General features: G+C 39.1%; 1 protein-coding gene across 2 annotated transcripts; it reads right to left on the minus strand.

Annotated features, from left to right (window-relative positions):
• Window positions 1-23,947: 23,947 nt before the first annotated feature.
• ETNK1 (ethanolamine kinase 1) lies at window positions 23,948-57,942 on the minus strand. 2 transcript variants are annotated; one of them, XM_074826391.1, is made up of 8 exons: window positions 57,669-57,942; window positions 45,771-45,883; window positions 44,787-44,927; window positions 43,112-43,254; window positions 36,518-36,601; window positions 34,687-34,847; window positions 32,041-32,114; window positions 23,948-30,867 (listed from the first exon to the last, which is right to left on the minus strand). In XM_074826391.1, exons 1-8 carry the CDS (start codon window positions 57,822-57,824, stop codon window positions 30,795-30,797), a joined length of 945 nt encoding a protein of 314 aa, XP_074682492.1. In that variant the 5' UTR covers window positions 57,825-57,942; the 3' UTR covers window positions 23,948-30,794. The 2 variants fall into 2 exon arrangements, with proteins under 2 accessions (XP_074682492.1, XP_074682491.1); XM_074826390.1 differs by having other exon boundaries at window positions 45,771-46,030.
• Between the last annotated feature and the right edge of the window lie 2,347 nt (window positions 57,943-60,289).

Consider the following 60,289-nt stretch of genomic DNA (forward strand, 5'->3'; position numbering starts at 1 on the left):
AATTAAGAGAAAGAAAGCCGTAAGAAGTACATTCAAAATATAAGCTAATTTATGGTGCTGTTTCTGACTGTGACCCTTTTGTACAACTAACAACTCCCAGAATAGCCTCATCCCCCACTATTTCAACAGCTCACATCATGACCACATGTTACTTCATATGGGGGGAGGTGGGGGAAGTGACAGTGAAGCATCTGAATGATGTAGAGATACATGTTATAATGGAGTTAACATACAGTAATGTCCTTTTTCATCTCTTCCTATTACATAAAGTGCTTCCTTATTCCAAAGATTTATTTTAGGTAAACGCTAGGACCAAATTTTCACCTGAGAACTTCAGTTTAAAGCACAAATTAGACTGGATAAGAAAATTACCCTTGTCCCATGATAGCTTTTTGGATTTACTCACTGTCTGCTTAATGAAAAGCACTGCAGGAGAGAAGGTGGGGCCTCAGGGCCAGGAGCAGCGGTTGGGGCAGAGGGAAGGAGAATGAGGCGCCTGTCTGCCTCTGTGGCAGCAGGTGCAGGTTTAGTTTCAGCCAGTCAGTTAGGCCACCATACACCCTTTCAGCCCTGTACAAAGCAGCAGGCTGTCCTAGCTGGGGCACAGAGCTGCCCAGACCCTGCTCCTTCCAGCGAGAGGGGACATTCGTGTCAGACTGACATGACTGAGGAGCACCACTGGTAATGGTGCTTTGCCACAGGGTAAGTTGCTATCAACTTGGCAACACAAAGACCAACCTGAGATTTCTCTCACACATGTTTAGTCGGCTGCAGGCTCATACTGCTATCAGGATGAGACTCAGCCCCAGGGCCCCCCAGCCAAGCCTTTCTCCGTGACATACCAATATGCAACATGAGAGGCGCAACCTCAGACCTGTCAGTATTTGGCTAAGAAGGTACCCACATGCCTCAGGTGAAAGCACCTGAGCACAGTGCGCATGGACACCAAGCAAGCAGAAGGACACCATTTGCCTCCCTCAGAGCAGCTCCACTCAGCCACTGCTCATGGCAGACATGATGTCATGCTCCAAGAGGTAGAAGTTGCTTGCTGCTCCTCACACCTCCATTGTGACATTTAGCAGGACCACAGTAGCTCCCATGAGCCACACCACAGGGGACAGACAGACATCGACTCCCTGAGAGAGCTCAGGCTCATGGATGTTGACAACCCCCACACCCTGCTGGCACTGGGCTACACGGTGCCTTCTTCCTCTCCAGCATTCTGGTAGTTAATGATTTAAAAAAAATCCTTACCTAGAGGGTGGGAATAGCATCTCTTTCCTTCCTCTGCCATCTGGTTGATATTTCCGCTCACTAGATTGCAAAATCCTATTTTTAACCTCTTCTGCCTAATGATACTGTGATGCCAGCCGCTGATTGACACACGCCTGCCTCCCGCTGCTGCTGCTTCTCCCTGGAGCCTCACTCGGGCCAGCCCAGCCTTGCACATGGCCATCTCTGGGAGCAGAACAACAGCCAGGCCCTCACATGTACCAAGGATCACCCCAAGCAGCCATGCACAGGCTTTTCAGAGGAAGGGTCCAGGTAGAAACTTTGAGAGAGCTGATTCGGGGGGTAGTGCCTGGGAGGCCACACTATAACCTATATAAAACCTCTCCTTCCTCACTGCTTCCTGACATGGCCACTAACTGCCCTCACCTGCTTTACCTCACACACACAGCCCCTCTGGGCATGAATACCTAAAGCCCTCCCAGGAAGTGTAGCCCCCTGCCCTGCTGCCTATGTGTCAAGCTCTGTGTCTGTGGTGTGGGGGCATTTAACTTCTAATTTATGTGTTACTTCTATTTTTTGTCCTCTTCTCTGGAAAAGTGAGGAGGTGGTTTTTTAGAAAAAAACTTGTCTTCCTCGAGTTGGAGCCAAGATGGTGGCACTGCCATCCAACAGCTTTGACTCATTTTTTTCCTGCTTACTGAATCACCTTGCTGGTTACAGATTCCCATGATGATGAATTTGCTAAGAAACAAGGGAAGGAGGCACGCTCATCGTTCCTAAATGCTCCGCTTCTTATCCCTGCAGCACTCCTTCTCGGCTGTAGGCAGGGTACTGCACCTATGTGCGAGTGTGAGAGGCTGAAATGTCATATGACTCTCTCAAAGCTCGCTTGTGTCTGCGCAAACGTCAATAACAAGCCTGTGGACTGGTCTGGGGAGTGTTGCCCAGGGAAAAGGGAATGTATTGAAGGATGCACCCCCCACTTCTTTGCGGTTGCATTGTCAGACTCTTTAGATAAGCCTCAAAGGGGCAGAGGTATACTGAGCTGGCCCAGTCGTGTAGCCATTTGTGGGTCTATTGTGTAGGCCAGACACCATGCAGGCATTGCTAATGAACTGATGAGAGGTGAGTTTCTGCTTCCAGAAGCCGGATGCAGCAAAAACCTGTGGGACCAGGGAAAAAAACCCTAAAGGTGGGCAGGTATGCTAATCAGCAGATACGATGAACTTAGAAAGGGCAACAGAAAACTTTGCTCAGTGTGCATCTACCACCGAAGCCAGATCTGTGTGCACCACCACCGAAGAACTGAAGACTGAGGACCAACGGGATGCCGCTGGATCCATGGTGGTCACTATTCTTGCAGGCCTATCCCACATCCTTGCTTTATTCCTGTCTTTTCCTTCCATTCTGTCCTATCGTTACCCCTCTTCACTTTTTTTAATAATAAAAACCTGGTTTGGGTATACAGCATTTGACCTTGTTTGTGTCTTAATCTCACGCTTGGGATCATATCGAAACCTCCCCCAACATTGGATCGGGACAGCAAGCTCACCTGCTGCCTTACAACTGTACTGTGCTAACTGCAGGGCACAAAATTCACCTCACCTACAGGGTAAATCTACCTGCATCTCTTTTAGTGCTTGAACAAGAAAGTATACAGTGTAAAAAGTTACTTAAAACTGTAAAAGACAGAAGTTTCATATGACTGCACACTCAGTTTCTCAGACAGGCATGCTGGTCTCAAATGCAGAGCTCCAGTTTCCTCACAATCCAGAGAGGGGCGTGAAAGAACAAACTTTAGGTACACTACTCTGATCTGCACTGACTTGACTAGGCATGCTAAGTATTTCTTTATTGATGCAGTTGGTTCACGCACCCCTGGGTTGTCAAAGGCTCCCTTAACTGCATAGCTCTTAAAAGCAAAGCATGTGATTTCTGAGCTGCTACGTGCTACTGAAGCAACTCTAGTGATTTATTTATGAAAGGTTTATTGACCTACCCAAGTTGTAGATGCTTATTCACTTTTATTGACACGTACCCATAATTCCTGTTGTGAGGACATTGGTTAAGTGAGCCAAATTAAAGCAGGCTACCCAAGCAATTTCTAAAATCCCTTTCTCTCACAGTTGTGCCACAAAGGTGGTTCCCTTTCTCTTTCGATGCATTCCTGTTGGCTGAGTGTGCTCCAAGGTTGTCCAAATGGTCCTACTCCACAGAACATGGGCAGCAGCTCTAGTGCTGCTTAGACATACTCATTCATCTCTCAGCCTGCTGCTACTAACACTGTAGGCATTGCATGGGTGTTGTTCCTTGGACTCCTTCAGCCGCATCGCTCTAGCTGCTGATCCAAGGCACAGTCTAGTATATAGGGACTGCTGGATTTTTTTGGGTTCTTCCCTTCCCTACATGTGGTCTATGACCATTCTCTCAGCTGTGATGTGCCCTCAAAGGTCTGCCAGGATACAGAGCTGTTTAGACAGGGGGTTTGCAGATGAACTCTCATTTTGTTTAGGACATATGAGATCTGATTGATTGCTTCTTTTTTTTAAAAAGTAATTTTTGTATTAGTAGAACTACAAACATCTTTGCTGCCAAAGACTGACCTCTGCTCTAGCAGTGTAGGCAAAATTATTCTTAGTTCCCCTCTTTTTTGCTGATAATAGGGCCCAAGGGTAGCTTAAGAAATACTGAGAGACTTAAAATATTGGATGAGTAAATGAAACACGCAAGTGACAAAATGCAAGAAAAAAGGAATAATAAGCTCATGAGGTCACTGATCATGTCCAGACCATGTCGGGAAGCAGGGAGCTGGCAGTCATTCGCATGGCAGCTATCACCCCCCATGGAGAAAGGAGGGTGGAGTCCAGATCTCATCAGTGAGGTCATCTCCTTTCTAATCCTACACTCTTCGTACTTTTGGAGCACAACCACTATGGTTTTAGCAGGAACTGAGCTCAGCCCTGCCAGCCAAGGGGCGCAGAGTGTCAGAAATTTCCAGACCACTCATCAGTCCAGCCCGCCCCCCAGCTGACGTTGTTTATAAGTCCCTGAACCCTCTTTGCTTAAAGAGAAATCTAGATCCACCTACTCTCTGCACATTTTGTGCAGGGCTGAAATTGGCCGGCCCAGGAACCTGACCCACAAACACCAGTGCATGCACTTGTAGCGCCAGGTTGGCATGGGTTAGGCGTCTCTGGGAACCTAAACCACCGGGCAAGTAAATCCAACATGCTTCTCAGGCCCAAAGTGTATTAACATGAAATGGAGAAATACTTGTGCAGTGTTCTGGGAGGTCCCCAGTTCATTGCCCTACTATTGGACAAAGTAGCAGGTATTATTCTTACTATGCATCATGCATTGCATTCAATCTGGCTTGGACAGCAGAGATCAGAGGGAGCTATTTTTCCTGCCTGCTCTACATAAGCAGCTGGAAGAGTTTGTCCCCAGCCATAGATGAAGAAGACTAGCTTTTTAATATAAGCACCAGAGCTGAGTGTACAAAGGTGGGCAGAAGGAATATCATCCTCTACCCATGCAGTTTTTTGGTTTTGTTTGGGTTTTGTTTTTTTTTTTTTTTCTTTTTTTCCCTCCAGCAGTATTCCAGCCATGCTCCAGAGCTTGTCAGATTTGTGAAAAGCACAACCTGGATCTCCTCAAAACTGTTCTTGCACTTTTCAGAGCCCCCCGCCTATTGTGCTGCTGCAGCTATGGGTGAGAGAGCATGGGCACAAAACCAGGCTTGTCTGCTGTGTGTTTCCTTTGGCTAATTTTTTTTAACAAATCTGATTCAAGCTTTGCAATTCTTGATGTAGGTTTTTCTTCCTGAAAGAATAAAATAGAAAAGTCACTGATGATTTGTTCTTTCACTGTATTTCAGTGCCAATGCATCATTTAGCACCGCAGCAGCCATCAATACCCACTCAGCCACTATCATGCAGCTTTTCTCTGTCATTCACTGTGTCATTTAGAAAGTGATAAAAATCCCAGCTTAGAGCAGTATATTCGCTTTTGTGGTCCCCTACCTCCAGCAACCTTTTAAAGCACTGAACAAAATTAGCAACAAATTACTCTATGAATACTGAGCCCTTTTGTTACAGTGTTCTGAGAGTTTGCAATACTGTCAGATTTCAATTAAAGTTTAAGAAAAATTAAGCTGCTCTGTGTGGCTGCTTGCTTAGACAGTGAGGTATTCATATATAATAAGGAGATCTGTTTAACAATTGCTCCTAGTCATGGCAACGTTGTACCGCTATTGTGCGTAACATGAAGACAGGCTGTTACATTGTTTTTGGAATGTGGGAAATCAGCAATAGTCGGGACACACCATGAGCTTAATGCATAGAGTAGGATTTTTAACATTACCAGCTGCAGTGAATTAATTGTTATGAATTGTTTGTTCTTTCAGGGAGTCTGGTTTTGCACATAGGTTAAAAAGTGTAAGATCCCCAGTAACTTGTACGCTGTGCCTTCAGTAGTAGGCACACAGCAAAAGTACCATTAAGTCTAAGTTTTTGTTGATCAAAACAAAACCAAATCTTTGGGTGCTGTTTTTTTCTTTTTTTAAAAGAAAAGGAGGCCACAGCATAAAACAGTCATTGTCCTATCTGTATGTCCCCAAGGGATGTGATGGCAGGTAGTACGAGCAAACATCCTGGAAGAGACCTCTTCATCACTGAGTCCAGCCCCAGCACTGCCCCAGTGCCTTCCTTTCAGCCATCACACCATGGGGTAACATAACTAGAGTATATGCTACTGTGATTTTACAGTGCAAGTGATTCTGTGTATTTGGGAAGACTAATGGGTATGGAGAGTTCAGACATAACCTTTCACACGTGGACTCAATGACTTTTGCCTCCTCTGACTGAGCAGCCCTAAGTTTGCCTGGCAGCCTAGCCCTGCACTGAGCAGAGAGGTCTGCGGAGCATTTTACCCTAGAGGAATGAAAGGGGAAATTTACAAATAGTGCAGTTTTTTCCTGGGTTTGTAAAGTGTCTTTTTCAGGGTTAGAAGAGAGCAGCTCTATTCTGGGACTCTTCTCCACGTTAGCGTGGCATTTTGAACTCAGAGAAGCAGCTGGAAAAGAAAATGTCAAAGTTCAGTTCCGTTCAAGACTGAGTTTTGAATCTTGGCTAAGCTTAACTAGCCAATCAAGGAATGTAAGTCAGCTTGCTGATTTGTGCTGTGAAAAGGAAACAGCTCAGGCCTAAGCAAATACAAAACAAACAGCCATGCTTGTTTGAAGGGGACAATACGAACTCTATGTGAAAGTCTTCTTACCAGAGCAGGAGGAGATCTGGGAGGGAGAAAGGAGTGGGGGAGCACACACAAGAACTCATTTGGTACCGAGGGGTTTTAAAAAACATTTGAGAATCATTACAAAACTAAGAGTGAAAACAGAGTGGAAACTTCTTGTAGGGCAGCAGTAGCCAAGTTGAACTCTCAAACATCTCAAGTGCAGCTCCCACGCTGGGACTGTGACACAAGCCAGCAGCACAACTATTTGGCACAGGCAAGCATCTCAGAAATACAAAGGTCCATCTGTGGGAGAAAGTTATTGGGTGAACAGGTGATAAGGCAGCCAGGAAAAGCACATAAACACCAAGAAAAGCAAAGAACTGTGCTCGAGCATGGAGTCACTAATTATCACTCAGCAAAGAGCTTGGCATCACTGTGGATAGTGCCATAGGAATGTTGAGCCCATGCTTCATGATGATCAAAAAGGTGAATAGGACATTGGGAACTGTGAGGGAAGGAAGAGTGAACACAACAGAAAGGAGAATCTCACACCATGCCCGCATCTACTTCAAGTTCATGTCGTTCCTCTCAAAAATGACACAAAGGATATAGAATCAACAGCCACGGTCACAGTTACAGAGCAGCATCTATGCAGGGAACAGAGAGGTACCCTGGGACTCTCCAGCCTGGAGAAGAGAGAACATCGTCTTCAAAGCGCTTGTGGCTGCAGCAAAGGGCAGGAGGGGAAGATCTGTGGCTGCTTCTTAGCATCTAAGATCTAAGGACATGAAATGAATTATCTTGCAACAGAATTGGAATGAGAGAGGAAGCACTTTTCCATGTGGCACATAATTAAGCTCAAGTACAGATAACTCTGGAAGCCAAAAGTATAAATTGGTTTAAAATGCACTTGACAACTTTATGGAGGAAAATCTGTCAAACATAAAGCCACAACTCTCCAGGTCAGAAATCCCCTGAGCAACAGGGGAGGGGAAAGTTTCACAACACATTAGACCCTTTCCCGCACTCTTTTTTTAAAAAGCAGAAAGCATCATCTGGTCTGACACTATCCTGCTATCCCAGTGTTCCTAAATTAGCCTGCCCAGGCTGCCGTCGCTGGACTGTCCTAAGACCCAGCTGTATGGCTGGCTGTACCCTGTGGGACCTGTTGGGGAAAACTTCGTAGCTCCTATTTGCAACTCACTCCCAGAACTACCTCTCCTCATTGCTTTTTAGGGTATGCTGTGTGTATTTTATATCTCAGCTATACAAAGATTTTTGTAAGTTATTTCACGAGGAAGGTTGCTCACACTGTTACAGAGAATAGCAAACAAGAAATTACTGTGAGAAAAAGAGGTGCTTTGCAGTAAAAACAAATTAAAATCCCTATTGAAAACTCTGACTCATGGTCTGAAGCAACACAAGGGAAAACACAGGAAAAATCATGTCTATCAAACCCATGAAAGTAGTTACATGAAGTTCAAGAATAAAGGCTACTGGGAACGTGTCTGTCAGAGCAAAGGAATTGGGGAGATTGATCAAACAACACTGAGTTGCACTTCTTAGGACCTGAGTCCAAAGAAAATGCATCAGAGCAGAGCTGATGGTTACACAGAATGAATACACCCAAGAAAATTCCAGTGTTTTATATGTCTTCAGAAACAAATCATAGTTGTTCTGCTAATCTCCAAATGAATTGTTTCATTTCAGTGTGTTAAGCTGATCTGTAACGTCATTCTGAAACAGATCGGGGTATTCAGTACTTGCCTTCTTTGGCACAGTGTCTTCATGAGAGTTGTTCAGGAGCCCAGTGCCTCCATTTTTCTTGTGGGATTTACCTGTTTGTCATGCACCAGCTGGCTTGGTCACAGGAAAGTATTCGTTATGTTGTGGGATATGTCGTCCTCGAGGGAGCCTTGCTCATAGAATAGAAGAGTCCAAATATCTCAATAAAACGATGTGCTGAAAGAGAAATGTAGTTTAGTGTTTGATTGCAGGATGAAAAATTAAATGTCCTTTGTAACATTATGCATTAACTATTTCCACTTGGATCAAATCAGATAAAACTATATTTTGATTTTTTCAAACTCTTTTGCAATATTAATATTTTCTTAATTTTAAGGGGTTTTTAATCAGAAAATAATTTTTCAGAAAATATGTAATAAATTTTAAAAATCAGACTTATATTTTAATTTTTAATTTGACAGTCTTAATAAATAGATTTTTGCCATAGCTATCTAAAGGACTTTTTTTAAAAAAAAAAAGAAAATTAGCCCCACTCTGAAGCAATCTAGCAGAGAGCTTGATAACTCAGAAGAAGAATAAAATCTTTTAAAAAGCACAGTAATCAAAGAGGAGGGGCTACACATATGATGCCTGTGTCATGAGCAAATCTACTATCAGTATTGTGACACTGATCAAAAAGCCACCGAGGTGGCTGCAGTCAAACTCACAGAGGAAATGGACTTACCAAAAAAAAGCATCCATGACAACAGCAATTAGTTAACACCTAGCACAAGCTACCACAGAAAGACATTGGACGATTATATTACTGGTTGTGTTTGCATCTAACTTTCAACCACAACAACTAAGATGCAAAGGAATAATTGGGAAGGGATCTTACTGTGCAGCTTGCTATAGATACATAAGCTCAGCCCACCCTGGAGGCTTCCGGTTAAAAGACATGTGGATGATAGGTAAGAAATGCAAATAAGCCACATGAGCAAATGAATACAGTGGACTATTAGCCCAGCACAGTCCTCTTACATGCCGTTCAAGATATTGCAGGGCACAAACCATTATTAGGTTATATGTAGAGTAGAATAAAAGATTAGTTTGGAAAGCCCATTCAGAGTAACATCCTAAATTAGGTAGAAAGAAAGATTCCTGTCTAAATGTTGCAGAAGTTTGGGGGTGGCAGCCAGTCTGCCTCAGGTTTTAGGCCTATTTTCTCCTAGAGCACGTTCATCATCTCATTGAACAAGCTTTAGCAGTGAGTAACTGTGAAAAACCTAACTCAGAAAAGTCTGCATGGAGAGGAGGAAAAACGCAGTGTTCTCTTCCAGAGAGCAGAGCTATCCACTCAAAAAGTAAAAGTAATCTAGTCTCTCTTAAAAAAACAAAACCCAACCAAACAAACAGAAAAACCTCCTCCTTTCTTTGATTGTAACAATCTTTAAAAATATATAATCACTTTTGGATGCAGAGCTGGCATGGAAAATTCCAGTCCAAATGGTGAAAGTTTAAGAAAGTTAGAGACGTTTGAAACAAGGGGATTATAGATGAAACCAGGTTTTCAACCCTACCTCAGGCAGATACAACCAGTCTTCTCATTCAAGGGTGTCAAACCCATTTTCTCTGGTGGACACCAACCAATACATTGGCAAGTCATATTCAGTGAAGGCTAACAAGAGAGGTGGACATACTGTACAGTAAATGAATATTTCCTTTGTTGAGACTGCTGATACTGATCTCTCTTACACCTGGTCAGTATTGCTGGAATGAGGTGAGGTCAGCACAACATTAGTAATGCAGTACAAAACACACCATGCCCAAACCAAAAAGCCCCAGTTCCTGCATGCAGCCCTTGGCATATGCAAACACACTCTTTCTGAAATGAGCTGCTATGCCCACCCAGCTCTCCATATGTATTCATGTCTTGCACAGTCACAGGATCCTATATACAGGTGTCGTCAACATTTCAGAGTGATTGAACTGAAAATCTTCTCTGATTTGTAACTCCTCTCTTCTGTGTCCATCTGAAAATACCAGTTCTGCTCTTAAACTGCCCAGAGACCTAAGGGAGCATCTGGCAGAGTTTCTGTTTAGAATTAATTTTATATTAGTTTCACACTTTTTTGCTCTCCTAGGACAGGCTCAACAGGCTTAAAGGCAGCAGAAGCACTTTTCCCAAAAATACAACTGATAGATAACAGTGGTCACCAGAGGCTGCCTGTTGGGTCTTCTCTGATGCAGTAATGAACTGAATGGTATTATGGCCACCTGTGAAGGCCTCACTATAGAACAGCATCCTCTTCAGATGCTTTTCCTGAGTAAAAGAAGAAAATGGTATCTATGTGCTCATGTTACAGTGAGGATAAAGCACAAACTGAATAATGCACATTCATACATGTAATGCTTCCAGAAGTTATGCCTTGCTGTTTGCATTTCTTTTCTTATATATTTCTTCAGTATCTATTGTTACCTGAGCAGCTTGTTTTGTTTAGGTTGGATTTTTTTTTAATTCTCTTTCAGTCTTTACTTTTTTTCTAAGCATTGCTTTATGAAACAAAAATTAAGCAGGAAATAATGTGAGGTATCTTTTTATCTATTTCTGTAAAATGTAGTTTGAAAAGTAGAGCTTGTGCCCTCTTCAGATATAGGAGCTACTTTTTAAAAAACTCCAAGATCTGGGTTCAAACTTCGTTTGATCAAAGGAATGAAAAACTTTCAGTGAACATTTTATTGAACCTGAATACAAACCAGAAAATACTTCCAGACAGGACATAAAATATCTACCAGAAAAACAAAAAATAACCAAAGATAAGTTGTGAAGATTTTATAGAGACTAATCATCCTATGGTTATACATACAAATTAGGGATGAGAAGCTGGAGAGCAGCCCCGCAGAAAGAGATCTGGGGGTTTGGGTTGATGGCAAGTTGAATACAAGTCAACAGTGTGCCCTGGCAGCCAAAAGGGCCAACTGTGTCCTGGGGTGCATCAAGCACAGCATAGCTGGCCAGTCAAGGGAGGTGACTGTTCCACTCTACCCTGCACTGGTGCAGCCCCACCTTGAGTACTGTGTGCAGTTGTGGTCACCTCAGTAAAGAAGGACATCAAACTATTAGACTGTGTCCATAGGAGAACGACCAAGATGGTGAAAGGCCTCAAGGGCAAGACTTACTAGGAGCAGCTGAGGTGACTTGGTTTGTTCAGCCTGGAGAATAGAAGGCTGAGGGGTGACCTCATCACAGTCTACAACTTCCCCATGGCAGGGGGAGGGCAGCAGAGGGAGAGGTGCTGGTCTCTTCTCTCTGGTGACCAAAAACAGGACATGAGGAAATGGAATGAAACTGCATCAGGGGAAATTCAGACTGGACATTAGGAAAAGATTCTTCACTAAGAGAGTGTTCGGTCACTGGAGCAGGTTCCCCAGGGAAGTGGTCATGGCACCAAGCCTGTCAGAGTTCAAGGAGCATCTGGACAACACTCTTAGTCATATGGCTTAGTTTTAGGTAGTCCTGAAAGGAGCATGGAGTTGGACTCAATGATCCTTATGCATCCCTTTCAATTTGAGGTACTCTATGGTTCTGTTTGCATAAAACCTGTGCTATGCATACTATAGTATACATACATAAAAGTATATGTATACAACTTTTTCCATATATCCATACTATATCTTTTTCCACATATGTACCCCACATGCAAAACCTTTGTCTTTTTTATAATTTGTACTAAAAGTATATTTCTCTTCTGTAAAGCAATCAAAGAAAGAAATAGTATTGTGTATTTATAAACTGCACTGAGTTTGTCAGTAAGCTCATGCATACTGCTACGAGCCCTAAAGATATTATCTTGAACACAAAGGACCAAGAATTCAGGCAACCTGAATCAAAATCTAACCACTTATCCTGTCCTATCAGTGTTCTTTACTGTCTGAGTGCTGTAAGCAAAGCATTTTCCTTATGCATCACTAGCATTAAAGGTTCTTCAAGCAAAATTAGTTTCTCTATTAAAGATGTGCTGTACTGAATTTTCATGGGAGAAATAGAATAAAGTTTAGTAAAATTTTCTTCCTGATGCAAAAAAGCATCTAGGTCAGCCATTGCTACTATTTCTCTGCAGTGTTAATGAGGGAAAAAGCAATAAATTTTTGTCACTCGGAATATGACTCAGAATAAGAGACAAAAGATCTACTGATGAGGAAAGGGGGGGTTTGCTCATTTAATTAAGTAATTAATGAAGTAAAATGGCACTTACATCTAAGTATCTAAGCCTGCAAAGAGTTTAGGAATACTGTAAATGTTTATTTCAAAAGTAGTCTGGATTAAGATTATTTCTCCTTAAGAGGTGACATCTGTTTTATAGATGGAGAAAGGACTTTGAGTTCTAGTGAGATTAGTCATTGCCAGCAACATCACCACTGTACAGTAAGGAAAGTATATTTTTGGGTATGTTTCTTCCTGCTACACAGGGTCTGCAGTTGCATAGATGCGTTTTTTCTTTTTTTTTTTTCTTTTTTTTTTTTTTTTTTTTTATTAAAAATGTTGACAGGGAAGACATCTTGTTTCATCATTTTTTCTTAAATTTTCTTTTGTCCAGAAGCTCAAACCATAAAGGTTTGGACATGTACAAACTGAAACATTGAAGCCAAAAATAGCATGTGCAATTTTTAGCCAAATATTTCACCAGCTTGGATACTTAATGGCTATTATTAAGAAGTTTTAAAGTTTAGCTGTACTTTGGAAAGAAATTGGTTTTTTAAAAAAGGCACTTTCTTAAAAAAATATTTTTTCTTGAGAAAACCAAAACAGTATCAGATTTAAGTCTTTGTGTGTGATGCAGAATTGAAAACAGACATTTCCCCTAGGAATGTCCATTTCATCAAATTTTCCATTTTGACCAAGCAGTTGTTTTTCAACACACAAGGTGGGGAAGGAATTTTATGACCATTTTTCTGTTAGCTCTATTATCATTTCTTACTCCTTATATTATGCCCACCTTGGGCTGGGGTTACAGCACTCCTGGCTGCCCCCACCCCATTGGGTTTAGGCACCTGCCAGCTAGTTGCTGGGAACAAAAGACTTCACTCAAAGGTTATTTATGACTTACTGGTTTTAAAGTGAGCTCTCTTCCACCACAGCTCGATAAAAGCGATTGTTTCCTTCACACAATTTTTAGAGAGCAGACACCTTCAGCTCCTCTGCATGAGCAAAATCTTCACTCAATTCCTAATGCCACTCAGTCATTTAAAATGCCATTTACTCTAGAAAGGCAGGTACTGGACTGGCTCTCCTCTCTTCTCTGTGCTTTTCTGCAGCTGTGGGACCTTACGTGGGAAGTCAGCTATCTGCAAGAGGCTTAATGTGATTTTTGACAGCCATCCCTTGCAATGTTATGTAGCGGTAGGAGAAGAGGCAGCTTGGGCTCCTTGAGCACCGACTGCACCAGGGAGGCTGGGGGGTGGCTGCCTGCCAGCGCCAGCTGTGCAGGGACGGGTTCAGGTTCGGATGCTGCCATCCTATGCAGACTGAACAATGGGATTATTCACTTGCACACGGGCAGATATTCAGCCATGCTGCAGCAGGAACAGGAGAAGGGGAGCAAAAGAGAAAAGGGAAGAGAGAGGTTGAAATAAAGAACCTACATTGCAAGCCAGAAACTGCAGGAAAAGGCAGGATTGTGCCTGTTGGTCTATTTTTAAATTGGCTGACAAAAGCCCGATGTGTTGTTTGGTAAGGATACTGTGCCGACTTATAAGCAGAGCCAGTCGTGGGATGGGAAGAACAGTGCAAATCCCCATATTTTGCTTCTATTCATCTATTCTGCTCAGACTCCCAACCAGCAACGCTGGTCTCCAGCTGCTGCGAGAAGCCTGGAGCACTGGGCCTGAAATGACAGATATTGGAGTTTCAGCTGGTATAAAGTCTGCCAATCTCCAGTGATTTCCCTGCAGCTCAGTGGCTGAACACAAGCTGAAGACCTGGCCCTTCATTATAAAAATTACTGTGCTCTGTTAGTTCTAACGGGAGGGAAGACATGCAAAGAGGAGGGAGGGTTGCGAGGGGATGTCAGGCAAGCCAGGCTATCTAACGTCATCTGGAGTCTTGCCACAGGCACACATGCCATTGTGCCATAATTTGTCTTTTAATTTGTACTCCATCATGGAGTGAGCTTTAGCTAACCACCTACCTTTTGTGCTCGCTTTACCCATATATGAACTGCAAAATTATAAACATCATCTAACCTCCAGGTCAAGGGAAGCCTGTAGCTTTTAGTATCCCTATTGATTTGGAAAACTTTCATTTGTTCCTTTGACACATACACAGATATTTAGATAGGTGAGGTACTTCGGGATGTCAGCGACACTTCGGTATTTCTGTATCCTGCCCATGATGGCTGTGCAATGGACCAGCCATAGCTATAGATCTGGATTGATGGACCAAGAGACAGCAACAGCTTGGTTCTAGCTACTGCTATTTACTATGCAAACAGAGACTTTACTTAGAATATTTAGATATTTTCCAAAATAAGCCTCAGTAGTTCCTAGGAATATTGACAACTTAGATAAATTAGTATCTCCACTCCTTCTCACAGGACTTTCACTGAAAATTAAATTCCTCTTCCTGACCTGAGCAACATGGTGTGAATTGCAATGGGAATTTCTGCCAGGGTCGTCTTTGGCCCACAATTTCACTACCCATGTCCTACTCAGAAATTGCCATCTATTTTTGAAGTCTGTAAAAATTAAAGATCTTCAGCTTTTTTGGAACATTTCTACCAGTTTCATCCAGACCAGCTTCATTTTCTAGGCCCAAGATGGAGATACACTGTGGAATTGCTGACAGATGGACAGAAGAAGAGCATAATACACAACTTTATCATGGCCCTTGCCACACAAGCACCTCCCCAGAAGTCCAAAGGCTGCACCTTCACTTACATAACCATACCTGATGGTCAGGTTCACTGAAGATCTCTCCCCTGATTTTATGATAAGTCTCAAATTAATTATTTAGCTGCAAAGGAAAACACTAGCGCTTTCTTGTCTTTTTCTTCATATATGACTATTTTTTTCTGTCAGGTTTTTCAGTGTTTTTTTTTTCTTTTTCTTCGTGCTTCCATCTTTCATTTCTTTATTGTTATTCCTCCCACTCACAATCTTATTTCAAACTCCATTTCCCAGGCATTCAATTTATTATCTCTTTTTTCTTCTCTTCCACTCCAGCCATGGGCAACTTGGAAAAGTCATTCTTGGACAAATCATTCTCTTATTGCCCAGCTACCCATCAGGGCAAAAGTCTGCAACAGGCCAGGCCTCACTCAGCTGGGTAGCAGTGTGGATATCTGCCCTTGCCACCCTGCAGTGTTTGGTGGCCAGAAAGCTGCTGCAGTGCAGCGGCCACCACCAAGACATACAGCCCAAGCTAGCTATGGGCTGCTGCCCGAAAGCATAGTCTTGGTCTCATTTTGGATGCCAGTCTCACACTGTGCCCTTCCTGTGTGTTGGGTCCCACAGCCACACCATAAGCTGAATCAAGAAAATGCCCTGGCTGAAAATTGAGTGCTTCCAAAAGTTGACTTTGGAGCTTTTGGGGGTCAAGCTGCTCCTGCCCAGGATCCTTCCTCAGGCATCCAGCTGCACGCTTGGGGCTGCATCAAGACTGGGGTCTCCCCCCTTTTGTCTGCAAACAGATTTTTGCTGCTGGGCTCCTGCTGGTGGGGAAACTGTGAGCAGCAAAGCTTTAGCTTTTGCTGCACGTTCATATATTTGCCAGGAGATCTGGAAGAGAACTGCCCAGTCTTATTACTCTGTTTCATTTAAACAGTTCCAATTTTGCAACACTTGGTCTGTAGTACTAATGTGTGAGGCCCCAGATCCAGCATCTTAAACCATGACCCTTCTAGACCAAGAACTGTAAGAAGACAGCTTGCATAGCTAAAACTCAAAGAAAACCCCTTTAAAATATATATTTAGATAGTGACAAAATGGGATCTACTTTAGTAGGTGACGCAGTGATACTACCATTATAATTAAAGCACTGTTACTGTTTATCATTTATAGAGGGTATGTTAAATGGATCCAGAATGCAAACTTACCTTGCAGAAAATTCAGAGCTATGGAGAGGGGCTGAAAAGGTTTCCAAATCACAGCAAAATTTTGTGATCTCAAAATTGGCAGTGGATTAAAAATTGCCTCCAATTTGATTTAGAACAACCAACATATTTCCAATAATTCATTTGGATAATGTTTATCCATTTCATTTGAGCTTCTCTTTATGTTAAATATGATGTGTTAGCTGGTATATTTAATATGAAGCATGTTAAAGATATTTTAGTACAGAAAGAAAATGAAATGAAAACATGATAAAGTCAAAACAATTTTATCTTAAATCAAAACAAAATGTTTTGATATTATTAAAATAAGTCAAGAATGTAAAAATGAAATGTTTTGACTTTTTCTTGTTAAAAATATTTGTCAGAATTGACACATTCTTGCAAAACATTTGGATTTTGACAAACAGAATTCTTTTTTACAGAATAATTGTTTCACTGAGCTCTAATTAAAAACTGGCTAACTCACAGATCTCAAAAAATAATTGTCAGTGGTGAATTATTACTGTGCATCAGATATATGCTGAAAGGAATCAGTTCACAGCCCAGTGCTATTTAATATTACCATCTGTGATCCTGAAATGAATATAAAAACACTTCTGAAAAATTTCTAGGTAATAAGGAGTTTGGCAGAGTGGCCAGGACCATCGTAGGGTGGTGGGGATCACCTTGGGAGACTGGTCACTCAAACATCATGCATTTTAAATCAGGAGAATCTAGACCTTGCCCCCACAAACTAAGATGCCGACTCTGCTGCCTGATGGCAACTGCCTTGGCAGGAAGGGATCAATGAGTTTTAATCAATAAATAACTAAGCAGTAAATGAAAGCAGGGGAGAAACAAGTAAGGTACCGAGAAGGGACCAATAGTGGAATATGGCATCCCACTCTGGTATCAGCAGTGTGTAAAACTGTAAGCATGGGAAAGAGTGATGACAAAAGTATTAATAAGCTGAGTTAGTGTGCTTCATTGTTTTGCCTGTCACAAAGAATTAGGTAAAATTATGTAAAAAGGTCACTTTTTTTTTAAGCAGAGAGTTATAAAAAGGAATTTAAGGCAGACAAATTCAGAGGAAAAATAAAGAAACTTTTTACTGGTGAGTCTGACTGACCATGTCAAACCAGCAAACTTGCCATTTCAGGCTCTCTTTAAAAAGTCAAGACTGGCTGGTTCACTGAAGGCATGAGTTATTTTGGTTCAGCCTAGCAGGTGGAGGGAAAAATTTATATGATCTGAGTTACAGAAAATATCAGAGTAAGTATTCTATTAATATCCACTACATTTAGAAATCCATGTGAATCTACACACTGATTATTTGCATGTGGTAGATAATCTGAAGATAGCCAAGATAAATTATGCTCAAAATCATGAATTTATCATCAACATTGTAAACAGTTGTTGAAGGTGGATGTTTGGATTTAAAATACTGTCCTGGACATTATTTCACAAAAGCATTTCCAACTTAAAAAATTTTGGTACTAACTCTAACAAGAGTGAGTTTTTAACCTTCATTTTAGGTGAGGAAGAAGAGAGCCAATCTAGAATCACTGCTCTGATGACAGGGAGGCTCACACAGATGCAAGAGAGATACCCGCTTTCCTTCCCAATTCAAAGCTTCATGGATGCCTCATACGTTGCCCAAGATCTCAGGAAATTTTCAGCAAACAGAACATAATTGTAGAAACATTTCATTCTCAGCGAGCCCCATTTTCTCAGGAAAAAGAAGATGTATTTGCAAAGCTTGATCAATTTAATATCTGTGTTTAATTCCTGTTCATGCTACAAAGCTCATTGTGTGAAGCTAGGTTTGTAATTTAGATTTCTATTATGTTCTTCTCTACTTGTAAAATGGGAATATGACCTTCTTCTAACTTTATTTCTATTGTAAGATCCTTGGGCAGAAGACTGTCTCTTTCCTTGTTTGTGTATATTTACAAAGTAAAAAGCAAAAGAGCTTCAGGTGTCTAAGCTCATTTGTAGCACAGATAATGTTTGTTCTTCTACTGCTCTATTTAAAAAATGTAGTCAACAGTTAGAAAGTGCAACTCAGAGATATTATCTGCCATCCATTACTTGAATATTATATATTTAAATAAAATATTGAATTATTTGAAGGAATGGGATTATTTTATGCCATGTGTTTCTTTGCAGAACAATATGACAGTAAGATAACATTCTGCAATTTCAGATCATTTCCCATGGCAAGGAAATTATATTTGCAGCCAGCTGGGTTTTTTTGCTCCATTTAGTGTATACATGATAAATACTGGTTAGGACTGATGTTTTTAGTAGATCATTGTTCACAACTAAGTCTAATAACTGATACAATCATAGAAAATCATGTATCAGCTTCTGGTATTTTCAGCTCTCAAAATCTAATCATGCTTTTCAATTTTAAAAGTCTTTGTTTTGCTTTTAGAGTAGGATGGCTTTTAATGAATTTAATTTTATTATAACACATTATACAATATATAGAAAGTAATGCATAGCAATGCAGCTATTCTCTATGCACATGGTGTGGCATACAGAATAATATATTCTATGACATATATTAATAGGTTTACTAATATTTAATATATTTATAGCTATATTAAATTTACATTGGTTATATTAATTTTGTTATACAGAATTATATATTAAGAAAGGAATTTGTTTGTTTTAACTGCTAACAGTAGTAGCTGTCTGTATCTCTGACACAGGAGACTCCTGCCATTGTTTATCAGTATCTAGGACAAATCTAGGACTTTGGCAATCTAAATATGCAAAACATGGCAGGAAAAGAGAAATAGAGAAAACAAGATTGGCCCAGATCAGGTTAATTAACAGGTTAGTAGCAAAGCAAGGTATTAAACTGAATCAGTTGCTCAGACAGATACACATTCCTGCTAGTGAACCCAGCTGTTAATACCTATACTTGTTCACAGCCCAAAGGAAGATTTGAAGCACCAGTAATACCCTCTTCGGTCCAGCATTATGAAATGTAACATAGCAACAATAATATTACTCAGTGGCAAAGTTTAAAATACCACTTATTTTTGCCACTGCACGTGCAATATCCTAACACAAGCATGTACTTCCCAAGTGAAGCATCCATAAATCAGGATACTGAATGATACAACTTAACAAAACCTTGGCACGAAGAAGTGATCTCAGTAGCCTCCATCATTGATGCAATCCATATATTATTTCTTATAAGCTGAATTTCTCAGCTATCTCCCCCTGCCTGTTTTCTTTAGCCTCACTTGCCGAGGAGCAGGTTATACAAAGTAAGAGGCAATATTTACAGCTCTGAGATAAACCCTTTTATCCCAAATATTCTTGTTTTATTTGAGGTGACCTATGAGGTTACTTTTTGCCTTTTTATTTCCTCCTCAAAATTTTGTATAATCAGCTGGGCTAGGTAAAGGTTGGGTACAGATCTTCAGATTCATGTTAGCACAACATAAATAGCAGCAGTTGAGTTTTATTCAAAGAGTTTTGGGACTAAATGTGCGCTCACACTGGAGAATTGTCTCCTGCATGCATTTGTATTTTATCCTCTCAATTTTTTTGCCTATAGAATCCTAAGCAGTTGAAATGAACCCTACATCTAACGAATAAATACACTTCCAAAACATGAAGCTCAGAACTTGCAAGTAGACCTGGTTTTGGGACACTGTAGTGAGCTGCCCTGAACACTGCTGGATCTCCAATTAGACATTCAAACAAAAATATCCAAAATCACTACTGCTTTTGATAATATATGCCAGAGAAACAATAAAGTAAATTAACTATGACACCTTCATAAGGAGGTCTCCATTTTTTCTCAGCTGCAAAGTGATCATTTGCAGCAAACCTCTGATTTATTCTTGCCACTCTCTTCAACATCTTCTCCCCCTCATCTTGGGTGCTCCCTTTAATTCATGTCCCCATTTGTTAGCCCTCCACTGTCCCCCATGTCAGTACACCTTTCAATTAATCACTCTTTTTTTCCATTCTCTTTTCCCATAACCTTTCCTTATCTTTCTCCTCCATGGTGCTACCTCCTCCTCCTCTTCTTTCTGATCCCTGCAAATGAAGATCCCTTCTTTTACTCCTCCCCCTATACACCACTACGTTAGACAATTCCTCCATTTTAACCACAAACATCAGTAATCACTTAAGTTAAGTTTAGGGTAAAACATTCTCTCAGTCTAGTGCATAAGATACGGAAAATACTTTTTCATTGTTGTGCAGTATTATTAGACACAATTTGATTAGTTTTGTTTGTTTTAACCTGCTTCTGAAATCTTGGTATTAATCAGCATCTGCAGTGAGAGACTGCACTATTTGGGTTGAAGTTATGAGTAGTCATGCATCTCTAGTGCACACAACAGGGAAAAGCTTTTGTTTCTTGTGAAGCTCTACCGGTCTGACGCCTGCATAACAACTTAATTTGCCCATCTTTGCAAGTTAGTCAGCTCCACTTACATAAAGGAAGTATGAATGAGCTGCAAGACAGTTTGGTGCAGATAAAACATCACCACTGACTAGTTACCAGAGTTGCTAAATCTGAACAAGTGCACCAGGACAGCCAGGAATCTGACTCTCCTTCTCCAGCTTTTAGATACATCCAGTTGCACAATCCAAAGGAGTAAAGATGAGTGGTAAATCACTAGTCATTTTTCCAAGCCTGAAAATAAGTTTTTCCTTAAAAGCTTAACTGAATTTTGTAACAAGAGCCAGAGGAAGCCCAGTGAGTCCATCTTAAGAGGCCAGATTAACACTGTAGCTTGGAGCAACTCAAGTTTGGTAGGTGAGACCCATTTCAGTCCTCACCAGCTCTCAAAAGAGCTCTCACAGTATTACCACAGCCCAGAGAACAGTGGGGCAGCAGCTGCTCACAAGCTGAAGCTTCAGACCAACTTCCAGAGAGCATCTTAAGTATTTAAAAGGTCAAATAAATGAGGTTTTTTAGTATTGCTCCCTCCATGGTCTTTTCTTGTTGTTATTTTACAGATAAAATCTGGGGAAAATATGCTGCTGTTTTTATAGTGCAACACGATTGGCAAACCCCCACTTTAGAGAAGTGTAGGTTGTAGCATGCATGACTAACAATTAATGATGCTCATTAAAAAATGAAGTCTGATGAAATTCATTAATGCTTGGCTTGAGTCTTGCTAACAGTTACGCAACATTAAGAGCAAGGCAATTACAGATCTTGGCTGCAACTCATTGAGAGATAAAAGAATACCCTTTTTCCTGTTTAACTCAATGTATGACATGCTGTACTACAAAAATAATCTGTCTTGAAAAGCTTCTTCAACAATGAGGCACAGCCTGCAGCTCCATTGCCACCTGCGGGTAAGTGCTGGAGCCTGTCATCCCGCTCTATTTCCCAGGGCACAGAGAACTAAAGGTATCAACAGAAATTAACTGCAATAGAGACCCGTGCTTCCGACTTGCCCCAATCAGTCATAAAGTCATTTGAAGTAGATACCACCTTTGGCCTCTCAGGTGACTGCTATTATTTGAACAATTTTATGTATTGCTCCTTTCACAATCCTAAAAGATGAGCAGCTTTATTCTAAATAGCACAGCAAGAGACGGGGATGAAGATGAACTGCAGATTAATTGTAGGGAATATTAACAGGGAACGGGAAGGAAGCAAGTCATGGTTAGCAGCTTAAGTCTGAAGTCTCAAGGAAGACTTCCAAAAGGAAAAGAATGTGCAACGAGGTTCGCACTTCTGCCTCAAAGCCAGCTCCTGATGAAAGAAATGTTTTTGTCACTACATGTCAGCAATAAACCATACTGGAGGGCTTTGAAAAAAAGCCTTCTCTACCTGTTCAGTACCAACTGCCAATTCTGAAAGGGGACTGTCAGCAGTGCACACCCATAGATGTGCATAAGAGATTCCAGTGCACTTGCATGCAGCTTGACTCTGCAGTGCTAATGGGAATAAAGCCTTCTATTTAATACAGCTATTAACCTATAAGCCTACGTACATCCTATACAACACAAATCAGCTTTCCATTGTTATTAAGGATAAACATGCTATTTTGAATTCACTCAGGGAAACTCCTACCACAAGTTGACATTTAAATACATTACATATGAGTCCACTACATATGCCATTGTTTTCTCCTATTTTATGTTAGTAGTTTGCTCTTTATCTTGAGGAAAATAAATAACCTATTCAGGACTGTATTTTCTGACGTGGCCTCAAAAAAACCCTTCATTACTTCCCATGGACAACTTCTAGCTCAGAAAGAGCTTGCTCTGCATTTTCTGGCCAAGTTGTGAATGAAGGATTTTTACTTGGGGAGGGAAAGAAAGATTCCATGTTATGATGAATTAGTTCATCAGCACAGCAGATCTTTTCACTGCAGTTAAGACAGTGAACAAAGACTAGCCACAACTTAGCCTTGTAGAACATTTGAAGATTTGGGCAGTGGACACCAGAGAAACACTGTCTCTTGGCTCTAAGCAGTAGTTCAGTAGGGATGAGTAACCCTAAATATCCAGTCATAGTCTGAGTATTTTCTATTAAAACAAGAAACAATTCTTTGACTCATCCATTCGGTAGTAGTAGTGGTACTTCAGCAGCAAAAAGCCGAATGGAAATAGGCTGCGTTTATGTCAACAAGAGCCAGCAACGCTTGGCATGTTTGAGAATCTCAGGCTGCATAAGTTGCACATATAGAGCATTACTCTGTGATCCTTACACTTCCAGAAAACAATCACAGTTAAAGGTGGAGGCCTTGCAAATTAAGAAGGAATTGTTATATGCAAAAACCTATTTAAGCAAAAATGCATGGGTCTCAAATCTCCAGTCTCCTACAATGCTGGGTCAATGCTTTTTCATTGCCTAAAGGTTACTTTACTTTTGCACTCAGCCAAATTTTTTTTAGTTTTGCTTTATTTGCTGTTCTACCTGTCCCTCACTACACATACACAAACTGGTAACACCTTAATCAAGCCCACTACAAACAAGACCAAAATTTTGTATTCAGTGTATGTGGGAAAAACCCATTTTCAGTGACAAGGACAGCAGGCACATAACAGAGTGCAGACTTTGGCCCAAGGAATCTTTTCTTCAATGCATTCACTGCGGGCAACTGCACAGGGTAACTGAAGCCCAAATAAAATCTCTATCTTGGCAAAATCATTCTTTAGGGTGCACAACCAACATGGAGGAAACAGGGTTTTGTTGATGTACATCAAAACATTCCCGTCAACCCCCAAGCAAGCATCTAATTTGTGCCACTAGTATTGAATGCAGAGCCTTTCTTCAGCATCATGGATCAGCCTGTAAAATGGGTCCCCCGTAGTTAATACAGCCCTTATTATGCATAAATTAAAACTTCAGAGCAGCCCAAACTTTGCATCCATTCCTTTTGCAGACTTTCCTCCATTTCCTTGACGGTAATGATCCCTCCTGACAGCCATGTTCCATCTAATTCCAGCCTCCCAGATGTGAAATTTTAGTGGTCAATGAGCAAGCCTATTTGCTTTGTGCAAGCCAAATACTGGCTCAAAGTATTTATTTTTAGCTGGGTTGTTAATCCCAGAAAGAGGTATGCATTTGAATACGAGTCAAAGGACTTTAAGAACTCTTTTAAGTATTCCATATCCAGTGCTTTCAAACCTGGGGAAAGTAAAATCATCACAATACATGCTAACAGTGCAGTTAGAAACAAACTTTATTGTCTGAAATTATTTACACAATATAAATCTCTTTGAAAGGTACATTACTTCATTTAATCAATGGTAGAAGGCCTTATAATAGCTCCAATAACATTTAGTTGAAAAGATTTACAATTCACTCCAGTGGATAAATGATGCATCTAAACTCCACAACATACAAGAAGGGTCATGGGGACTTTTTGAGGGATGACAGTGCTGGAAGGTGACGAAGGCTTATTTGTAAGTTGAGCTTATTTTATTCACAGGACATAAATGGATTCGTGTTTAAAAGAACACTGAAAAATATGCAGTAACAAAAAAACCCACAACAAAATGGAATAGATCCCTAATATGCTATGGCCCTGTTTCTGCAGGTATTTAAAGGGTTTTAGAAAGCTGGATTGAGAGGCTTGACACAGAACCAATGAATCTAAGTCATATTTAAGAAAGATTGGATACGCTTGCAGTGCTGAGACTATTCAAAGCACTTGTGTACAAAACAGCATTATTAACTACCACAGACTGCATCTGAGATACAAAATGTTAAAAGGAACATTTCTACCAAAAAAAAAAAAAAAAAAAAACTTTCACACGCTGAAGACTTGACACCTACCATTTTTTGATAACACTTAAGAATTACCACTATCAAAAGCTTACAAACATATACTTTTTTCCAGTTCACACTGCATTTTATGGCATTGTATACAACATTTTTCTTGTTTCTCTTCCATGGTCTCTTTCATCTTGTGTTTTGCATGGATCTCTATGTGGGGGGAAAAAAAAACACAACATAGAAAAAACACAGCTTCAATACCACAAAAATAGGCTGGTGCAGTACCTGAAGTTATTTCAGCATTTATTTTTTAAGTTTGTTAGAGTTCAAGTAATTTGCTTTCTAAATGTTCACAGAGCTTCTAATTTCCACCAAGTTTTCTGTGTGTCAGACCTCTATAAACATCAAATCAAACATATTTGGGAACTCCATTAAGTCCCACACCATAGGGAACCTGAGACATCAGCACAAATTTGGAAGGCTACAGAAACAGCTAATGCAAAGTCTTGAACCAGAAGGTCTGGTGAAGTCTGGCCACCTGTTTTAAAATCATAATGGACTTCAGGGCCATTCCAGTCAGTTTTCTGACATTTCACAGTAATAATAAAACAGTTTATTAAAGAACTTGGTACAGACTACCACCTACACTATTAAATACACAGAAAAGCCCAACATACACTTAAGTGTTGCAAATTAATCAACTGCATAGGGTTTTTTTAATAATCTTTTGGAATGTTTCTTCCTTCTTCCCCCAGGCTGACTTGTTTCCTAATCACAAGAACTTAATCTCTACAGATCAGACCAACTGAAAAAGTCACTTCAAAAAAAAAATAAAAATCAAACAATGCTTTTGCTAGTGTCTCCGCACATCATTTTGACAGAGCACCTCCATAAAACTGGCACATGCAAATGTTTCACACATTTTCCTTTCCACTCCGGAGGTCTAAGCACCACAAAGTTTGGTTTCATCTGACGTGTCCCATCTGGATTTGTGTGGTTTCTAACTGCTGAAAGCCACTTTCTTAAAAGTTGTGTGGTTGGCTAACAGAACACCTGCCTTGCAGAGGATCAAAGGTCATGGCTTTTCATGCCTTTCACAACTAATGAAAACAATGAGCTTGCAGCCCACAGTAATAAAAAGGGGGGAAAAGAATCAGCTGCAAGACTGCTCAACATCAGCCTTGCATTACCTCAAGGTCTGATCAAACGTTTTCTGTTCTACTGTAATTACAACCTGCCTGGTGTGGAAGAGATGATAGGAGACAGTAGCTAAATCCAGTAGTTTAGTAATCTAGTACACCTTAGAAGGCATCCAAGAACACTAAGCAATACAAAAACATTAGAACAAATCAAGACGACGGCCACCTTAAATGCAGACAGGTAAGATGTGGTCAATCTCCTCTGCAAACTACAGTAAGGACTACCCCAAATAAGAGATTATATTCCACCAGGTTATAGAACAGAGTTTTGTTTAATCAGAAAGTTACCCAAATTTGATTTAAGATTTCTTTCAGTAGGAGTAACAAAAGAATATTTTGTAAGCTTTTATTAGGTACCAAAGGCTTTAAAAAATCTGAACTACATTTTGAAACAAACTTTACCCTTTACAGTCTGCTCTTGTCCTTAAACCATTCAAGTAACTAAGCATAGCCAATACCCTGCTACATCCAAAGCTTGAGTTTCCATGTGAATGATTTCCTTTTACTGATATTTACTGAGCCCATCCCTCCTTTTGACTAATACTTCTTTGATAAGCTCAATTCCCAGGACCCTAGTAACTTCAAGTGCCAACACTGATAAGCATGCGTACCTTTCATCCAGTGCAGGTAAAGCTGACAGGATGTACAAACTGTATCAAGATCGGATTTGTCAGATGGACAATGAGATTTGCACACCAGTGTTTTCCAACAGTTATTAAACACAGCAGTGACAAGGATAAACTAACAGCTTGAAGGACACTATGGAGTTCAAAACAGACAGCAAAAGGCAACAGCAATGAAATAGTCAAGCATTTGGGGAAAACGTCTATGCTCCCAAGATTAAAGGCCTCTTCAGAAAGGGACTTCTTACACACAAAAATTCTGTTGAAAAGTCACGTACTGACAAAACAACACAATTTTAGTCAAAAAGGAAATAGTTATAATTAAGTATGGAAAGAAGCTTTTATATTCATGTTTCCCCTGATGAAGTACAGTTGTGGGCACAGGGAGGAGGTGGAGGGAATGGCACACAGGGAAAATACCTCAGGTAAGTTTCAAATAGTCTAAAGAGGCTACTAATAGTTCTAGTGTTGAGGAAAATGACTGGCAGAACTATTTTAGTGATTTGGGCATTTATTATAAGCATTTAAAAGTTATCATCTAATCCTAGTATAAGGCTATATCCACAAAAAACATTGAAGTTGGGGGACTTCTATCACAACTAACTCAACTGGTGTCACCATGGGAGCGCACACTTTAAGAGTACTTCAATTCAACGTGCTTATGTTTAGGAGTTACCATCATTCAAGAATGTATAGGAAATTTTAGTAAACAATTTTAACAGCTTTCCCTATACCACAGGTACTACATGTACCTCTGACACACAGTTAGCCCTATTATTAGTATAGACTTTCTCTTCATCTTAGTACTGTAAAAACTCCTTTATTCCCAGAATCATTCCCAAGAGCAAGATTCCAAAAAAGCTAAAGGGAAAAAAGACACTGGATGCCCAAGGCTATAAATGGGTACCTTAACATAAAACTATTATGTTCTGTTACAGGTCAATTTAATAAAAGAAGTCTGCACACAGAGTTAGATTTCTTCTTTACATCAAAATTTCTACAAAATAGGAGAGAATACAATGCAATACACAAATCCATAAATGCAAGATACAGTACAATTCACACTAATTTACAAATGGTTATTTACACTGTTTTATATACACACAGTCAGACCTGGTTAATGCAAATTTGGTAAGTCCTTTTAAAACACAAATTAAGAAGTATAAATGAAGAAATTTTAAGTTATGTGACAAAAGACTAGTTATCATTCAGAAATCTCTAATACTTAGGTGACCTAAGAAATTAGGCATGAATTAGCCAGATCTGACTGCAGAAATGAGAAGAAAAATTCACACTATTCTGCTTTACAAAAGCAACCAGGCCACTATGGTCTATTGACTTGATGCTATTTATGCAAGAATGCCGTTTCTAATAACCCTCTTTATATTTACAATATAGGTTTAACTACAGTAAGAATTATTAATTTAGGCATTCATGCCCTTAGCTTAACATAAAGGCAACAGAATATCTTCTTGGCAAGTCACAGTCAAAACTACTACAGGATGTTTCTAGAGCTCAGTCATCTGATTTGTCCTCCTTCATCTTAATGTTGCTAGTAGAGACTGAGATAAATTAATTGAAACAAGTACACGTTCTCTACTTCGGTGCTCTAGTACCTAACTTACATTCAGAATGTCCTGTATTCACAGTTTCAAGCTACCTTATAATCTGCAATGCTATTGCAAATTACTGCTTCAAACTTAACACATCTGTAGATATTCCTTAGCATGTGAGAACATCACTGGCTCAAACGGATGCGGAACAAGGCTCAAGGTAACTGGCATTTCATTTTGGAAAGTGTTTTACAGTATTTTCTCAGAACTTATCAGGATTTGTTTTAATCTGCACTTGTCTTGAAAGAAAGCTGATGCAAAGCAGCATTTAAGTGTGTAAAATGAATTTCAACATGCAAAATGAAAGCCTCTACCAGTACTGCAAAGTCAGCCACTGTAACTTGTGATAATCCTTGTGCTTCTTCGAAGTGGCTCAGGAAAAGCTTGCAGTATTTACTATCTGCTTCAAAGTGCTTTTACGGGATTCAGTGGAACTTCAATCCACAAGAATGAGATTGAGCTGCACTCATGAAGAGCTTTGGTTCTGCAGAAGCAAACTTCCACTCCTACAGTTATTGCTACTTGAGCTATTCAGACAAAAATACTACTGAAAAAAATTACACTAACTCCAAACTCCATACTGGTACCTGAAAAAAGAATGTTTTTTGCCAACTGTTGGGAAAGTTAGGATCTGTCAAGTGTTAGATTTCCCAAGACCAAGTGAACTTCACAGTCTTTTTCAAATATTTCACAAATACAAAGCAACACTGCCAGAAATAAAGTCACCTCTTGAAGAAAATAGTAGTAAAGAGTTCAAAAATTTTTACCAATCTTACTTCCAAGCTGATCTTGCTGAACTTAAAGGGACTATACCAAGACAGCAGGGTATTATTCAACATATGTCAATAATGTCAACAGGGAGAAAGTAGACAAAATTAAAGTCTTCAGTGCTTTCATGAGCTCTAGCAACATCCTTGATAACTGCTACAAGGGAAAATATGTCTACTTTAGCTATTTGTTTCTATTTAACTACCAAGAAAATCTGTCCAGTATAATAGCCTCCAGCTAACAAATGCTAACGAAAATGGTTACCTAATTTCAAGTTACAAAAAAAAAAATCCCAGTTGTCCCATTTGTATTAAGAATTTTAAGGTTTTCACTGAAGGAAAATAAAATAAAATTGGAAACATTCAGAGACGAATATAAAGAAGAGGAAAAAAATCCCAAGCCTTGCTTTTGTAAAATAACAGAATGCCATTCAAAATGGTCTTCAAAGGTGAAAATTTCTCACATAAATTTTTTGTCCTGAATCAATCCAAGCTTTTGTAAAGCACATATGTATATATATGTGTACATATATATACACATATACACACAGCAGTGTGCCATAAAGCAATTTTGAATAAATATCTTTGCTGGAGTCTGTACAACAGACTCCCCATAGTATTTACTCTTCAGGTAAGCTTGTGTTCGCATGTGTATATGCACACACACAGACTTTGTACATGTGGGCACTTATGTGACCAAAGTGCAAAGTTTTTCAGAGTATAAGCAGAGTTGAGCACATGCCTGCCCAACTCCACACTGCATTGTTGGGTTTTAGTTTTGTTGTGGATTTCTTCCCTTCCCCCATCCCACCCCCAGCCCCTTTCATATTTAAAGCCTCTTTTCCATGCAAACTTATACATTGTTTTAAGTAAACATTTTCTTTTCAATTCACATTTTGTAATCCAGACCATTCTTGGTATAATAGCTTTAAGAATTAAGAAAACGTGTGTGATGATCAAAGCCCCGTTGTTCAAGTCATATACTTTTCCATATTATCCTTCAAACTGGAGACTTTGAAAAGTAATTTGCTGCCACAGAAAAAAAGACAGACATACCAGAATCTGCAACTACAGGACCAAGCATTTAAGACTAGAATCCAAAGTTAGAAGATGGCAAAGCAGAAAGATGTCAACAAATATGCTAACTGTAAACCTAAGTGTCTTGCTCCCCAGTGCAACAGGATCTCTCTTCACTAATTTTCAGTTCAATAGTCCATTCCACTAGATATTGCTGAAGCACATCAAATAGACACCAGAATAGTGTTCAAATTTAGAATCAAGTTTCAAAGAGGAATATAGATTTGGAATAGCGGTCTTTTGCTTTAAAAGTACACTTAATAAACAAGCAGCTTTTCCACAGAAGTTAGAGATGGTACATATCCTCAAAGAATGTGACAGCCACAGAATTTCACATTTCTACAGATTAACACATCAGTAAGGAGAAAAAAAAAAAATCAAAACATTAGCTTTTCAGCAAGCTGGCTGATTCTTATACAAAAGCAAAGTACCATAATATGAAAAGCTATCTTGTTCTTTTTTTAAAAAAGAGGGAAAAAATAAAAATCATCCTAACCTTTTTCCCTAGTTACACCACACTGGTGTTCTTACAAGTCTATCATCACTCATTTTGCTTGTATACATCTAAAAGATTAATATTCTCTGAACATGTTTTCTTTAATATAAGTTAATGCAACTTCAATAAAATAAGTTGTTAAACAAATCCTTTGGAACAACTTCACTGTCTGCACCCAACTTTTACAAAAACTGATGAAAGCAGCAATGGAATCATGTTAAACTTACAATAAATAATTCACATACAACATATGTTAAATTACAAAGAAGGATTAAATTGCCATTTCTACAACTTCTTATAAATTTAGCAAGTTTCTAATCTGTTTTATATCAACAGCAGTACATATGCTCTTCATATTAAATTTAACATTGAAGGACTGTTTAGAGGCATTATTTATAAAGCAAGAACCACCAAGTGAGCATTATAGAACTCCAAAAAATGTTTAGCTTTTTTCCAGTATCTGTTCTTAGAAAAGATTCAGGGGTTGTCTATCCACTTGGTAAGTTTTTTCCTCTTCATTACTCAGGAAGAGTTAATGTCATGACCTCCAGCTTCATTTTGAAATACTGGTTAAACCGAACAATTGAATACCTATTCAAAGGGAGAGAGAGATTTGAAGTTAAGAGCTGGCAACTACTAACATGAAAACAGCCATGCTAGGTAGGACTAGTCAAAAGTCCACCTACCCCAGTACCCCGTTTCCAACACTGACCCTTCACAACTGCCAAAGGAAGAAATTAATAACAGAGCAACCATATTATGGTACTTCCTCACCACCCCCCAGCTTGCTACAGTTTGCAAAATAAATGCTGTTCCAGGATTATCAGGGTGGTGGTTTTGTGTTTAATAGTTCTTAATAGACTGTCCAACAACTGACAACTACAATTCCAGAGAAATCTGATCTTGATCATTGCAAGAATGAAGTTTTATTCAAAAGTGGCAAGTTTGGAGTTCTACCACCTATGCTTTAACTTGGTTTTTTTCTGCCATCTAGCGGTTACTAACAAGTACTTCTACTTGAGAATAGTCACAAGAAGGAATACATTCACACTTGTCTCATTTACAAAATGACACAACAAAGCCTAGTAAACTGGCTTAGTAAGCGAGAAAGATTCTAAAGTGAGACCTTTTACCAAGCTAAACTATTAATTTTACCACCTTGCCCAGTCCCCTATGGAGAGATGAATTCCTCTGCTTGTTGCCATGAAAGACCATTTGAAAAAATGTCAAAGACACACATCACATCTACCCGAAACAGAATGCAACTGGCCAGTGTCTTGGGCAACAGAACTTAACATTCACTGGCATTACGAAGACTCTTTAAAAAAGATCAACACTCCATGCAAGGTAAACAAGCTCTTTTGTACAAGAGCCCCATTTCTTGACTCTTGCAGTTGGAAATGTATGTCTATCTGACAGATATTACACCACACAGACCAACTTGACTTTTATGCCTTTGTCTCTCCAACAAAACACACTCAGTGCCCAGAAGCATTTACTTCTCTAGTTATCTTCCTTGCCTTGTTGTACCACGTGTTTTAGCCAGGGGCACATACTAATTTCGAGAACTTATAGCAACAAAAAGTATAGACAACTTTTACTGTCTTGTTTTCTCTTTAAAATTAAGAGTTATAGTATGCTCATATAGATCAGGTCTGTTGCTCAGACCTCAGTTTCTGATAGCTAGGGTGCTGGACTAGATGGCCCCACAGATCCCTTTCCAGCCTCACATATTCTGTGATTATGTGCAGCAAGCACACTTACCCTAGAAAATCAAAGTCAATGGTGGAATATTTGGCTTGAATTAGAGCCCACAATCCCCAAAAGAAGTGTGAAGCCTGAAAGAAAAAAAGTTTTTAGTGAAAGATTAACATTATATAAAATCCAACATGCAAACATTCTCACATGGAGACAAAGAGTTATCTACAAGAGAACTCTTAAAACACAATCTTTTTGTAAAGTTGTTTCATATCTCTTTACTAAAGAGATTGGTAAACAATTATTACAGAAATAATTACTGGCCATTGGAGGAACAAATCATTGGCCTTCTGATTCTACATGTGCCGTTTTCAAGAAAAATAATGTTGCATTTATGAAACAGGTCATCTATTAAGTAGTCTGCTGTACAACCCTATACACCATGTTAAAAAATGCACAGAAATATAACTATCTCATTTCTACTGCTGCTAAATATCTATGTATTATTCTACATAGAGTATTCAACTGCAGTGCAAATATGAAATTCCTTTTGAATCTTTGATTATAACCCTTAGGCCATTATAACTACAACTCACTTTCACTACTGACTTGGACGAAGAGTTACAATCTGTAGCTATGAAGAGAACCTCTAACTCATCAGCACTTACACAAATTTCTCATCTGTTCCAAACTTACTTCCATTACAAGTCCACATTAGCAGTCTGGAGGCCTATGTTCAGTTTCAGACTGAAACTATGGATTACATTAATGATATGTTTGTTAGTATACTTCAAATGAAAAAAATACATGTAATGGCCATGAGCTTGATAGTCTCCTTGTGAAAGACATTTCTGGACCACCCAGGTTATAAGCGATATACTTCAGACTTCTGTCCAGTAAATAACAGCTTATAGTAATTACCTAAATTGCTTCCTGAAGTTTGCATGTTACACTTTACCAGAAGCGTACAGAAGACACATGCATGCGCACATGCCTGAAAACACCTTAAAATGGCAACTACTGTATGTACATGTGAATCCCTATTGTACATCTAGTTTAGGCAACTTCATCTGATAGCATATAGTTTGGCATTGTACACCAGCATCCACTAACTTTAGTTTGTATTTTCTCTTAGCAGGGCTTCACACATTAACTGACACAAGAGCGGCAGTATTTGTGCATCGTGTGTGGTCTATAGGCAGGTCTTGAGCTGTTCTCTAAACAGAACTCTATCTTCTTAAACATTAGTATGACCATAGTTGAAAACTGACAAAACAATGCTATATATTTTAAAACAGACCACTAGTCTGCTTAATTGCAGATCTAACTTTCCTAAATGACTGGGACAGCAGAATTCAACAGTAACAGTTGATAACAGAGATTTTTAAAAGAATAACAGCAAACAAGCCAGTATTTTTAAGGGCTTGTTTAATTATCATCTTCCTAGAATGTGAATGTATTACCTCACTGCAACCATTCACTTTTGCCAGAAAACTGAAGGTATTACAGTAACAGAGGTGTGCTTGGATTAGTCTGAAAGAGTACTGAAATAAGGTCAAACTTGCTTCTTAGCCTTAGTCCTCCTATGAATAGCTTGGCATTTTATTCTTCAGGAGAAAGCGAAATAAAGTTATCTAGCTATTGGGTAAAAGGCACTTTTGCAGTAATGTTTCCTCTCACATCCTCCAGGCAAAACAAGATCAGGGCTAGTCAGAAAATGTAACAAAAATAATGTGAACCTGTAAAGTATCTCCAGAAATTACAGAGATAAAGCTTGGGAAAAAAAAGACATCTTCAAACTGCTTCTAACAGTATACATAAATAGGACATTCAAAGACTCAATGCCACACCTATTTAACTACTTATTCTACCTCCAGGAATTACACTTGATGTGGTTTTTTTCTTGAAGGACAAGGCACCAAAGCCAGATCAAAACTGAACATGCTCCATCCTTTCAAAGGAAAAGAACAAGGGAGTGAAGCTTTTACATCCAAACTCTGTGAAAGACAGACTGACAGACAGGAGACAGCTTATAATGCACAAGATACAGGAAAAGCAATGAGCAGACTCACAGCCAGCCCTCACACTCTGCAACAAGGCAAAAATTCTGGGGAATGACACGAGACTACATGTGCACTTTGCTACAACTTAAACCACTAAGGTGACCAAAACCAAACATAAAAGCCACTCCTCTCTGCTTGCCGAGACACTGCAGGCAAGGAAAGAGTTAAGGTAGTACTGAAAGACTCTAGAGTAAGGAGGGGGGGTGAGGTAAAAAAAAAAAAAGAAATCAAAGTATCCTACATTTACTCTAGCAACATTTTATCATCTTATTTTAAAAGAGCTTCTAAAATCAGAAGATTTATAAATCTGTATAAAGCACTACCTTGCTTTGTCTTCTTACCATTACAAGCACAAGTTCAACACAGACCCACCATAAGCTCCAGCCAACTCAGGAACTTGCCAGACCAATAAATAGTCAGTAGAAGTACTCACTAAGCTCACCTCCTCCTTTTCTGAATGTTCACTGTCTCTTTTCACTAGGAATATTCTACAGAGAATTTAACACACAACATAACAGAAAGTTTCCACAGAACAGGCTAAGGAAGTTTTTCTTTCCATGCCACAGCACTCAGAGTAAGAAACTGGCAGTTACATTTGTCCATAGCTCTATAGCACTTAATATATTCTAATCAAGTGTTTGTTATTTACCAGTGCAAACTGATTGACTTGAACATATAGAACTTCAACTTCTTTTTCACTGACTTCTGTGCCAAATCCTTTATATTCTTTGTAGGCCTCAAGGTAAGATCTCAGCCATTGTTCCTGTAATTTTCTGTTAGGATAAAGGCTGTAGTCTACCTCATTTACTCCTAGGAAAAAAAAAACACACAACCTATTAGAACCTTACAGTGTCCAAGACAACCGTTAGAATCACATTACTGGACTAATTCCTCCCTCCCCGCCCCCACACACGCACAAATTGATGTGGACAAACATCAGTGTTTTTACTTTGATCTGACTTTATCAGTTACATGTTGGGAAGAACTTCTCACACACGAATTGGAATGTTCAACATCACAAAAAGATTTATGCTGTATATGTTTTCAGCCACATACATATTCTACTTGTATTCTGAAATTCAACAAGTTTGGCTTTGAGAGAAGCCTTAAGTACTTGCATTATGAAACAAAAGCCCTCCCAAACATATCACAGGAAAAGGGACTTGTATGCAGCCATACCCAAAGCTGAATCCTGATGCATACATATTGTCACCAACCAAGCACATATTTGAGAAAAATTTATTAGAAGTCTACCCCTCTCCTCCACAGAGTATCGGTAGAATTAGAAGTCTTATCTCCATAACCACTCTTTTTGTCTATTTTTCTTCCTATACTGGAGCTGCTTAGTCACAGGCCATACGGAGTCTGCCAGGAGTCCCAAGCCCAGATCACAGTTCACTCCCACTAGCTATCATTCCCAGACGATCTGGAAGTACTCCTTAAGTCTTATTTTATGAAGAGTGCAATCCCCCAGCACCTAAACTCTTCCCTGTGTCAGATCACTCAAATTTAGCTTTTAAGAAAAATAATCATATTGTTACTGGATGGATAGAGAATAGTAGAGGTGAAGCACAGCTGTTCTTCACAGGCAAAAAAAAAAAGTATGTGTGTTTAGTCTTCTTACTGTTCTTAGCTCCTTAAAGATGTAGTCAGACTCTGACAAGTCCCAGACGAAAAATCAAAAGCTCTCAAATATATTTTGTAAAGAATTTAACTTGCTTTCCAAATACTTAAATTACCAAGTACACACTTGAAATTTTTTGAAGTTTCCTAGACTTAACATTCAGTTTATGAGCCAATGACTAGTAGATTTCACCTACTCCTAATTTCACCATACTGTGCTTTCCATCTATACTAATCAGTATGTAGGTTTTTCTTGTTGCCCCATCTTCTGAAATAACAGAGCATACACTCAAGGTTACTTCTCTTATGTAGTAAATGGAATGGGCATTCACTGAAAAAATCTAACTAGTTAATGAATGAATCTACCAACACCTTATTCCTAAAATCCACCTTTTTCCTATCACACAGTCTTAGCCTTTACTTCTCATTTTAGGATATGACTCAAGGGCAAGTACTTAGCACACACATTCAAAGGCACCAAAAACAACATAAGCCTGACATTTAGAACTGTGGAACCAGAAAGCATATTCTCAATATATACTTATGCTGTAAAAGATTCATTCATGCAGTATTTCATTACAGTGGGGTGTCTATGCTGTGTCATTTCACAGAAAGATACTGTGAAAGCTTTAAGTTCTGTATCTATCCAACTGTACCAAGACTTAGGACATGATGTTCCCATTTCTGGGTTCGGCGAAGCTGCAAAAGAAGGACATAACTGGCCTGCAAGATGAGACATCCACACATTTTGATACCACCAGGTGAACAGCTATATACATGTATGTAGACAAACAAAGAAAAAAGAATGAGCTTTTTGTAAAACCAGTTTCCCTTTACCTCAGAAATCCATTTTTTACCTGCAAATTCATTGAAGTGATTTCCAATGTCATAAGCCAGGTAGTTGTATCCAGAGTACTCATAGTCTATGAACTGCACATCACCTATGTGAGACACAACAGCAGCAACATCAGAGTCCGTATCAAAAGAAGTCACAGCCCTAATCCTGTGGTGTCCTTGGAAGTTTTGGGGAAAAAACAAAACAAAACCACACACCCGTCTTACTTGTGCCCAGTTGTGTGCACTCACACATTCCAGGGTAAGGCTGTGATTTTTATGATACGAGATTCCCTTAAAATATTAATTCAAAAATGCTCTTAAATAATTACTTAGACCTTAGAAGTCTCTTATTTTTAAATTGTGAATAGCAGAATTTCAATTTTAACTTCTACCACATGAGGGCATCCCTTACCTTCAAATACAGTAGAAGATCCTTTATTTAAATTTTATGTAGAAATAACAGATCAATTTTTCCCTGACTTAAAGAACAGTCCTGTTTATTCTCACACAAGCGTGAAACCACAGTGGGCTAACATGTTGCAACACCCTGACATTTCCTTTAACATGTTGATGTTTGCTGCTTCCTCCAACCACACAGACAAACCAAGACTATTCTTAATTGTTGCTTTTTTCAGCTGGCTTAAACTAGTCTCAAGAAACCAGACAATCCTTAAGTCCTCAAAGCTATGAAACTATGTAGCGCTATGTAAACAAGCACTGAAAGCAGCAACCACAGCCCCAAATGTTTCCAAACCACATTTACCTATAGTGAAGCTGGGGAAAATGCTTCACTCAAGGTAATACAGCACTGAAGCTGCTCAAGGATGTCTACACCACAAAGAGTCAACACATTACAAGATAGATTAAACTAGAGCTTTTTATTTTAAGGGAAACCAGCCAGTAAAATTACTAAAAACATCAGAAAGGGACCAATGGGTTAACTTAAGAGCTGTTTGCACTAAAACATAAAAATGCAAAATCTTGTATTTCCCACTGCTATGGGATATAACTGAAATGAAAAATTTTCAGTTGTACCCTTCTTCTCTATACCATTCTTTTGATGACTAGCTGCATATTTACTCAATAAAAAGATATTCCTTCTATTACAATGAACAGTCTTCTTAATATGACTTAAAACATCTTACAGATACTAATGCTAATTATCAGAACTCCAGGTAAAAAAGTAATTTAAGAATAACATTAAAGTATGTTATGTATTTCCTAGACTAAGGATTTTAAGTGTCTAATATACTGCCTCCTTAAGCTTTATGGCTATCACACACATCAAATACAACAGTTTTGCCACATAAATGTCCTGGCCAAGTTATCACAGAACAACTTTGTTGTTAGAAGTGTTCCTTTCTGTGAAGTTCATCTTTACCGTATTTGAAATACTAACAAATTTTTTCAGATGGATAAATCTTCTTGTCTAAGAACAACCACCCCACAGCACAAAATTGCTTAGTCACAATCCTCCAAGTCTGAGTTTACCCTTACTTTCACCGAAACAGAGGACTGCTTACCAACGTTATGAGGTTCAACCTTTTAGGCTCTAATAAACCAACATGAAAATGGCCTGCAAAGTGGCAAGCTCCTCCCGGGAAAATCTTGTTGGCAATGGAAAATTGAGGTTCTCTAGAACTCTGAAGGGACAAGAAGTTTTACAGCAGTTGCAGCCAAGATCTTATAATATTGTCACAGATTAACTTCTGCCACTGCTTGACTGGCAGGTTCATATGCTTGCACTCCCCACTGGTTCTTTAGTACTACTTTTAAAAACAACACCTCTAAGTTACATGCCAGTGAAAATGCACAGCCCAACCCTGGTTAATATTCTGCTACACAACTGATCTCCAGATCCCCCCCCCCCCCCCCCCCCAATCATTTAATATTGTTTGTATTTAGAGGTTTTTTCTTCCTCCCTCCCATGAAATACAAACACGGCAGGTAAAAGTCTGCTGGCAAAATATTAACATAAGGAATACTTAACATTTTTTATGTGCAAGTTTCATTTTGAACAGATCTATGTGCTATTATGCATTTTTAAGTACAGCTAACATTTAAAACTTACTTTCAGATATAAATAACATTACATACAAAATTGTATCTAACAAGATACAGGCGAGGCTGTTACTAGGCACTCTCCTGTGGGGAACTGCATGTGAACAAGTGATGTGATAAACCTTCAGTCAGTGCACAAGTAGCACAGTGCAAGGCACCACAAGGCAGCAACAATGGCATATCCAATCTGTAGCAGATGAAGAAAATTCAGCAAACTCACATTCGATAAGACAAAAGTTCAAAGTGAAAAACTGTTTTCACTAATCTTTCAGACTCATGCTACTGTGGAACTCAACTTTAATTTTTGCATGAAGGCTCAAAATAAAGATGCACAGTTCTGTGAAACCAAAAGCAAGCAAAAACTAAGTTTGCCACTTCATAAATGCGTAATGCATACATGTCCCACCTACCTTGTTTCAGAAGAAGAAACTCTGCATTAATTGTTTAAATATCTATAGTATTAGAAGTTCATTTTAAGATTTACTGCAGTTCATAGGGAAAGCCATTTCTAAAAGATATGGCTTACTAGTTAAGAAGCTAGTTTGTTATGATGTTTCTAGTAATATCACTGGGATATTACTGGGAGCAGGCAGACCAACAAGAGACAGTAGTCTAAGAACATCTGTATTTTATTGAAGTGAGAAATGATTTAAAACTAAGCTCTACCATCTCTCTGGAGAAGCTACTGTTAACCACCAGGAACAGAGACATCAAGAGTATTAAGTATTTCAAGTTGAAATACATTCTTTTCTTTCAGGGGTCTCCTAGTGTAGACAGTATGCAATGTGATCTACAAAAACCACATAAAGATACAAAATGGAATACACGTCATGTTCCATGCACCAGAAATAAATTTTTAAAATAGATCAAGTAGTAGTTAATAGAGCATCTGCTAGATCTCCTCGGGGAACTGAAAGGTAGGAGGGTGACAACAGCTCTCTCTTTCTAGCTGCTCTTCACTTTTAATGGTTTAATAAGGTAAGCACTTTCGACGTGCAAGTCCTAGCTGTAGTTATCACAGCAGAATGATGTATCCTGAGTTTCGTCCCATCCTGCTCATCAGGTGAGCCACTGAGGCCCTAGAAGACAGCTTCAGTAAAGACAGCGATCTATGCTATAAACATACTTGAAAATTCACAAACGGGTATTATACCCAAAGAATAATTTTAGCTATAAATACCCAATACAGCTTTGCAAAACAAAACAGGTTTTTAGATCAAAACCAGAAGCCTTAAACATACCTCAGTCTTCAGAAGCACTGAGCACCCACAGACTCCTACCAAAGATCATAGAAAACATTGGGTAGGCAGAGGGAACAAACAGAACAAAACCAGCCATCTACCTACACACTTAACTCCCTGGCAGGTGATTTTAATACATTCAAAAAGAACACATATAGATACAGACAAAAGAATACTGATACTTGGTCTTATTAAAAAGCAAGTATTTGAACACTCTTAAAACACCGGGTGTTTTTTGTAACTCCCAGGTCATGTTGGAAAAAAACAACCCCAAACTTTAAGAGCATCAGAACACAAGGTCTATAAATAAGCAGTACCAAGCATCAAGCATATTTTGACTACACTGATGTCCAAATTGTAATTAAAAGCAACGTGAAGCTGAGTTACAGCCTTCAAAGAGTAGATGACACTGATAATTATAAGTTATGTAAAGTTAACACTTGCAAATTTTCATATCCTGAGTGATTGAAAAACGGACATTAACAAAACAGCAAGAGGCAAGAGTTCTCACAGCCACAGTATGAACAAATTCAAATGAGATGAGTGAAACTCCATTAAGTGAAGCTAGCACTCAACATGTTACTCCAGTGTCAAATAAAATTTAAGGACATGAGCCTGATTCTTTTTAAAAGCAGTATGCAGCACAACCATGATTTTTCTTTCAATTCTGAAAACGTAACATGAATTTAATGCAGAGGACAAATCTAAAGTAAAACACTGGGACAAGCCATAATCATTCTAACTGCATTGGACAGGAGTCCTGGTAGCTACTGATAGTCTGTAGCTTACATGCATACACACACCCACCCTGTGCCCAGTAAATGTGCAAATTAAGCATTCACAAACAACATAATAAATACAGTATTGCTAAAACCAATAAAGGAGGTGTGCTTTTCTCCTCAATAAAGTCTGTGCAAAGCTGGTAGTGTTTATCTGGTTTTTCAGAAGCTGGCACCAAAAAAAGAGAAGTAGTTAATCTAGAAGACCAATTCTCTTTTAATTCCAGTTAAGGGTCATCATGGTCTTTTTGATACACAGAAGCTTTTCTAGGTGGAAGAACAAATTTAGAGTACAGTATCACCCAAAGCTGTTAACTACCTTCACACAATTCGATCTCATTCCTAATGAAGAATATCTTTAAAAATTCTATTCTGGGCTCTTGTAAAATTATTTGTATGCCAATAAAAGCTTTTGCTCTGCTAAACAGAATTCTAGCAGTACACGTTTCTTTATAGTTAAAAGCTGAGCTTCCACTTCTAGAATCACATTTCCTCATCTTAAGATTGTACTAACAGACAGATTGATATTTTTTGCTTTGTAAGAAGTACACTATAAGAAATAGCCTTCAAATGACAAATATTCTTTCTACAGATGGCATTGAGGTTTGGTTACTATGAAAATGGTAGCTGCTGTATTCAGATTGAAGTTTTCCAACACAGTACATGTGCAACATTCAAACATAAGTTCAATAAATATATTTATTTCATATTTCCAAGTCCTTTCCCTTCCCAACTATTTACAGCTAGTTTGAAGTCAAAGTACTTCACATACCTCCCTCCTCCCCACCCTGTCCCCAAACACTAAGCACTCACACACTCTTTATTGTAGGATTGCTCATAAGTGATTCACTGCTGGCATTGTTTTTTCCTCCATTCTGTTTACAAAAAGAAAAGCATATAGCATTTGTTTTAAAAGTAAGGAACTTCAAGCCTATTGACCACAATAGTGGACCTTTTAGAGGAATTCCTCCCATTTTTTTTTGCAGCCTGGTTCTACTATGAAAAGTGACTATAAAAATTACTGTTACCTCAGTGGGTCTGTTCTGGAATGCTAAAACTGAAGGTAATTTCAGCACTGAACACAAACACCAAAAATAAATATATTTTTACAATATCACAATTCTAGTGTGTGTAAGACCACAAGCTGATTTTTTGCATACCTTACATGCTTCCCCCACCTTTTTAAGCAGAACTATATAACCCATCCTTGAAACTAAAACCACTGAAGTTTGATACTGAATTCTTAGAATTTAAAATTTATCTTACTAGCATTGTACAGATATATACATATATATGTATGCATATACCTATATAACTAGAAGTACTAGCAAATCCCTTCAAAAGTGGTATTACGCAGAGGGAAACTTGTACACAAACCACCAAGACTTCGTTTTCCCAATTCACATGCATTCAGTGCATATCTGACAGAGAAATTGGTTATACATACACAGCCAGTTTTCATACTAGAACCAACTCCAGCATGTCTTTGTCAGTTTTTATTTAGAATTTAAGGGACATAAGCTTAAGAGGTCAAAGACCAATGATAACTGATGGAGAAAATTTCAGCTACATTCAGTCATTTACATCACAACACTTTTGGTTTACATACCAATGATCTTACCAAACTGTCACAAACAAATATGAAGCTACTAGAAGGAATGTGTCATCCTCACTTCAAGAGAAAATCTGGATCTAACCTGATGAATTTGTTGTGCTCAGCTGAGCTCAGATATTTGAAATGAGAGGAAAGTTGTGCATTTTTACTGCACGATGGCCATTTTAGTGTTGCAAGTTTGTCTTTTGTTTTAATATCCTGTTTAATTGATTAATTTAGTAACCGAACCTCAAACCACTAAAAATCAAGAAATAAACTAAGTTTATACAGAAGCTTTACAGATTTTAATAGGCATTCTTTAATAACACAAATTGAGTTAAATGTATTATAATTAAAAAATTTGTCTTTACTAAGATGTGTATTGCCAACAACTGTATAAATAAAGTATGTATTTACAAAAGAAATCTTTAAGATGCCTATGTACGTCATGCGGAAAATAGTCACTGAATGTAGTATTAAGTATCACTAAGATACTTCATTATGAAAGTGTCTTCCCACAATTACAAACCAGAACAATACACATTTTATAAGAAATAACGTCTTCAGGTTATTTTCTATGCTTGTATGATTTTTTTTTTCCAATTCTAAAAGCTTTATTCAACTGGAATGGAATTAACATTAACAATTACATACTTTGAAGCCTAGTCATACAGGCAGGCTAGGGATTAACAAATTCATGAATTCATTAAAGAAAAGCAAGGAACACCAACATTCTTCCTCTCTACAGTAACATACAGCTGAGAATTATCTAATTAAGCAACTTTGTATTTGCACAGATATCACTACCATTGCATTGTGTCTTAAAAGCTCAAACTGAATTCACTTGAACAAGTCAATAAATGACACCACTGATAACAGCAAATGCAATCAGAGCATAAACAAAGCCACTCACTACTTACTGTTTAGTTCAACACCTACCTCGTTTCTTGTTGTAAATAATATTCTTACACAACAGGTCATTGTGACAGAGTACCACTGGTGATCCTAAATTTGACAGTCTTTCCTTCATCCATGCCATCTCTTCCTGAAGAACTTGAGGACTTGGAATGTCACTTAAAAACCTTTTTAGGTATAAGAAGTCTGAAAGTTAGTATTTAGTACTGTGTGTTCCATACCAAGCGTTTGTAATAACTTATTTTCCTCTAGATTCTTATTTCAAATAGTTCAACAGACCTTCTCCCAAACCAGGGCAACTCTTTCCCCTAGCACAACAGCAGTCAAATTTTGACAATTATTTCCCTTTATCCTCCCCAAAAAACAATTCTCTGAAGATTATCTGTGCTGTAAACATGACAGTCCAAAAATCAAGAGTAGAACTTGAGTACAATCCTGCACATTTTTAAATGAGTAAAGATTAATAGGATTGTAGCATGAGTTTAATTCACTTTTTGTTCACATTAATATTACTTCCTTCAAGAATACACAACAGTAAGTACCATGTACTGTATGTATCTACACAGAGGAAGTGAAACATCCCTTTCTAGTTCTAGTCACAGTGAATGTTTAAGTAGCCATTTTATCTTCTAGACTTACAATTAAGTACTCAAGTTCTCATTTTCCTCAAGAATGTTATGTTGTAGAAGAAAAAAATTCAAACAACTTTGCTAGAGCATTCTTTAATTACAATGCAGCAGGAAGTGCAGTTGGCATCAGTGATTTCAAAGAAGTTCCATGAAGAATGTTTTTCTGCTTCCTGAGTGATATGAAGTTTGATGATACTATACAAACACTTCCAAATTACAGTTCTAGCTTAACAGTTTGATCGCCACTCCAAGAAACACTGTCTTCAACTCAAGCTTCAAATTACAACACAGAAATTTTATTTAGGTTAAACATTGCTCCTAGTTTTGCCGTTCCTCTCATCCCAGTTTTCCAGTGACTGATGCCAGAACCCTTTGGAAATACTTTCTTATTTTGTTAAGATCTAAGAAAAAAACAGTTTGATTTACAACTCAAGAACTATATTGGGATGCTGAAAACAAAACGTAATCAAACCCTTAAACCCAGATGACACCATTATTCATACTCCATGATAGCACAAGTCTAGAATGACTGTGTGCATACCTATTCCTCCCCTGGAAAACACTCTGGGAGCTCATCCCATCATCCAAAACAGCTTTTCATTAACTTTACATCACCCAATTTTGGACATATTTGTTCAGTTTATAAATTTAAGACAGCTGAGAGATGCAAGTTAGAATGAACAACAAGCAGTACTCCTGCAACCCCAGTATTCACGCCAGAACATAGGTCTTGGATTGAGACTGATGGTTCGCTTAAAAACTGTTGAGGCAACTACCTTAAGAATGACATGACTTGACCTTGGTTCTTTAAAAAGAGTAAAAGAAAAATACCATCATTTAAGTGTCCAATCAAATGAAGAGCTGTATGTATATATACACAACATACCAAATTAATTGAAAGACTCTCCTTATCATACTTGACATATATACAGCTACTTCTGTATACAAGACTATGACAAATTTTACAAACTTAACAGTATGTGCTAATGCAAACCTATTTTTTTAAATATTCTTCTAGCCCTCAAGCAGAAAGAATGGGAAATCAGAAAAGCACATAATGAAATACCTACCTTTTATTTACTTCCTCATCTGCAAATTCTGTGGGTATAAGAGAGAAGTATTTCCCCATCTTGAGCCACAGATTAGATTTAGGGATCCATCCATTGTGTGCATGAATAGTATGGATTTTAGCAAGCTGTCTGGCAATGAGTCTAAAAAAAGTTTTAAAAAGTTTAAATTAATGTTACATTTACTGTATATCTGACAGTCTTCGTTACATTTCTCCTAGCAACAAGAGAACCCAAGTACAATATATTTAACAGAAAAACTGTAAAAAATGCAGTAAGGGAATCCAAAGAGGGTTTAAACAAGAGCAGCACAGCTATAGTGTAGCATCTTTCAAGACTCAAAAGGTCATTAGCAGCACTACTTGAGAGGAGAGGTGGGAGGGATTTGAGTTCAGTTACAGCATGTATACTTCACCAGTATTTACAGTCTACTCAACTTGCTTATCTTTAGAAGACTTAACTGAAATTAGCTGCCACTGTTAGGCAAATACATTTCAGTGCATACATGAAAAACTAAAATCTTAAGACATCAGCACTTTCTGTTCACTGCTAATAGTTCAAAAAATTATGTCTCAATGGAAGACTACACCTTGAACCTATTCACAAAAGGAATGTATTAGAAACAGAGCTAGGAGTACTTGCTTTAGTCAAGTGCAGCCCCCTCCAACTCCATCATGTTAAATGATCTCCCTAATAGTAATGTGCAAGTGTTAAATACTCACAATAAGCAGACCTCTAATGAGTAAATATATAGCCTTCTGGGGAGGCAACAAGGATCATTTGTTCAGACTGAAATACCCTAGTAACTAAGATAGAGGACAGTCAAGAGTGTGAACATCAACTTACTGCAGGCTTATAGTAATATTTCTTTTCTGCCTGCTCATAAACCAAGCCTGAGATCCCTTGTGCTTGACAGAAAATCATAAATGCATCATAGAACTTGAATAATGAAATAATAATAATAAAGTAAAAAAATAAAAACCTTACCTGAAAATATCTGGATTGCATACATGCTCTGGATCCAGTGCTTCTCCCTGCATGAACTCATAGCACAGGCCATTATTGAAAGTACAGTATAGTTGAGGGGCACAGCCATGAGCCTGCAACACACGGAAACTCTTCACCTCCTCATCTCGATCTACTAAGAGCTCTGTCTTATTTCCATAGATCCTAACTAGAACGACATCATCTGTTATGTCACCCACATAGCAGCCAATTAATTTATTGGTGATTCCATCGGTGAACAGCTGAAAAGTAAAAACAATACATAAACAACTCAGATCTGCATCTGCATTTTCGATGTGCAGGAAAGCATGCAGGGTTATTCTTTAGTTCACAAAACACAAATGTTTATTAGATTGAGCATTAACAAAAGAAATCTTTAAGATACTGGAAAATCGTGAAGAAAATTGCAAGGATTTTTGCCAGTTACACATGAAAAAAGAAGAAAATATGAAAACATGCTCCAGTGAACTACAGAAATACTACATTTAAGTGGCAATAACTGAAAGCTCAATAATGTAAAATGAGTTTCCACATAACCACTCTGAAAATGGATTGAAGTGGCCGAAATCAAAGCTCCAACAAGGCAGCAATCCTAAACCAGTAAAAAAACCAGCCATGAATACAGGTAGCATGAAAACAAAAACAATTCTGATGCACTTCAGAATTTCAGTATTTGCTGATCAGTGCACAACTAGTAAAAGATACTGCTGAAGTTCTAAACTATTCCTTTTAAAAAGCAAAATTCAGGTCAGAAACAGTTCACGTTTGGTGGTTATCACTTCCCACTAGCCTTGAGGTTTTACTGATTGAGAAGAATTCCTAAAGTCACTTTGGCTCCTCTGCAACTTTGAGGCAGTACATAAAATTCAAGACCCTAGCCTTTAGCATCAAGTACCGTTCCAAATTTAAAAGTTTCTCACAAGACCCACTATCCTCCTATTTTATTTCGTAACTGGTACATACCATTTTAAGTATTTAAAAAGCATTTTAAGTCCTTATCATTAAGGTGTATAGAAACGCAATTTTTAAATCCCTGCAATTTACTGGACTTTGACCAGCCTAGTCAGTGATGCCCGAACTGAAGCAAATAACTTTCTACCAAAGAAAGAGCATTATTTGAGCATTATGTTTACCTCTAATGACACTCTACTCACTGCATTTCAAATGATGGAGGTATGGATACTTTCAAGTCCCCAGCTATGGAAAGGGGGGAGGGGAGGGAGGTGGACCAAAAGGAAAAAAAAAGAAACCACTCCTTAACTGCTGCTTCTCCTTTCAGATTTGATGACGACTAAAATAGTCATACAGGCTGAACTCTGGCAGATTAGACCCTCAGTTACTGGGCTGCCTGTCACAGTTGCATGTAGTCAAGCATTTAAAATCCTGCTCAATACCTGCAAGAGTAACACAGCAGTTCTTAATCTCCTCCTACAATCCAGGAGTTTTACAGCTCAGAAAACAGATGTTTGGCACTTGCAAACTCTTTGCACTCCCAGCTCAGACTGAACGCTTAAGAACTTGCTAGATGAACACTACCCATGTTAACTCTCTTAGGCAACTGACTGAAGGACAAACCATTAACATTCTCAGGTGACAAGCAACATCACAAGCAAGAACACCAATGTTTTTTCATAACTACTGAATAGTCTCCTGCAGTCTTCAACATAAAATTTATAAAGTCAAGGTTTGTACAGCAACTGTAATTTATATTCAAGTATACTTTTTTTTTGTGTTTACACTCATGCCTCTTCTCCCACTGTTGCCCCCAAAACCCTCATTAAAACTGAATTAAACAAGAAGAAACTCTCCCACAAAGCACATAACCTCCTTTCAGGACCTTCTACTAAAACAAGCAAGCAGCCAGAAGTAGCTTCAAGTTGGTTAGCATACACAGTTTTCCCTTGGGTGGACATCCTTCAAGTTTAACTTAACACCTTTCTTTAGTAAGTGCTTTCATCATTAATTCTCATTCTGCCATATGTACAAGAGACAAATGGAAGTATGGTCTGATCATCCTTATTAGAACTTTTCCGAACTATGCAGGTCCTTGAAGCTGCAAGCAGCTTTTATTTAAAGGCAACCTGAAGACCCTGGATAGACATTTTTAATTCCTAATTGTAATAGAACTTGGAAAAATCAGCTGAAAAATTAAACTTGTTTATCAGAATTACAATACTTAGTGTTCAATGACAACAGTTTGAATTCTTTATTTACTGATGTCCATTCATGCATCCTCCCACATGTCTTCTCCCTCAAGCCCTAGACCCAGAACAAAAATACTGACAAATGGAGCAGCCTGTTGCATTTCAGATCTTACACTAAACCTTAATATTTAAAGAAAAAGTACTTTTATTAAAAATACACACCAACAACAGGCAACTTCTCTTCAGGTATCATCATTCCTCAGAATCTTGGACAGTTTGGGTGTTGGGTTTTTTTTTTGTTGTGGAATTTGGGTTTTTTGGTTTGTGGTTTTTTTAAAGCAAAATGCAATTCAGAAACTTTGACTTTTTTTTTTTTTTTCTCCTCCAAGAGGCAGCCTTTATTTTGAAAAGTAGCATCATTCAAACACAAGTGACAGCTTATTTCCAACTCTCAGGGGTTTAGAGAAATCAAGCCTTAGGAGCAGTTTTTCTAATTCCTGAAGAAAAAATTCTGAAGTTGGGTCAAGTCTCCCCATTTAGGAAAAGACTAGACTTTCACAGTGGAAGATGCTGTGTTTTAGGTATTATACCTTGCTTTCCTCAGCACCCCTATGCAATGAGGTAAACTCAACAATAAATGCAGAAAAGGACTGGGGAAGCTTTAGTTATCACAAATAACAACAAATAGCTCAGTTCCCAAGGAAAGATGCAGAATAGCAGAGGATACAAAGGTACTCCATTTTCTTAAACAGTTACAAACACTCAATCTGCAGAAGTAGGTTCAGCAAATCGTATACCTCTCATCTACACAAGGTAACCACAAATTCAAATAAACCTGCTTATAAAGCATCCTTGATTGACTCAAAATTAAAACTTCACAATTTATGGACATATCTTATTACTAGCTATTATTTTAATCACCCAGAACAGGTGACAAGTAATGAAAAATCTTAAATAGTCTTCATAGCAACTAAATGTTACAAAGTTAATCAGTGCAACTAAGGAAACTATACTGTTTAGCACCATAGACACTGGTTTTCACATTGAAAAGAATACCACTATCCTATTCTTTTGCTTGATACTTATGTAGATGTAAGTTTTCTCTGTGTACATAAGCATATTGTTGCAACAATGCACATGCTGTATCAAGAGAAGGATGATGTACTTGAGCAGTTACCTAATTTGAACATGCAGTACTTAAATGCATTTCAAGTAAGGTTTGTAAGTCACAAATTACACCTTTATATTATAATGTATTCATTCACTACCTTCCCCCTTGTAAGTGTATTGTCAGAGAACTATTTACATCAGAAGGGACCTCCTGTGATCATCTAATTCAATCTCTGCTCAAATAGGACCAACTAGAACTAATTGCCCAGGACAGTATCTAGTGAAATCTCCAGAAATTCTGGAGACTTTACAACCTGTTTGGGCAACCTGTTTCAGTGTTTGACCACTCTCACAGTAAAAAAAAAAGTGTTTTCTTGGGTTCAAGTAGAATTACACGTGTGTTTTATTTTGCGCCCATTGCCTTGCCTGGCACTGGGCACAGAGAAGAGTCTGGCTCCCTCTTCATTCCCTCCCAGCAGGTATTTACAAATATTTATAAGATCCCTACAAGCCCTCTTTTTTCCAGGTCAAACAATGCCAGCCTCTCCTCATATGAAAGATGCTCCAGTCCCTCAGTCATCTTCATGGCCCTTTGCTGGACTTGCTCCAGTAAGCACATACCTTTATCATACTGGGGAGCGGAGAACAGGACACAGGACTAATACGGCTAATCAATATAGAAGTACTGATTCTCATACATTTTAACATTGAAAAACAATTTACTCATTTAAAAGTTTAAAAAGCACTTTTGCAGAAGTGATTTGTGTTAAGCTGTCAATCAAGTTTAAAAGTATCTTGTCTGCTATACTTAAATGAAAACTTATGGCATGTAGCACTAGAAAAAGCTCTTACCCTGTCATTGCAGGGCCAAAAGAAAAGTGAAAGTTCTGTTGAACTAAGAAAGATCAAAAACATTAAGTATAAAATTCACTACTCCCTCTGAAGGAAAAGTCTATTGTCTTTATCAAATGGCAATGGCGACAAACAAAATAGGCAGTAATTCCTAACATACAAGAGCACTACTTCAAATCACTGGAACCTGTGCTAGCATTTTTTACCGCTTATAAAGTAATCATTTAAAGAAGCTTGCCTTTCTCTCCATACAAAATTGTACTAAGACAAAGCTCTAAAGTAATCGGAAATAGCAATATGACAAAAACCAAGACATTAAGTAGTGATGATGCAAAGAAACAGTAAGAATTTGACTTGCTTATGCTGTTGAACAGAAGCTTCTAGCCACTGTACAGCTTTTGTCATACTGCACAGGTCTACTATCCCTTTAAAACAGGTCTCATTAATGTTAATAAAAAGAAGTCTACAACAAGGAAATTGGACTCGCTCAACTGATAATTTAGATGCTAACAAAAATTAGAGTTCCTATTTGTAACATGCTGCTATAAGTAATTATTACACCAAGGAACATTTTAGCTATTGCCTCTTAAAAAGGCAGAAGGGTTTGCTTACTCTTCTAATAACATTATTCAGAGTAGACATTTTCCATATTCCATCATGAGAAAACATCTAATGTTTTCTACCAGCAAAAGAAAATAATACTTCATTCTTTTATTCAGAAAGCCTTTACTGTAGCACTTAAAGAACCAGCTTAGAATGCCTTGTCTGAAACGTAACCTGAGATGTAGCAGAGCAAAATAGGAGTTCTATAACAAAAGCATCAGTTGAGCAGCATAAACAGAGAATGGACTCTGATGACACAGATAAGTCAGTAAACTCTCAAGACCATATGGAGGAAGATGGAAGAATCTACAGAATGTTGCGAATGACAGGTAGACAATTCTGGAAATAAATAAAAAAACACAGAGACCCAACAGAAGTCAAGAACATGATGTAATGCATAAAAAAATCCAGCAGCAAGATTCCGGTACTCTTGTAATCTGCAAAAATTTAATTATTGCAATATGTGCTTATCACATTTCTGAAGTAGTAGTTACACTGGCCCACAATCCAGTCTGAAACCTAGCTTGAAGTCAAGGCTTTCTAGCTCTTGGGAACAAATCAAAACTGTTTACTGAAATGCTGAGTGAAAGTGAGAAAGCTACAAATAAGCCTGAGTTACTCAAATGCAGTCTCAGAAAGCAGCACATGGTAGAAACAAGACAGGCCAAGTGAGTCCAGGAAGAGCAGAGAAAACTCAACCAAGACATGAAGCATCTTTGAGACAGTTTATCCTTTTCTTATTAGCAATGATCAGGTTATTAGATTCCTGAAAAGGGCATGTGATGGATATGTTCCCATCTCATAAGCAGGTAGTTCAATAAAAGCTTATATCTGATCCTATTGTTCCAGGTGTTCAAAAGAATGAGAACAAAATTACCATCACATGTAACAAGAATGAACAGGCAGAAATAGCATCACAGGACAAAGTAGAAAGCACTTATCACTCACTTATCACTCACAGAAGAGATGTAAAACCAAGCAGATTTTTTCCTTCTAAACTTATTACATCTATAAGAGAAGAAATACAGAAAGCAGTATTGTACTGCTGTAGAAACAGAACAGTGAAGTTTCAACATAAGTAAGTAGGGACTGCACACCAAAATCTCCAGAACAGAATAGACTTTTAATACGTGTTTCTTTAATGCTCACAAAACTTCAAGTTTATATTGTAAGATGTAAATTCATTTTTTCTGGAAAAATATAGTCTATCTGGCACACCTACAAGTATCTATCCTACAAGTATCTATCGAGAATTTAATTTCTTGAAACAAGGCTAGTTATTTCTCCATCTTTCTGTAGCTATTTATAAAAGGACAAAGTACAACTACTGGAAAATGCAGGCCTTTGGTAAATTCTCATGTTCAGCATACCTTATGAGAAATATCATTCAAAGGTCTCCAGGCTCTGGAGCCATATCCTGTAGATCATTATGATCAGCAGGTGAAAGCCACTGTCTACAGGATTTTGGTGGCCACATGATCACAAAGACCACCATTTGGTGTTAAAAAGTACCAAAGTTAGCAGGGAGCCAGTAAGTTAATGGCACCACTCTACAGTAAGTTTGGCCACAGGCTGAACTAACAGTTTTCTACTGAACTCTTGGGGTGCTCTGCCCTGACAGCAGCATAGAGACAGCAATACCACCACTACCTATGCTATATAATATCACTTAAGCATTTTTTTGGCTACCAAGCAATCAATTCTGCAGTCCCAAGGAAGAACTCAGTGACCATGGTGTGTGGTTTGTTTATTTCTTAAGGTCTTAACTGAAGTTTCACATCCTCCATATTCTCCATATAAACACCATTTAAAATTACATTCAATAGTCTATTATAAAATGCTACAGATATGTCACCCCTTGCAAGGACTGGTTCTGATCTAAATGTGTGACAAGATGAAAAAGCTTTTTTTTGTTTATGTCAGAAGAAAACCCCAAAGAGAAATTACATCTTTTTCATCTTGTTTCTGAAGAACATTCTCCTACCCGAAAACAGTCAACATCAGGTAACTAGTTAAGACTTTTAAAGGGGTAAATTGTTTTAGATCTTTTTACAGATTTTGTGATACTGATGAAAACACTGATAAACAAAAAAAAAACCTAAATCTAACAATAAAATCTTAGATTTCTTTTCTAACTCGAAGAATTAATTTCCTGCTCCTCCCCCTGGAAAATGTTGACATGAAATGGCCATGTAACTGTTGGGGGAGGGGGGAACTAAAACATCTTAGATGGCTACCTTTCTTTCCAATGTTAGAAGTTCACAGCATAAGTTATAGGCCATTACATAGCCAGACCCAAGCTGTGCATAAGCAAATATGGGTTCTCTGTAATTAGAAGCAGAGTGATCAATACAAACACACCTATATCACCCACAACTGGACTACATCATGCACTGTGATGTGGCACATCAATTACAGAAAACATCACCATATGCAGGATTGCTCCCCCACCCATTGATACCACAAAACCCCTTTACAACAAAGGACTGAGATTATCAAGCTTCATGAGAAGTTTAATAACAATGGAGAAACCAACCCAGCCTCAAATGACATCTAATACTGCCTACATTTCTCACTTACTGTGACACTGCATTCAAGGCACACCTCAAATTACAGTTTTTCCACAACACATCAGCAATGCAGCCCATTCTGCAACTCTTTACTTTTCTAATCCTTTCCTTCACTCATCACTTCTCTGTTTAGAGATCTCACCGCTTCATGATGTTAATCTGTGAACTCAGTCCTCTTTACAAAGCAACTACTTTCACACTTCTGAAGAGCACCACATCCCAAAAACAGCTAAGCAATAAAAAAACCTCTTGAAAAATGTAATGACACTGAGATACAAAATAAAAAGTTTAGTTTTCTTTCACAGAGACTATATTTTCTGTTACCATTCAATTATTTCAATGCTTTACATCCCACACAATCTGTTTAAATAAACTGTGAAATACTTTAACTCGTTCAGAAATCTGAACCTAATCATAGTTTGTTGTAAAGAAAATACCAAGTACGACACAAACAAAGAAATTAGAACAGCAGCCAGAAAATACTGCCTGAAAACCTACTGAGCGCAAGTCAGGAAGAAAAAGCAAAGACACAGGGAGAAAAGTTGACCTGGTATGTAAAAAAACCCAAGGGGGGTGGGTTTGTTTTGCTGGTGAAAGAAAAATTCTTTATAAGCATGGCTCTGTCTTGTATGTTCGTATTTCATAGCTAGAGAAATCAATTTTTGGAAAGATTTATAAAATGCTGCAGTAGTAAAGTCATGCAAAGTGTTAATAAACGCAAAGGCACGTACATCTTGCCGACAAAGACACAGTACCAGAAAACAAGCAAGCTCTGATTATTTCAGAGAATAAAAAAACCCCAAACTTAATCACACTTAGGAGATGATTGGGGGGGGGGGGGGGGGGGGGGGCCGGGTACACTGTACTCTTGAAGAATTTGATTGCCTTTGCAAAACTGATCTTTTTTTTGTTCATCTCTCCTCAGGTTTGGGCCAAGACAAGAGTGCTGTTTGCTAGCATATCATTTTTATCATTCTCTGAATGATTTTGCAGCTGAATTTTTTTTCACACACAAGATATCATGCTTGTCTATCCAAATTGTGTAAATTAACACTATTAATATTTAGCCTTTTCAGCAGTAAAAAACAAGCAGCCTTTATTATTAATGTTAAGGATTACTTTAGAATTTAAAGAAACACAGACTGTTTTCTCCTGCACCATAACATTACACTGCAAAGAGGTAATTATGTATTAACCTGCTGAATCCTTCATTATGACCAGACCTGTAAGATGTAGATAATGTAGGTCACAGGATAAAAGAATCCCGAATCTGCACTTAATGAAACGTACTGTAACCAAACACCGACCCTCCTTCAAATACTAGCACAAATGGATCTCCATAAAAGCAAACCAGAAAATTCTTAAGGTGGGCAACAGATTCCAAACCACAATTGTGTTTTTACATTAGGAAGGGTGATGCAACCTTTTTAAGACAAAAGGTTCAAAACAATTAAGCTTCTCCATTTCAGTAAAGAACTGTCCAGAATATAAAAATTGAAATGCCCACTGTCACAGTTCAAGCTGCTTACTAACTCAAAACAGGGTTTCATTGAGTTTTGAAGAGCATTTTTGTTTATGAAATAAAAAAAGCCCTGTTTCTCATGTTCACCACAGCCAATTTCTGAATTTAGCAAGTAGCGAGCTTTTCAGCAGGAAGTTGGAAGACAGGCCTCCAGAGAGCCCTTCCAACCTGAACTACTCTCCAGTATTATTACTAAAATCAGCTGTTACAGAATCAAAAACGACTACTGCAAAAAAGCAGAGATTTGTTTTAATGGCGCAGCTTTGTATTACTGTAAAGCAGAGAAAGCAAACCCCAGAAATTTAAGAGCTAGAAAATATAACACCCAGTTCTAGGCAGCTCCTAGTACATTCTCAGATGACAACTGCACAAAGTATCTACATGAAGATCAGGAAAATTTTGTCTCTCCTTACCAATGTAAATTTGTACTGTTCTGTAGTGATAACATTCACGTATAACTTGAGATAGAGGAGATACATTACAGGAGAGCTGCTTGTGATTCAGCAAATAATTGGAAAGGTTATGGATTCTACAGACTTTCTAATAAATAATGCAATAAAAAAGCAATTTAAGCACTGAAGATTTAAATTACTTTCATCCTCTGTCCTACCACTTATGTTCTATGCTATGATACAAAATAATTAAAGAAGTTAAAATATATTCATCATTTTAGATACCTGTAAATCTCACAGAAAGTGAGGATTAAGCATTAACATTTTCTAGCTACACTGTTTCAAAATTGTTTAGCTGACTAGACAATTTGACACAACTAAATTTTTGAAAGAGAAGTTAATTAATTTTTTTAAGTCAAACTCTGGACTCTTCAATTTCCTGCTAATTGTTTTGAGCCAAGAAGTACTAAGAGCAAAGGTAGCTAACAACAGAGTTCAACAGAGGAAGTAGCAGTTCCTTCGACCTGTCAATGGTTTGTGCACTTCGCTATCATGTAGCTGTTTCAGATCAGTCAAGCATATTTTCCATACAATACATGATTTTCATTTTCATCTCCCTCATAAATACATGCCCTTCTAATGAGGGGACTATAAAGCAGACCTTCACTCCCCCTTCTTAAAAGCAGTAATCTTTCAGCATCTTACTGTATGTGATGCATTTGTAACAGACTGCAGCAGCAATGATGGCAATACAACTAGTTTCAAATCACACGCATTCTTGCTTGTTTTGTACACACAGCAGTTTAAACACAGAGTAAAGAGTTAAAAATAAAAGGCCACTGAAGAGCTTCATGAATAGGATGTTCTCCTGCTGTTCAAAAGAAGCAAAAGGAAAAAGAGTGAGTTGGAAAGTTTTGGTCGTAAAAGTAACTTCGTTGAAACAAAACTCTGACAATTTTTAGACAGGACCTCTAGCCACAGACGGTAGTCTATTACTTCACTATTGCATGACCAGTCAAATGAGTCCCTGTTCCACACCGACAGTACTGGTGGGTTTTATTCTGTTAATTTCTTCTTCCGAAGAGGGAGGAAGGAAGCAGCATTTTTTTTTCCTTAAAACTACCAGAACTTTCCCAAAATGTTACTGTCATCCCACCTTAAGAAAACGTTTTGATTTCATTTATGAGCATTCCTGCATGAAAGAAAGAAAAATAACCTGTTGAGAATCACCCTCATCAGAGAACTAGAAGAACATAAACATGTTTAACTTTAGATAGTTCTGCAAGGAGTTGGACTTGATGATCCTTATGGGTCCCTTCCAACTCGAGATATTCTATGAACTCTGTTTAGTATTACATGTTGTAAAGCTATTTTCATTGCACCTCAAGATGTTGGGGCTGTGCTTAACTTGTGGCTACTGCCATCAAAGAAATTACCTAGAAAAGCATCATTAGCTTTATTATCATACTAACTGGACTGGCATGCACCAAGTTTCTTTTTCTACCAAGAAACTTCACAAAATTTCAGTCAATTTGTGTACTATTACCTCAATGTGCTCAGTTTTTCTATACAGATTAGTTCCAGCAGCTCTCTTCAGAGGAACTTCACTAACATAAGTCATTTGCACATATTAATACCTGCTGAATATCACAGTTTAACAGCATGTAATAAAACACTCAACTAAACACAGGCTGCAACTGAACTGCTATTTTAGCTAGGTAAATTGACCGAAGGCTTGTACGGGGCCAGGTTAAGTATATTCTGGAAGCACAAAAGCAGCCAATCCTCCAGCAGATGACTCGTCATAAATACGAACGATTGCTCACCTAGAGAACACCAGAGACTGAGCGGGGAGAGCTGTGCCTTGCAAACCAGGACGTTAACGGGGCTGATACTTATCGAGATACCGTCAGCCTAAAACTGATCCCCGCAGCGAATCCAAGGCATGTGTTTATTTATTACGTGGGAAGGAGGGGAGGGGGGCACGCCAAGGGCCCCACCGCCGATGGCACCCGGGCGAGCGCCCCAGCCCCGCGCGGCGGCCCGGCGCCGTTACCTCAGGGCCGCCCCGCCCCGCTCCGCGCACGGCGGCAGCCGGCCGCCCCCTCCTCCCTGGGCCGGCTGCCTTTCCTCTTCCCCGGAGAGGGGTGAAGTTCCCCACGCGTAACGAACACGCCCTGCTCAGCACCGACCCGGCGCGGGCGAAGCTCACGGGGGCCCTTCCCCTTCCCCCCGCCGACGCCGCAGCCCTCGGCCCCCGGGCCAGCAGCGGGTGCCGTGCGTGCGGCGGTGCCGCCTGCCCAGCGCGGGGAGAAGAGCTGCTGCCCTCCGCTAACGGGGGGAGCCAAGTTTCAGCGGGGAGGGCACGAAGGGAGGAAGAGGAAAGCGAGTAAAGGGGAAGGAGCGGGTGGGGGGGGGGGTGTGCGGGGCGGGGCCGGGGATGCTGCCGCGCTGACACGCCTCGCCGCCAGACTGCTTGGCAAATGGGGCTCAGCGCAGGGGGCTGCGTGTGGAGAGCGAGGGGGAGGGGAAGGAAGCGAGGCGGCAGCTCCCCTGCACAATGGCCGCTCGCCCTCCCCCCTTCCTTCCTTCCTCTCCGCCTTCCCTCCCTCCCCAAGCTCAGGCTGCCGCATCCCCCGCCGGGGACCCGCGCGCAGGCCCCGCGACACGCCCGGCCTCCCCCGTACCTGCAGCGTCACCTCCTCGGGTCTCCAGTGGGGCCGCAGGCGGCGCAGGAGCTGCAGGGCGCCCGGGCGGTAGCCGGGCCCCTCCCGCTCGCTGACAGTGATGTCCAGCTTGGGCACCTCCGGGGAGCCGGGCGGGACGTGGATGTAGTTGGACATGGTGGCGGGCGGGAGGCAGCACGGGGCGACAAAGGTAGGCGACTCTCGCTGACGTCTCCTCCGTGGCGGAGCCGGCAACTGAGGGGGAAATTTCCACTTCGGCTCTCGATAAAGCGGCTCCACCTCCCCCGACTGCGGCGCGGAGCAGCCTGGGAGAGGGCGGGGCCTGCTGCGCCCCGCCCACCGCCTCCCCGGCGCCCCTCACCTGCCCGCCCGCCCGCAGCACCCCCCCCCCCCGGCCCGCCGCTCCGAGGCAGCCGGCGGGGTGATTAACAAAAGCTCCTCGTGGCTGCGGAGGGGGAGCGGCGCCCAACCGGGCGAGCGGGGCCTGAAGGAATGCAGCCGGCAGCTGCCGCCGCGGCGTCCAGGCAATTGTCGGGCGGATGGCTGACTTTAATCGGGCTTTGAGTTACCTGCCGTAGTTAATTTTTGTCTTTAGTTTCTGCGCCAGCCTTCGTCACACCCCCTTTTGCTTCCGCCGTTCCCCTGCGGGGTGTACACCTGCTAACCACCTAGCCCCGCATCCCAGTTCCACCCAGTGGTAGTTTGATACCATTTGTGGTCCCTTAGGGCACTGAGAAAGTATCACGCTACCCGCCCGCTCGACTTTAAACATCTTCATAAAGATCATCCTTCTCATGAACAGAACAGAGCAGTTACGTTGGGTTTTTTTTTCCTGTTTTATGCTGAAAATCTTGCTGCCTTGGGAGTTACTTTCAGCCCGAAAAAAAAAAAAAAAAAAAAAAGAGCCCAGACTATACCACAGCATTTTACCAATCAAGAAAAGAAAAAAAATTACCCTGTCCTTTTTAGAAATATTTTGATGCTACCCCAAACGTTCCTACAAGTACCTGCCTCCTGTCTGTGATCTTCCCATGCAGGAAACGCTTTAGACTCAAGAAGTTCCTCTGTTATAAACCAAGTTTATCAAGTTAGCCTAAGACACAAGAACTACACAGAATTATGGCCAGTCTCTTCCCTTGAAAGTTGTTACTCTAACTAGACCCAGGTCAGAGGAAAGGGGCATAATTTACGCTCAAAATGAGCAATGCCATGAGGAAAACAGCTAGTTCTACAGGTTTAGTCCTCATTAATTTCATACACATTCCTCTCCAAAAGTGCAGTGCATGAGTAACCTTTCCACTGTGTTATCCACGACCATCTACTTGTAAACGTGTCCTGTGTTTTACCAAGAATTGCTGTCGTCACTGAAGGGTTTTGCAAGACCTCACTATATATGTGCATTATCACTTTTATTGCTATTATTTCTGTTGAACATCTCACATCCCAATATTTCTTCTTTGTTCACTCACCTGTATGCCTTTCCCCTCAGATAGGATTAAACATTTGGAATAGTCTGTCAACAATTTTTCAAGTAATTTCCTTCTTAAGTCTTTTTTCTCTCATTCCTCATGAACATTAATCTTATCATTCTCTTCCGTCTAAACTTTGGTTCAGACCCAGTGTTTAAAATCCTTAGAGCCAGGAATCTATCATTGTTCAATAAATAAAATTTCCTTCTGTCGTATTTTAAACTAAAATGTAATGTTTATGGGTTGGTATTATTAGTGTAAACATGTTATTCTATATTAATAGCCTTTTTCTATCGAGGATTAAAAGGGTAAGAATATAGGGGTCTGAATCAAATTTCAAATGTCATAGAATTTGCAGATCTATAGCTTCAGTACATTTCTAGTGGTAATATGCTTTTAGCTATCTGTTCCCTAAAAAAAACATGTTTCAAGTTTTATGACCCTATTTTCTGTGATTTTGCATCTGCCATATACACTGACTCACCACTTTCTTACAGTCTTCTTTCTCCATCTCACCTGATTGGACCTACCCATTTTTTCCATTAACCCACTCTACTTTTTCTTCTTTAAAAGTAAGGACATTTTGAAAGTTAAACTTTTTTTTCACTTGGAAAAAAAAATTTCTTTAAACACACTCTATACATTCTTCAGTTCTATAAGTTGGTATTACCATAGTAGTATGATATCACTATCCGATCAAGCATGCGATACATGGTGCCCTCTGCTTCTGCTCAGGCAGTTTGGTAGATGATAAACTAAGACTTGTTTATGGATTAAGGGCAAAGTGACATTTTTGCTGAAATAAAATATCAAAGGTTGAATGCTCCAGCTTCTGTATGTTAATTTCAACAAGAACTGGTCTAAACAGAGATTCAATCTTGCTAATGCTGAACATAATACTCCCACCAGAAGCTTTCAGTTGTTAACTCTGAGAAGCCTTGCTAACTTACCCAAGTCTGACTAAATTTCCAGAAGTTGGCTGTGAGTATATTTTAAACGTTAAGGGGGGAAGTTGGAGCAGTCATGGTGCTTAGATTGTTTAAGAATTAAAGGAACTGAACTTCTGCCTAATAAATATTTATCAAATATGTGAAAGAACCAAGAACACTTAGGCAGTAGCACCTCCATCTTTCTGGCCCTGGTATAAAGACA

The sequence above is a fragment of the Strix aluco genome, chromosome 5 (assembly GCF_031877795.1).
Source record: "Strix aluco isolate bStrAlu1 chromosome 5, bStrAlu1.hap1, whole genome shotgun sequence".
Taxonomy (NCBI): domain Eukaryota; kingdom Metazoa; phylum Chordata; class Aves; order Strigiformes; family Strigidae; genus Strix; species Strix aluco.

Excerpts from the sequence above, each read along its gene's own strand:
- ETNK1 (XM_074826390.1), bottom strand. The coding sequence starts at position 57,824 with ATGTCCAACTACATCCACGTCCCGCCCGGCTCCCCGGAGGTGCCCAAG. Across the intron at positions 46,031-57,668 it reads CCGAGGAGGTGACGCTGCAG|CTGTTCACCGATGGAATCAC; the intron begins GTACGGGGGAGG and ends TTTACTTTTCAG. Across the intron at positions 44,928-45,770 it reads TGCAATCCAGATATTTTCAG|ACTCATTGCCAGACAGCTTG; the intron begins GTAAGGTTTTTA and ends AACTTTTTTTAG.